This window comes from Vigna unguiculata, chromosome 8, assembly GCF_037176805.1.
Source record: "Vigna unguiculata cultivar grain cowpea cultivar isolate G323 ecotype 2 chromosome 8, ASM3717680v1, whole genome shotgun sequence".
Taxonomy (NCBI): domain Eukaryota; kingdom Viridiplantae; phylum Streptophyta; class Magnoliopsida; order Fabales; family Fabaceae; genus Vigna; species Vigna unguiculata.
The window spans coordinates 35237767-35289543 of NC_140799.1; the positions used below are offsets into that span (position 1 = coordinate 35237767).

Genomic DNA, 51777 nt, shown 5'->3' on the forward strand with positions numbered 1-51777 from the left:
ATTGCAAAGTTCCAATACGGTTTCACTGATTTTGGGTGACGTAGGTGGTTTTGAATGTGATCAAATTGTAACTTGAAGTTATTATATCTAACATGCTCTCAGTGGATCTTCACACCGGAATAGATTTTTTTGAAAGTACACCAAAACATTCACCATCGGTTCTCTCAATTGCAGATGAAATGTCAACTATCGAAGCAAGTTACTACGATGCTGTTGGATAATAAAGCTGATAAAAAAACCTCTCCACTAGACCAGTGCGAAAAAACATAAAATTCTATCTTCTGAGCACATATAAATCTGGAGCCTTTAGTTATTTCAAGTATTCGACTTAATGAAAATCTCGTATAAGTAACTTCTTTTCTGTCTTTTAGTGTGTGCTATTAGTGACCCTGATTCCATTACAATAATGAGCTTGTAGTGCATGAATCAGTAAATATAGCAAATGAGTTGTTCAATAAAAGAAGAAAGTTATCGAATTTTGAAACAATAATGATTATAAAGGGTGATTGATGAGAGAAGAAAAAAAAGAATGGAGTTTGTTGATGAATATGAGTTATTAAGAATGGTTTATGGTAATAGTATGATTGAAATAGAAATAAAGAGGGAGGGATGTAGCAGTTGGGGAAGAGTGTAATGATTTGGAAGTGAGGTAGAGATGTTTGTTCATTGGGATTAATGCAATGTATGGAGGTGTGAGATGTATATGGTCCTGGTTGGTGGATTTAAATTTAATGAAGATGAAGATAAGTTGTTGTTACTGTTACTGATAAACCAATCACGTGCATGCAGTGCAAAAACTTGCAGCATTATAGGGGTTTCTTCGTTCTGGCGTTTGTTCCTTTGTTGATGTTGATTGGACTTTCCTCTTTCGTTCATACCTATCTCTACTTTTTGCCATTTAATGGATAAACCAAAAACTTTGTTTTTTAGGTAACCATGTTCGAGGTTATTAATAACAATCACACTATGGATTGTTTGGTTTGCACCATAAAAGCAAAATTATTTTTTAACAACGTTTAGGTCATAAATTTTTCGTAGCGGTACGTCTATAGACAAAAGAAATGTGATTTGAAAAGAGAAAAGAAAAGTTTGATCCATATTAAAAAAGTAAATTTTGTTAAAATTAAGTTTGTAAAAATATCATAATACTTGAAATATACAAGAAAGAGAATGAAAAAAAAATGTATTATGACAGATAGTTTTATACAAAGAGGTATGTCTGATATATAGTTTGCTCGAAATAGTAAAAAGTGGTTCTTCATAAAGGAGGGACAAAAAATGTTGTAAAAAGCTAACGAAAATATCATTATTTTGTGTATTGTACAAGACTTCGCACTATAATAGGAATTTTTTTAGTATTTATGAGGAACTTAGAATTAGCACGAAAACTTCTAAAGAATAATAACAAGATTGGAAAGAGATTAGAGTGAGTGAAATTTCAACAATAAAAATAATATGGTTAAATATGTTTTTGGTTCCTCAAGTTTCAGTGAAATTTGGGTTTAGTCTCTCATCAAAATTTTTGACCAATTTAGTCTTTCATCTTTCAAAATGGGTGAATTTAATCCTTTTAATCAAATTTTGTTAAGTTTATCTGACGTTTCAAGCGTATTTTATGATAGTATTTAAATTATTTACACTATTTGACACATTTTTGCTTCAATATTAACTTAAATACTATCATGAAATTTGCTTGAAACGTTAGATAAACTTAACAAAATTTGGTTAAAAGGATTAAATTCACGCATTTTGAAAGATGAAGGACTAAATTGGTCAAAAGTTTTGATGAGGAACTAATTCCAAATTTCGCTGAAACTTGAGGGACCAAAAACATATTTAACCCAAAATAATAAGATGGCTAAAACCAAAAATAGTATAAAAAAAATGTAAGGGGCAGACGGTCTAACTCAATCCTAATACTATTGAATTGTCTTTAATAGATGATTTATTGGGTTCTTCCTCATATAATTATGATTTATAGTTAATATGATTCTATTTATTTTTTTAACAATATCATTTTGTTAAGGTGAATATATTCTTGTTTTAAAACATAATTCATGACAGCTATAATATCCATTATACATTTATATGTATTCAAACATATTAGAAAACTTATACATATGTACTTAACCATATAAAAAATGTACATATTTTCATTATTTCTTTAGCATCTGTAATATTCACTACAATATTCAAACATCATCCGATACAAATACAATATTATTTAATCATAAAGGAAAAATCAAAATAAATTGTACCATTTTATTCTATTTTATTTTTGAAAGCTATTGCTTGTTAAAACTAATTATATATCACAAATTCCATAAGTATCACTACTGTACTAAGGATTTTTTGCTCTGGTTATTTTTCTCATTTTGTCTCGGATCTGGAACCGAGTCATATTGGGATGAGGCCAAAAGGCATCCCTTTTGGCCTCGGTTGTTACCCGAAGCCATAAAATTTCTTTTATGCCTCGATTCTAAATGAACCGGAGCCATAGTGTTCCATTTCTGCCTCGGGTCAAAATAGAACCGAAGCAAACCATCCTCGCCGGCGAAATGCAGCAGCAACCACCATCTTCTTCCACGCATCTGCACCATGCTCGAGCAAGTACCATGAGCGAACCAGATCTGCATATGTTCGCTGTCAGCCACCGTGCCACCTGCAACGAACCATAACCACAACCAACCTCCATGAAAGCCACCGCGTCACGCTCAGCAGCACCACCTTGACCGTGAGTTCTGGCACCGCAACAGCAGCCTGCGTTCCGTAACAGCAGCAACACCGTCTGGACCTGCAACCACCAAGGCAGCACCTGCAACGTTCACCATCAACACAGATCCACAACCTGCATTTAATCTGTGCGAAACGCGAACGCACATCCAGCCTCACCTGCACCTGCGAACCACCATCATCACGCCACCGTGAACAACGCACCAGATGCAGAGAGTAGCGCCACCTGTTCGAGCCTCCTTCCATTGCAACGCACGACAACAACACCTCCATTGGCGAACGAAGGTAGCGAACCACCATTGCTGCAGAATCACCACCACTACAACAACGCAACGCCACCACCACCTTCGAACAGATCGGAGCAGCAGCGAATCCGCGCCACCAGAGCCACCATTGCTACATCTGGAACGTCGACGACATCACCACCGCGCCTGGAACAGCCATGCCGGAGGGAGAAGAGAAAGGGTATTGTTGCAGAGAGGGGCGCGGGGAAGAAGAAGAGAAAGGGGGCTCGCGAATTTTGTGTCCTAATTAAACCATATGGCCTCGATTATTAATTGAACCGAGGCATATAGCCCTATTTGGCACCGGTTCAGACCCACCTGAGGCCAAAGAGGTAATGGCTAGTGGGTTTTTGGCTTCAGGTCTGTGTAACTGAAGCATATGAGCCTCCTTTGGCATCAGTTTTTGGCGAACCGAAGCATATAGCTTTTTTTTGCTTCGGGTTAAGCTGAACCGAGGCATAAAAGTTGTCTGAAATTACAAAAATGTCATCGCGCCATTATATGCTTCGGTTCCTGGACAACTAAGACATATAAGGCAAGGTAAAAATCAATTTTTGCACTAGTGTATTTATTTTGAAATTTACATAAATAAATTACTAAGTTGAAAGAAAGAATAAAAAATAGTTTAGAAACATTATTTAACTAATATTGCAGGTCTACTATTTTAGCTTGTGTAATAAACAAAATAAATGTTTATCTTTGTATTAATAAATTTTATGTAAATAAATCATGTTAAATATATAAATGTATTATTGTTCTGGTCAAACCTCCACTCCTAAATGTGTTAAACTATCTTTTTATGAGTTGTATAAGAAAGTATTTTCATTTTCATAATATAATAATATAAGTTATATTTTTATGCTTCTCTTATCACTAATTAAGTGGTATTAAATATTTTAAAAAACACGTAACTATATTTCAAACATTCACTACAAAAAAAATATGGCAAATTCGTATAATCATACACAAACTTCTTCATATTTTTTGTCATGCAATTATAATGGCTAAATATAATGTAAATAGTTCTCTCAAAGTGATAGATCTTTGTTTATATTTATCTTAGTTACCAACATTTTAAAATTCTTTGATGAATAAAACTGTTAGTTAACAAATAATTATTTTAGTTATTACCGTTTTCTTAGGGTAGAAGGAATTGTGGGGTTTTCATCCTGCACCTCAATATTTTTTCTGTACCTCTAAATTTTTCTTAAAATCCAAAACTGTCCTTTGACTATTTTAAAATTTTAAATCAATCCCTTCTCTTTTTTTTATCTAATAAAAACTACTCCTCATCCTCGTTTAACCTAAACTTAGCCGCCTCCTCACTTCACCTCAGATTCTCATTTGTCTCACTCTTCTCACTCTCTAAAGTGCCCCTCAAGCCACACTCCTCTCCTTTTGCTCTGTTCTTCCTCTTCCTTTCGTCATTCCTCTAAATTAACAGGTAATCATATCCTTCTCTTTGTAGTTTTTAATTTTTTGTATTGTTGCTGCCATGTTTGCTACATCTATAGGTATAAACATTTTTTTTATTCGAGCATAGAGTTGTGAGTGAAAAACATAAACCACAAACCGAAAGTTGACTTTCGCAAGTGATTTAATTCCGGAAGTCAACTTTTGTAAGCCATGAAATGACAGAAGTGGACTTCCGTAGACAAAAACAAGTTTCGGAAGTGAACTTTCGTAGATCACCATGAATAACATTGAAAATGGCACTTATGGAAGTCGATTTCCGTAAGCCATCAATACCGGTAGTCGACTTCCGTAGTTGAAAATGACTTCCGTAAGCTAAAGTGACTTCCGTAAGAAGAGATAGTGATTTAGTGACTTCCATAAGAGACGTGACTTCCGTAGAAGGCGTGACTTCCATAGAAGGAGTGACTTCCGTTGGAGACGTGACTTCCATATGAGGCGTGACTTCCATGTCGTGCCCGAAAGTGGACTTTCGTAGGTGTGAGAAAATTATCATCGAAAGTCGACTTCCGTAAGCACGTGGCGATTTCTGTTTGTAACTTTTTTTGTACTTAATTTTAATTTTAATGTAAATAAAATTTGATATTAATTAATTATAATTTTAATTAATTATAATTTAGAATAATTAAAATTTTAATTATTTACGATTTTGAATAATTTTAATTTTAATTAAATTTTATTTCCGGATGTCGACTTCCGTAATTGCGAAAAATTCACTTTAAAGACCGGAAGTCCACTTCCGTAACACTAAAAAGAATTTCACTTCACTACCGAAAGTCCACTTCCGTTTTACACATACACTTCCGGAAGTCAACTTTCATTTAACACATACACTTCTGGAAGTCGACTTTCGTATATGGGAAAAAATAATTTGACTTCCGTAGAAGTTCACTTGTCTTCCGAAAGTCGACTTCTGTTTTACACATACACTTCCGGAAGTCGACTTCCGTATATGGAAAAAATAATTTGACTTCCAGAGAAGTTCACTTGTCTTCCAGAAGTCGACTTCCGTTTTACACATACACTTCCGGAAGTCGACTTCCGTATATAGAAAAAAATAACTTAACTTCTGCAGAAGTTCACTTGTCTTCGGAAGTCGACTTCCGCCAAATGAAAAATGACTTCCGTAACATGAAATATTAAAAACCAACTCAGTTTTTTTTTATTTTTTTCACCTATAACATTTACCTCAAACATAAACTTATCAAATATAAACTTATCTTTAATGCGTACATTTTTTTTGAAAAAAAATGAAGCAAATGGTGAAATACGACTGGATCCTAAACTGCAAAATTCACACCTCAACCGGCAACGAAAGTTCTTCTTTGGCACTTCAAGTGAAAGTGAAAAAAGAAGGGGTGGAGGGGTATATATAAAACACTACTTTCAATTAATTCATGCAGTCAATTACCTCTACCACTTCATAATTGTTTAATTATTACGTGTACCTAATTAAAGTTTATTTATTTATTTAATTTTTCAATGGCATAAATGAAAAAACATGAATCTTAGGAGGTGCAAAAGGAATATTGGGGGTTCAGGAAGAAACCCCCAGGAATTGTACATAAATAGTCTGTTGAGTAAAAATCCGAAGCCCATTGAAACGGATGATTGGGCTAAGCGTGATTGGGCCCACGATACCTCCAATTGGGCCATATAAAGGGTGACGTTGAAGCAATTGCCCATTTCTCATGTCCGACACAATTGCCCACAACGATCAAAACAAGACTTGATGCATGGTTATTAATTGCACCGGAAAACGTCTGAAATCAAAATTCTCGGTACATAAAAGAATAAAATGTAAAGGAGCTTTTGATATAAATATCAAATTCTTTCATGAAAAATATTAGAAAATAAGAAAATTATCATTCTATTTATCACTTTATTTACATTTATAATATTTTAATTTATGTAGTAATTTTTTTAAACCACATTTCATTATAAGAAAAATAAGGTTTTATTCTTAAATAAAATCGTCATTTTCTTTTTTAAATATCACTTCAACTCAAAATAAGAACAATTTATAATATATTAAATTTATAATATATTAAGTATTAAAAATATTTAATTTGTACTTTTTATTTACATAAATATTTCTATTTCTTTTCTCACTCATTAAGATAGCAGTAAGAGAAATAAAGTTGAATTGAAGGTTATTTCAAATCGTGTGTCGAAGCAAAATTTTATAAGTGTAAATTATATATCAATCTATTTACTAATATAATATTATAATTTATCTTACCAAAACTTATTTGACCTATTTTATGACTATTAAACTATTATTATGTAATCTTTCGAAATTATCTAATCTCATACATAATATCTTAAGATTGTGATTAATTTATAATATATATGTATCTTAAGATTGTGATTAATTTATAATATATAAATAGAGATAATCCTTACTTTATAAAACAATTTTATAATATAGGTAAGGTAAATCCTTAACGAAAATTACGAGAATAAATTAGGTTTAGATATAATTCTGAATAGATCCAATCGTGCATAAGATAATGACCAAAGAAATTAGAAAAGCAAAACTCTTCTTTAAAATAATTTTCCTTAGATGGCCATTCTTATCACAATGTCGATTCCACGAAGTCTCATGTTACTTATCCTCAAAGAAGAAAAAACTGAATAAAAACCTAAGCAAATGTTAACATCCTAGTATTGAATTGACCCAACCATATATATCGGTTTGGATGGTTCCAAAATGTGATTGTCACTAATTAATCAAAAGAAAAACAAAATGCTCATTTTCTTCATATATATTTTTCATGTTTTTCTTTTTTATTATTGTAAATTGTTTCACCCGAAGTGCCTCACATTCTATGATATTTCAATTAAATTGGTGATTTTTCTTTTTCCTCTTTGCTTAGACTCTTTCTGATTTGACATCTTTGCATAGTTATCTTGAATCTTATTATATACTAAATAATAAAAGTTGGCAACAAGAATGTTTATACTGTAATTATATAAGTTGGCACAGTAGGGTCAAAGGATATTATCGGTTTCATGCTAAATATGTAGCCAATAATACGCAATCACATGGGAAAGAAACCTATCCATTTAAGTCAACTAGTTGCATATTTTTATTACGAAAAGTATCTTCACACATACATATATTTGATGTATAATCATCCTAAGAAAACATATGTTTGCTTCTTTATTGTTGTTTAATGTACATAATGCATTTGTTAAGCTGGACTCAATTATGTATACTACCATAAAAAATAATAATTAATCATTATAGTAATTAATTTATAAACAAAAAATTATTAGTATTTAAAATAATCTCTATTATATATATATATATAAATAATATAATTAGGTTGTGAATTGATAGATAAAATTAGTTATCAAAAATTTCAGTGTATCAAAAAAGTTAGTGTCTAAATTAGTTATTATAGTGACTGATTATTTTTTGAAAAACAAATTTATGATAATTATTTTTGATAAATTTGACAAACTTTCTATAAATAAAATTCAAATAGATTAATTTTTTATTTTTTAATTAAAATGAAGTAATAAAGTAGTAATTTTCACTTAAATAATTAGTTTGTTAAAGTATATTTTCTTGGTTTTTGTCTCTAAATTTAGTTATTTAGACATTTTGTTGTACTGGTATTAAAATAATCTTTTAGACTAGTTAAAGTTCATTTTGTCTCAATTAATTTATCTAAATGGAGAGAGTCTTCTCTAGGTTATGACAACACATTACTTTCAGAAAAAAATAAATAAATAATGGTTGGCCTATTCATTGAACTACTATGTAAAATTACTATTCATGTTACTGAGATTTTGATAGTAGGCTCATTGCATGTACTTAGAAAAGGTAGTTGCTTTATTTTAGGTTCTTCTTTATTTTTTTTTTATATTTGATAGCATTGTTGCTTTTATGTATTTATTGATTATAAAAACTTGTTTGTGTTTTTTATTAGGTTAAATATATTTTTGGTTTCTCAAGTTTCAGTGAATTTTGGAATTAGTCCCTTTTTGAAACTCTATACCAATTTAGTCATTCATCTTTAGAAATGTGTGGATTTAGTCCTTCTTACCAAATTTTATTAAGTTTATTTGACATTTTAAACGTATTTTATGATAATATTTGAGTTAATATTAAAGCGAAAATGTGTCAAACAGTGTAAATAATTCAAATACTATCATAACATACGCTTAACGTCAGATAAACTTAACAAAATTTGGTTAAAAATGATTAAATTCACGCATTTTTAAAGATGAAAGACTAAATTGATCAAAAGTTTTAAAGAGGGACTAATTCCAAATTTCATTGAAACTTGAGGGACCAAAAACATATTTAACCCTTTTTTATTTTACCTAATTACTTACATTATTTTGACATATCCAACAAATTTACCAATAGATATTAAAGTAGAAACATGTCAAACTATGTAAAAAACTTAAATACTAATATGAAACATGTTTGCTACGTCAAGAAAAAAAAAATAACGTAATTGGATTAAAAGAACTGTATCTCTTGATTCTTAAAGTTTGAGAACCAAAATATTTAAAAAAATCAGACATGGACGAATTCTAATTTTGCATTAAAGTTAAAACACTTAACTCGTATATAAATGAGTTTAAGTTTCATTTTATTGAGTCAATTTTGTCATATTAAGTTATATTTAAATTTTATTACTTTAATATAGTATTAGAATAGTAAAATTAATTGATATTATTGAATCACTTATTATGGAGTATTTTTCTATTTTTCGCTCAATATCCTTAACATTAGATATTGGCGTTGAGATTTAAAAGTATATTGAAGATCCCACAACAATTAAATACAAGAGTAAATGATAATAGATATAGGTACAAACCCTGTATTAAATCCTAGAATTTAATTATGTTTTAATAGGACGAATTAAATATGTTTTAGTCCTTAAACTTTCACTTGAAATTGTAATTCTTTTATGTCCCAAATTTTGATATAGTTTGGTCTCTAAATTTTAAAAATGAATATAGTGTAACCTAACATCGCTACTTTTTGTTTTCAACGTGTCAAATGACGTTTTAGGTTAACATTTGAGTTGTTTACTCAATTTATAATTTTTTAACTTAACCCAATGATGTTAGTTTCTTTACTTGTTGAACGACATTCCAAACTAACGTTTGAGTAGACAGGTCCAATTTCACTCCCTAATTTAAGAAGTATAAATATATTTAACATTTTTTAAATAATAACCATAAATCTTAAAGAAATTATTTCTTATATGATCATTTCTCCCCGTGCATAATCTCTTTCTCTCTAAAAGTAGTTGAAAGAACCATTTCACTCTATTAGTAATCTTTTCCCCTGATTACAGAGAACTTTTGATGGCATAAAATGGAATGAAATAATTTCACCAATTCTATGAGATGAAAAAACCATTTAAAAGAAACACATTCGACAATTCGAAAAATAGAGCGACAATGATGCCTTAAGTGACACATCTCTTCCCATATGGCACATCTCTTTCAATCACCTAACTGCTCCCATACAAGAAAAACGGTATAACTTTTCTTTCATCTCGTTCTTTGTGTAATTTTTCAGGGTTATCTTGAAAATTAATATACACAGCTAAATATAAAAAATTATTTGTTCAAATACTTTTTAAAAAAGTTCTTTCTATTTTTATTTTTCTATCATACAATTTTATTATAACTTAACTTTTTAAGGAATTCATAAATTTTATTTTTGCTTTTAACGAATTTCTCTAAAACACAATTTAAAAATATAAATTAAAATTAGTTTATTCATAAACTAAAAACAAAAAATTAGAAAAATTATATAATTTAATTTTTTAAAATCAGTGCATGCATACATTAGTTTTAAAAAGTCTTTTGTCCGAAATTGTAATTTAATTCTTTAATATTCACGAGTTTTTTCATTTGATTTTCAAAGAAAGCCTAAATACTAAATACTTATAAGAAGTAGATCATTAATTCTAAAAAATAAAATAGTTAAATTAATTTTTTTAATTAATAATATTATAACAAATATAAAAAATTTATTTCAAAAATCTTGTAGAGCTAAATGTTTAACTAGTAATTAGACTTAATGACAATACACTAATTTAGGAAATAACTTTTTTTCCAATAGCAATGCTTAAACTTTTATTAACAAATACAACAAATGTTGTAACATAGAACACTTTATCATAGTATTTAAAATATATATCCAGTGTATAATATTAATACAATATTACAAAAGATAAGAATATAAAAATATAAAATTTATATACTCAAATTAAATCAACAAGCTCTATACAAAAACTAACCACTATTGAAGCTCCCTAAGGTCTTTCACTACTTTAACTTATAGCTTCTCATCCTCTAGAGGTGCCTATAAACTCACAACTTCATTTGTTCCCACCAAATATGTGATAATTGCAAAAGAAAAACATGAACAACACAAGAAACAGAAAACAAACAACAAGGTAAATTAGTGTACAAAATAAATATCCAAATAATTCAATCATGCCAAAAACCCATAAAACATGGTATAAGACACATTAGTGCCCTTAGCCACAAAAGAAGTTGACACCAAACTCAATTATCTGGAGACATGTCATTGATATAAAATTCATTGGAGGTGTACGTGTGATGGTTCCTAAACTTTGTAGAGTCTAGCCTCAAGAGGTTATCACTTAACCACATACAAGGTTAATCTCCTTCACGCCTAAGACCAAAGAACAAGTCCAAATACTAAGATCTCCTGCGACTCTCACCACATAAGTCATTATGTTTTATTTGAGTGTGAATGATTATTAGAGTTCAAGATATTCTAGACATCTCACATATTAAGGTATACACTAACAATATCAGCACTAAGAATTTTCCTTAAAACTCTATAAACATCATCATTCCGCATGCTCACAACATCATTCTCACAATCATTATTATTCATAAAACAGTAAACTAAACAACTTCATCAATAGAAAGCATCACCAAGGATAACATAACACAAAAACATAATCAATCAGAGAAGATTGGAGCTCAACGCCAAAGCAAGTGCCTAACCATACAACCTACCGCCTAATATTAGGAGCTACAAATGCTTCTAGACCTGTAGTGGACCTAACACTCAACGCCACCTGGATACTGCTCAGGTTCCATCAACTCGCAAAAGGTGGTGATCAGCGGTAAAATTCCACTGCTTAGCGCCCTAGACCAAGATTGCTCCTAGGACTATAGGGGACACTGGTGCTCAATGCCATTAGGATGACACTCAACGCTGCATCAATTGACAACAAATTCATTTTATAATTTTGAGTGATCTTAAACCTGATCAATTGCTTAAATTGATAATTCTTTCTTAATACTTTGGTTCAAAATTATTTTAGTACATAAAAGGTTACCAATTTGTTCATTTAATCAAATTCCAAATATCCTCGATCAACAAAAAATCAACCAGCTCATTCAAACATCATTTAAAATTGTCAAACTATTAATGTGTTTTTTTCTCTTTTAATTAGTGAATTATATCTAATATTTCTCTTTTAATTTATGAATACTTGTTAACTTTTATAATAATCATTTGAAAAATGTTTGTTGTGAAATATTTTATGTTAACCATGCCCAAGAAATAGATTCGTTATTTTATGAAGACTACGTGTCTTTTATTTGAAATAAGAAACAAAATAAATAAAAAGTTATAGTATTTAATTTTTAGAAAGATTAGAAGACATTTAAGTTTTATCTTTTTGTTTAACTCGCACAATTTTAAGTAGAAGGTCAATAATTAAGGATAAATTAATTTAAATTTTTACTTACTTTAAATTACGATTTTAAATTTAGAAAGATTGGAACAATTAAAATTATGGCTTGGGTTACTTTTTCTTTCGGTTATCTAATTTAGAATTAGTTTGATAGTTAAAAATGTTCTTTTAGGTTTCTCAGCATTGAATTTGTTAGTTAAACACTTAAAAGATATTCAAGTTAAGAGTGATATACATGTAATTAAATCGATGACATGTTGCCTTAATTTCAACTATTCATGTCTCAATATGATTTTTTTCAGCTATTAATTTATCCTTCAATAAATGATAATAATTGGAGGATTCATTCTTCTTTTGGTTTTTTTTTCTCTTTCCTCTAATTAATTATGCACCATTGAGTTAATGTAATTAACTAATTTTGAAGTTTATCCCCCAAGGAACATAAGATAAGACCAAATTTGTATAAATACCATATTTATAGCATAGAGTTTATCCTCAATTATCCTTCTCTTCAAAAAATCAATGCATAATGATGATGAGGATTTAAATAGAAAAGATTATCTTCCTACTAATAACTTTAAAATATCAAAGTACGTCTACATACTATACATGTATAAATTCAAATTGAATAAACTAAATACGAATACATTGCATATATATGGAAGAAATAACTTAAAATGTCTAATGGATAATCGCATTGACATGGCAAAGAAACTTATGCATTTAAATCATTTAGTTCCCCATTTGTTACGGAAACTAACCCTTGACCAAATTGTTTTTTATCTATTCCGAAAGTAATTTATATTACACGAAATTGTTACTAAAAAATAATTAACTTCTGTGTAAGTCAAAATTAATTTATACGTAAACAAAGATTAATTTTCATTTATAAAAAACTCACAATAATTAACTCATTTTATTATTTCTATTTATAAGACTCGATTGTCCTAAAACATGTACTTTATAAACTTCAATCAACCAGGGGTTGAGAATAGTAATTTCTTGCAAAATAAAACCTTATTTTAAATAAAAGAAAAAATTTCCAAATTCAAGTGATTCCTGCTCTTATTCACGTTCTCTATCATCGGGAATTGGGAAACATCCATTTAAAATTTTATAATATACAATGATAAGAGTTGAGGTATGGTACAATAGTGACGTGTTGTCATTCCAGTAGAAAAACTTACGTTCTTTATCGAAGATAAAGAGGGTAGGTTAACTTTTTATTTAGGTAAAATTAAGAGGACTAAGGTTAAAATTGTTTTTTTTCTTCTTTTTTAGGATTTACCTTTGCTTCCATGTTCTCACCCTCCTCTTAAATGTCAGGAGTTAACCCAAATCTTAAAAAGTTACCTCATAACATATTTTTAATGAAATTCATTATTTCATATCAAATTCTTACGGAATCAAAATCAAAGGAGCATGTTAAAGGCCGGTAATTCCTTAGACCGTAGAAATTTCAAAAGAAAAATATTTATATTTGAAGACAAGTAGAATGATGAGGTACAGTAAAAACAGGTTTGGGAAACCTTTAACATGGTATTGTGAATCCAAGCGTATCTTCCAGCATGAATAAACAAACAAATGGTGAACACTAAACACAGTGAAAAGGTGAGTAAGGAAAGGTGGATAATGACAATAGTTTTGGACGGAAGCTCTTGTAGTGTTCACATTCGACTTTGCGAGAAAGAACCCATCTCCTTCGCAATCTGTCTCAAGAGAAACTTCTGGATCTTCCCCGTCGATGTCTTCGGAAGTTCATCCTTGAAAACCACCGTCTTCGGAACCATATAACGCGGCATCTTCTCCCTGCAGTACTTTATTATCTCCTCTTCACTGGGTTTCTCTTTCAACCCCGCCTTCAAGCTCACGAACGCGCACGGCGTCTCTCCCCAATACTCATGCGGTCGCGCCACCACCGCCGCCTCCACCACAGCCGGATGCCCGTACAAAATCGACTCCACCTCCACGCTGCTCAGGTTCTCGCCGCCGCTGATGATCACATCCTTTGACCTGTCCTTAATTTCCAAGTACCCGTCCTCGTGCATCACCCCGACGTCCCCCGTGTAGAACCACCCATTTTTAAAACAACTCGCGCTTCCTTCGGGGTCTTTAAGGTATCCCAACATCACGCACCCTCCTCTCATCACAATCTCCCCCACGCTCACTCCGTCGCGCTTCACGCTCTCCCCAGTCGGACCCACCACGTCAACCTCCGCCATCCCCACCGTCCTCACCCCCTGCCGCGCCTTCAACCTCGCCCGCTCAGCCGCCGGCAGCCGGTTCCACTTCTCCTTCCACGCGCACGACACCACCAACCCCGCGGTTTCCGTCAATCCGTACCCGTGGCTCACAACAAACCCAAGTGCCTCCGTTCGGTGGAGCACCGCCGCTGGCGGCGGTGCTCCCGCGGTGAGTATATGAACCGGCCTCTCCAACGGTTTGTTGTCCGGGGAGTTTGTCAACATGCTGAGCACCACCGGCGCGCCGCACATGTGTGTGACGTGGTGGCGTTTTATGAGAGAGTATATAATCCCCGCGTCGAACTTGCGGACGCAGATGTTGGTGCCGCCCGAGGCTGCGATTCCCCACGGGAGGGTCCACCCGTTGGCGTGGAATATCGGGAGCGTCCAGAGATAAATCGGGCACTTTGGAACCGCCCAGTCGACGAGCGTGTCGACGGAGACTATGAATATTCCTCTGTGGGAGTGAACAACCCCTTTCGGAGACGACGTCGTTCCTGAGGTGTAGTTAAGTATCATCGGGTCCCACTCTGATTTGGGCCGTACCCATTCGAAGTTCGGATCGCCCTTACTCACCAGGCCCTCGTATGTGTCAACGAAATCAGCGGTGCGTGAGACGTCTGCGTTTTCGACACTGTCGTCGGCGATGAGAACCAGGAGTGGGCGTTGAGTGTGGTGTTTAGGGAAGAGGGACAAGGCTTCGAGGACGAGGTTGCGTGAGGCACAGTCGACGAAGACGAGCGCGGAGTTCGCATGGCGGAGGATGACGGAGATGGTGCGGGCGTCGAGGCGGATGTTGATGTTGTTGAGGACAGCGCCGGCGAAGGGGATGGAAAACTGGAGCTCGTACATGGCGGGGATGTTGGGAGCGACGACGGAGACGACGCTGCCGCGGCGGATTCCGAGGGAGGAGATGGCGGAGGCGAGCTGGAGGCATCGGCGGTGGGTTTGGGCCCAGGTGAAGGTTGTGTGGTTGTAGACAATGGAAGGGACGTCGCCGTAAACGGTGGCGGCTCTGTCCAAGAAACCCAGCGGTGTGAGAGGAGAAGAGTTAGCTGCGCTTGGCTTGAGTTGTTCCATTGGGTAGTCAACGATGAAGTCTGAATTCTGCGAAGGAGAACACACTCTTACCTTTAGGTGGGAGAAATATATATATATATATATATATATATATATATATATATATATATATATATATATATATATATAGTATATATATATATATATATATATATATATATATAGTATATAGTATAAACACTGATATATTAAATTAATGCATAGATTATGATTTCAGGGACCCGTATGATTTCATGTTTACAGCGTTTTCTTTCATGAATCAAAATCGTTGAAACAAGGATTCGATGCTTAGATCTTCAAATATATTTTAATTTTAGTATACTAAATTTTCATTATGTGACAGTCTAAGTTTATTATTTCACAAATAATTTGATGATAGATTATATGATCTGGGTTTGATGATATATCGCAGTACACTGTTGAGGGTTGGGTAATAAAGGAATAAGTTAAATAAGTGTGGATTGTATAAATAAAAAGAAAGAGAGCAATTAATGGACATGATGAAAAAATGAAATAGAAAGTGATGAAATAATGAGATATACTACTTAGTTTATCTTTTATATTTTAGTTGAGATCAATTTATATCTTCAAGTCCCACGTGTAAATCACGACAAATTATCGAGTTTTTTTTATTTTATTTTTAAATAAATTATATTTTTAGATTATATTTAATTTGTGTATACATGCAGAAACACAGTTTTTCAGTAAATAACACTAGAGGCATAATTTATTTTGAACAAATAATTTCAACAAAACCTGTTTAGGATTTTTCCAAAACATAATATATAAAATAGAGTTAAATATATTTTTATTTCTTTAAATACTGATACATCTTCGTTTCAATATTAGCTTAAATATTATCATTGATACATTTAAAATATTAAATAAATTTAATAAAAATAATTAAATATATATATATATTTAAAAATAAAATACTAAATTGATATAAATTTTAAAAAAAATTAATTATAAAATTCACCAAAATTTAAAAAAACAAGAATATATTTCATCCTATAAAATAACATACATATATAAAGGTTGATATATAAAATAATTTTCCAAAAACAGCTTGTTTTCCGATGTATGCAATGGCTCCACCTCACATGTGGTTTGGTCAAGAGGAAGTATCCAAAACTGCATTTGTTGGGAGTAATGTACGTCAAATCATACACTACAATATTGCATATAAAACAAATGTCATTAACATTTTCAATAGTTTAATATTTAAAGTAAATTAACCTAAAAATACTAAAATAAAATAAAAAATTACACCAACTGGGCTTGGTACTTGATATCATTTCACTGTTATTTGACAACCTTTACAAAAAGTAAAATAATTTTAATAAAAGTTAATTGTTACATTTAAAAAACAAATAAAAAAAATACTCGAGGATAATATAAAATGAATGTAAAAAATTCCGGCATCAGAACCCATTATTAAAGGTATTATAGTTATACATGTATCTGTCACTGAACATGGACCCATAGCGTCACACGTTCTTCCCTCACAGGTTCATGGTAATGAGCAAGACAAGCCAAAATGAGATTGGGAATGAGAGAATGGAATCCGTGAGAGACAAGACTCACAACCTACACACTAAATTAATCAATTTTTATAAAATTTATTATGGCTAAATTTATAAATATTAAATAAATCATTAATAATATAATAAATTTATCATAGTGTTATATGATTTCAAGCATTTAAGTCAAAAAAAATTTAAACATAGAAATTTATAAATATTAAATAAATCATTAATAATATAATAAATTTATCATAGTTTTATATGATTTCAAGCATTTAAGTCAAACAAATTTTAAACATAGAAACCTATTTTTATTTTCTTGATCATAGCTGTTTTCTTTTTTATGAGATTATTTTTAACTTTTGGTATTTTAAATAATTACATATTAATGTTAAGGTAGGATAAATTTGATTGTCTATGAAGTTGTATCTTAGGAAAGATAAGGTGTAGAATGATCGCATAAGTTTGTCTTATATAGCTTATCATCCTTGTAGGCTAATAACGGGATAGGAGAGACTCATAGTGTAATGCATAAAAGTATTTTTTATAATATTTTATCAGTAACTAAAACAAAAACTTTTCTATTTTTTATTTTTTTTTAATTTTTTTATTTCATGCTTGAATTCCTAAATAATTCTCTTGTTTGTCTTGAACATTGATTAATTGTTGTAGTTTTTTTATAACTTTGACAATAATTTACTTTTATATCTCTTTATTCATGAAATGTTTGAATTTGACAAATTTATTTCATGTGGATCTTAATCTTATATTTAGATAATTAATTTTAATTTTATTGTCAATGATAAACTCACTCAGAAAATACAACAAAGATATAAAATATTAAAATAAGGTTATACTTTCAAAAAATCAAAGTTGTTATGCAAGCTAATTCACGTGCACATGAGCAATCACTAGCTTGTAATTCAACCCACATTTTACAAACTAAATACAAAAGGACAAAAAATAGAACAGAACGACGCACATCGTCATCCATACATGATATAAAAAGTAAAGTATCAGAAGAAGGACAATTTGCTATTTTGGGAATTTTTTTTTTTTTAAATAATAATATTTTATATTATCTATGATATTGTATTCATTTATGAAAGTTTGCAATACTATTATATTTTTAATTTCAAACAATAAAAGGAGGAAAATAATAACTAGATTTTTGAAGTTAAAAGATATACGATTGAACATATCATTATAAACGGAATTGTAAGGTAGAGGACTAAACTTTTTTAAAGAAATGCTTTTTCCGTAAAATTGCTTTTGAAGACAAATAAATTAAATTAAATTAAAATAGTAAAAAAAATATTTCTTTTATGTAAAAAAGAAATATTTCAATTTTACTCTTCATAATATCACAATAATATTCGTTCATTGCATCACATATCCATATTTTTCAATTTGGGTTTGACAATAATTAGTGGTGGAGTAATTCATCGATATGATTAGTTCTAATCAAAATCAATTCCATGCTTTGATAAAAACAAATATCAAACTTCAGTTTATCTTAATAGGATTTTTTTGAACAAAAATAGAAGTTTGTATTAGTTTGGAAAATGAATTTGAAGGAGAATTGGTTCATAATTCAACAAATAAAAGTGGAGTTACAAAAGAAATTTGAAAAAAAATCTAAAGTGAAGAAGAAGTGTAATGGAATGTAACAAGTAAAGTTTAGGAATGTAAAACGAATAAAAGTGAATGATGTAAAGTAAGTGAAAGGATCCGAAAAGAATGCATACAGATAAAGCAGGGAATAGAATAGTTTCAAACACATCTTTCTTAATTTACATTAACAAAAGTTATTTTCAATTAATAATATCAGTATTTTTTTTTCAATCAATATTAGTTATACTTATTTTCGAAACAATTGTATTATTACACTACTTTAATTCAAATTTCTTTAGTTGACATTTGGAAACACTATTTTTTATTTATTTTTCTATTAATTTTACGTGTATGCTGTTTTCATTTATATTAGGATTACTTTATTGTTGTTTTAAATTATTAATATTTATCAATGTGAATGTTGAGATTGTTAAAACATTTATATTTTTAATCTTTTTCCTATTAACAACCGTGAAGAGTTATTATTATTTTTGAATGTCTACAATATTTTATTTCTATAACACCAATGATTATTAATATCAAATCTTTCCTATCTCTCAGCCAAATATACATATTAATAACTTTTAATATTCAATGTAGAAACAAGTTTTGCACACATTATGAAAATCAATAAAACAAAGTCTGTTTAGATTTCATTTAAAAAGTTTTAAGTTTGATTGACTGAAATCGAAACTTCATCAAACAGAAAAGTATTATTTTAAATACAATCACACTTTAGACATCTTTAATATTTAATGAAATATAGAAAACAAAAATGAAAAAATAGTCGGAGAACTAGGTGTGACTTTCAATACTCTTAGACTGACTTTTGAGTACTCAAACTTTAAAATAATACTTTTGTCTATTACTCATTTTTAAATTTCACATTTTTTTAAAACTTTTCTTGTATGACAAAATAAAAATAGTAAAATGAAGTGCGTTTTTCTCGTCTATGATAACTTTTTCTATAAAAGTAGGATAAGATGTAATAATTGACTGACGAGAAGTTTTGCTACAGTATCTTTAAGCAATCTCAAATGATACGTATGAGACCCCAAAGATCTGAAATAATTAATGTGACAAAAATAATTTAGAAATAACTTAATTTAATCATAATTCCGATAATTTTGATCATGTCAAATAATTGTCTAAATTTTAAACGTTTGTGATAGTCCACATGTTACAAAAGTTGTTTTAAAACTGGAAATGATATTTCAACAATTTTTTGATAAGATTTTGACAAATTTAACATGACACTAAACTTTTAAATTTTTTATTACACAATGGTTTAATAAGGTAAAGCATACATGTGCGGGGTTGGTTTTTTTTTTTTAAATTGAAAGGAAAAAGTTAATTAGAGAGAGAAAGAAAGAAAGGAAAAAGGGATAAGTGAAACAGAGAGAGAAAGCAAGTGTCTGTCGCCGTAGTAATCGGATTCAGAGACCCACGGACCTAAAGTTTTCGCCGGTAACCATTTCACCGCCCACACCGGAGGTCACTCACATTATTCTCATACACTATCATTCATCCAGACCGTTGCATTCAGAGTTGAGAGTGGGTTTGCAGAGACTGCGGCCACCTTCCGTCGTCGACGGAAAGGAGCAATATCCTTTATTGAAATTGTATGTAGGACAATATTTGTTATGATATTGTCTGTTGTGATATTTAAATTTTGTAACCAAGTGGAAGTGCAATTAGGAATTTGCATCACTGCTCCCCACGTATAAGTGGTTGACTCTCCAGTTTGTGGTTGTTCTAATTATTTTTCCAGTTGGCAATGAACAAAACAACCACTTAAGTCAATGCAGATTTGACGATGGAAAATAATTTCAAGTGAGTTATTAAAGTGAACCAAAATACGATTTCAAATTAACTATTAAAGAAATCTGAACCCTCGAAACATAATAACCAACATTAGTCCCCACATATTCATGCGTGACTCCCCACAAATGCATTTTTCACACTCCACTGAAGACAACCAGCAACTTTATTTGATCTGCAACCCATAATGACAAAGTTTGACGTTACTCCTCACATACGTATGACTTATTCCCCATTTTTGTTTTAGTTGCTTTTTTAGCCTATCGTGCAGTTAGACAAACCAACCACTTCAGTGCATGTAGTTTTAATGATGGAAAAGACTTTGTGAGTGAGTGAGTGAATGAATGATGAATGATCGAAATAGAAAATTTAAATAAAGTTTATCAAAATCTGCAACCAATAATCATAAAGTCCGACGTAAGTCCCCACATATGTATGAGTAACTCCCCATTTTTCATACAATTGTTTATTTTGGCTATTGTGAGGTTAGACTACCACCCAATTCATTGAATGAGGATTGCATGATGGAAAGAAATTTGTGTGAGTGAATGAATGATGAATGATCCAAACACGAAATTTAAATTAACTATATTGAAATCTGCAGCGTTTGAAAATAAAGTTTGACATAACTCCCTACATACATATGACTTACTTCCCACTTTTGTTTGAGTTGCGTTTTTAGCCTATTGTGCTACCGCTTCAGTGCATGCATTTTTAATGATGGAAAGGACTTTGTGAGTGAGTGAATGAATGATGAATGATCGAAATAGGAAATTTAAATAAAGTTTATCAAAATCTGCAACCAATAATCATAAAGTCTGACGTACTGCTCGTTTTTACTACGTATGTGTTGGACACGTCGTTAATTCGCGTCATTGAACAATAATTTTGCACTAGTGGAGAGTTCAAAAGAGTTATTATGACGTAATCTGTGGTATGAAAAAAATTGATTGGTAGTTCATAAAGATTTACCCTGTCATATAAGTGGAATGAAATCTTATTATGTTACTTTGTTGACGATGATATAGTGAAAATAGTATGACAAATATAACTCTAAGTCTAATTCAATGTATTTTTTGGAAGTAGAGTCATGTGATGTATTATGATGTTAGTAATTTATATGAAATGAAATGTAGCCTTTTAATAGATAAATGATTATTGTTAGATGTTTAATGAATGAATTGAGATTGTATCTATGAGAGTATATGGATGAGATATATGAATTTGTTCTCCCGACATATGTACACGATTTGATTTTGTTAAATGCAACTATATAAGCTTGTTTTAAAGCACTACCTTTACTTTACTTTGTGTGTTTGTATGTTGTTTATTAATTGTGATTATCATGTAATACAGAAAACATACGTTGTTGCAGGAGAACAATCTCAGAATAAATAGGTTAATGAGATAAAAAAGGATTACATTATTATATGTGGTAGTATGTATGTGAAATATGATTTGATATGGGGAGGAACGTTTATTTTTTTCTTAAATAATTACAAAAGGGTAATGTAAATATTATTTGAATGTTTATTTATTTAATTTTTATTAGTAGTAATGCAATTGTTTATAAGATTGGTGAGATGTTACACAATAAAACCAAAATTACCATAGATTGTGAATTTGGAACTGTCTACAAATTTGATCATGTTGAAAATTTCACATGCAGCAAATCATATTATAAATATCATCTTATAAATTAATTTTGTGAGATTTATAATTTACTCCTTCTACAAATATTTAAGTGCCTCTATACCTCAACTAGTTTAGGTTGATTCCTTTTGTCTTTGATGTATCTTACTTAAATTTATTTGAATGTTGGGAATAGTCAAAGTTCCACATTGGATAGAAAAGACAAAGTTAAACACTATATAAGAATAAAGACCCATAACAACATTGCCTTAAGGTTTTGGGGTTAAAGTGGTGTCTAAGGTCTTATATGTGTAAGACTAATGTCATATAATCATATAGAACCACAATCTCTCACTTACCATAACTATGTCATGACTAATCATAACCATATATGAAAAAACATATAACCATATGAAACATAACCCAACTCTGGTATCAGAGTCGATGGTTCGGAGTGATTGATCGCATAACCATAACCATAACAAAAAGGGGTCACATCTCGGGAATAGTCCAAGTGTGAGTCAAAGTTCCACATTGGATAGAAAAGACAAAGTTAAACACACTATATAAGAATAAAGACCCATAACAACATTGTCTTAAGGTTTTGGAGTTAAAGTGGTGTCTAAAATCTTATATGTGTAAGACTAATGTCATATAACCATATAGAACCACAATCTCTCAATTACCATAACTATGCATGACCATAACCTATATGAAATATATATAACCCAACAGAATAATGTTCCATTAGGCGACAAAATAATGTAGCAGAAGAAATGTTCGTACTTTGGTTAATTCCAACGAATGTTTACGTGAGTTCCAGCTAACTATGATACATGAGACTGTAAAGGGATTCTCAAATAGCTCACAAGAAAGAGGACGGTATTTAGATAAATTTCATTCAGTGTATTATTAGCATTAATATATAAGAGAATTCAATTTTACACTCATTTTATATCCTGCACTCTATTTTAAAATATAAAAATTAATTTTTATTAAGACCATTTTATCTTTACAGAAATTATCTGGTATCTTGGGTTTTCTGTGACATTCATTATAATAATCAATCAATTTTGGACAAGGAAAAGGACTTCTTTCGAGAAAAGTGAAAGGAGATTGCAACATTAACGTTTGACATTTGTATGTAAAAATGATTAATTGTTTATCTATCCAATTGGTGAAGCAACAGAAAAATACTTCGATACTTTAGGCCATTTCGGGTGGTTCAGTTTTTTGTTTTCAGTTATAATTTCGAAACTAAATATGTTTCACACACAGAAAAAAAATATCTGAAATGATTTTCTACTTAATTTCAAGCATTTTTAAATCAAGAAAAAAATTATAAATCTAATTTTTTAGTTTGAACTCTAATAATCTTTAATATTGATGTTTTCTACTTTTATATGACTGTCACCGGTATAACCACAAATGTCAATGATGTTATTGTAATCAAAATTATTATTATTATTATTATTATTATTACCATTATCATTTTAATTATCAACATTATTATCATACAAACATATATTTAAACACATTTTAAAATGATAGATTTTAATATATATATATATATATATATATATATATATATATATATATATATATATATATATATATATATTAATCTAACTCAATGGATCAAAAGGGAAAATGGCCTAATTTAACTGAACACGAATTTGTTATGGGCTACCATTTTATGCTCCAGTCTAATTTCAATTTTTGTAAATGTAACGTCCCAATTAATTAATGAGTGTAATTAAAGGAAACGTCACATAAATATAATATAACAGCGCAGTTCTGGAGTTTAAACGTAAGACCTTACAAAAATAAGGCACACCACGATGCCACAAGAGATAAAAAAGTATTACAAAAGTCTACTGGAACACTAGCATATAAAGATTGACGAGTACATAGGCCATAGCCCTCAAGATATCCCAAGAACATTAAGTTGTAGAGTCGCCTCCTCCCTGATGACCATGATGATCCCTCGCGTCTGCTCCCATCAATAGATTGATGATCATCGCAAAGATAGAAACACGACATACAAGGCAACCAACAAGAAAAGGGTAAGCTAGAGCCAATCAACATCTTTATCATACAATTAAACATACTTTCGCCATCCAATATAAATACCACATCCAATCATGTTAAGACTCTTCAATCAATACACTACGACTCGACTCGACTCATCCGGATACGTATAACTTAGTCGGATTCAGCGGATGCTTGCACTTGTGGTGGATATCCATGCTCGACCCTGAGCTGCTCATCTCTGAGCTATGTGTTACAAGTGTTACGATGAATCAAATCTCCCTCACCACAAGGTTAGCCCTTAATGAATTACAGGCCTCCTACTACTCTCCCCACAGGAGTCAGTCCGCTCTAAATGAGACTAACTGGCCCCTTAGAGTGTCAGGATGCAGTCCTTACCTTGAATCCTTACCTAGTTATACAGATGGGGCACCACCATGGACACCCACTAACAGGGGTCATGGAATTACGTCCCGACCACTGAAGCGCGACCCTGAAAGTCTCACCTAGAGACCCCAAGGAATTATGCACTGACGCATACAAAACAAAATCCCGCAGCCAAAATAATATACACCATGCACGTATACGTTACTTGTACCAATTTTTAAAGCCAACGCCTTTCATGTTCCAGGCCTAACTCATTTCATCTCATCATAAACTATCCATGTACTAAGGATTTCCAAATCATATCGTTATCATGCCTCTTTCATACCAACCATTTCATTACAATCTCATGCGAAACTCATGTCAACCCATTTTTCATAATTCATGACTTGTATCACTCAATCATACTCATTCATATCAAACCTTTATCACAATACTCAAAACCAAGCATGCATTATCTATACAAAGCCAAGAAAGCAATCCCTCATTGCACTGTCTCGCCCAGCACCTCGCTCAGGCTGGAGGGTCTCGCTCAGGCGAGACGTTCTCGCCCAGGCGAGCCCCCTTCGCCTAGGCGAGGGCTCGAAACATGGAGCAGAAGCACACGCGGGACCTCGCTTAGGCAAGACCCCTCTCGCCTAGACAAAATGCTCGCTCGCTCAAAAACACAGTAGGTCGCCTGGGCGACCCTTCGTGGCAAAAATACCTAGGCGAGCCCCTGTTAATCTCGCCTAGGCGAGACATGCCCGCTTAGGCGAGTTTAACAGTCCTCGCCACTGTTTACACCTGCACAACGCGTACACACATACCAAACAGATATTCCAGCTAGCACAGTCACTCATGGCAGCACGCAAACTCAATAATTCAACGAACGACAAGGACACAAGTCAAATCACACCATAAAAGAAGTTCTAGCTTCCCTTACCTGGAATAAGCTAGCAAACGACCCAACACTCCCTCGACACCGAACGCACGAGCACAACAGCTCAAGGAGCGAATGGAAGAACTGAAAGGATAGAGAAACAAGAGCACGATATGGGTTACTTGGAAGCCCTAACGGAAAGAAACGAAAAGGAGCAATGGAGACGAGAATGGCTAGCATAGTACTTACATGGAGTAGAGAATAGCTTCGAGCTAGCTTGAAGATGACAAAACCTAACCCTAGCAGAGCTTTTCGTGAGAGGGAGAAAGGGTTGACGGCTGATTTCTGAAAGAGTGAGTGTGAGATGGGATTAGGGCAACATAGCAAGGTTTATATACATTGGGCCAACCCTTAGGCCCACTTACAAGGGCAGCCCACCAACTCTAGGGCAGAAAAGAAATGGGGCCTTACAGTAAGTCCAACACCAATCCACTCTATCATAATGGGTTTTTTTTTTCTTTTTTCAACACTATTAATTTATTTTGATACTATAATATTAAAAAAAAAAACTAATTTTAAACTAAAAATTACTCTGAACTAAGAATATAAATTTGTCTTGAACCTTTCGCACATTTTTTCGCCATTAAATTGATAGATGAACGTAAAATGAGTCGCATCATATTTTTCTGTATATTTCCATCCATATACCACTTTAACAACCATGCATTGAAAACAAGAAACTCAGATCTGTGAAAGTCATAGTAGCTTTCAATATTTTATGTTGCTCGTCATCTAAGGTGCATGCACTCTTACAACCATGAAGGGGGAATCCAGTGTTTCATAATATATTAACAAGGTAGCGACAAAGTTTTTGCACCCAAATGACAGATTGGTTTACGAAGAACATGTCACAAATATAAACTGCAGAAATACAAACAACAGATGTTGGAGGGAATGGAATGTAACTTTACATGTCTACTACCAGTAACCATCAACAACATTAATCTTCCTTGGCCATCTGAGTTGTCCTCTCTGATATATCCAGGCCAGGTGTAGCTATAAGCCTTTCCACTGGAACTTTCAGCACATCACGCCGTACTCCAATATCAGACATCAACCTTCCAACACAGTACATGCCAAAACTAACCAATGCCAAACCACTGAAACTGGTGGTCAGAAAACGAAGCGGTGTGGAAACCACAGTACTAGCAGCAGATATGTAAGATGCCAATTGCCCACTGCGGCCAACACTGATGCTTGTGGACACAAGCAGACCTGTTTTGCAGTAAATTGCAAAGTCTTCACAGTTATTCTTGAAAATATTGTAGCCACCAAACCCATTTTCGAGAAGAAATGAAGACCGATGAAGGACCTCATCTGTTGGATCAGATTGTTTTAGAGTGCAGGTACCTCCTCGAGCTTTGGCTAGAAAAAATGCAGGTGATACCCCATACTCAAAGATGTATAGATTACCACCGGCAAGAAAACAATCCAAACAGGAAGAGAAGACACCATCGGTCCCAGTTTGGTCACCACATCTTGCGCATGGAGTGTCAGAAGAATGAGTGGGAGATGAACTTAAAAGGAAATTGTCCAACACAGTTCCTGTTCCAATTTCTTGACCTGCTCCTCTGGTAAAGTGGATCACCATTCCATCGCCAACATATATTCCTGGTATTTTGCATGAAAACCATCGGCAAAACCCAGATGAAAATTTCAATACAATACACAAACAAACAGAAATTTTGTTAGCTCAATTCAAGTTGAAGTATCCAAAATTCTAAAAACAGAAAAAAGGTTAAACCGAACAACAGGATCAATGGCATTGGCATCATTAATCTGACCTAAATGCTTATTAATCCTAGAACTCTTGTGAATGATATCTTTTCTATCTTGAAGTCCTCTTTTGTACACAGAGCCCAAGTATTTTTACTACCCCGCAAAAAAGAGTAGCACATTTACACATAAAAAGCAAGTGAGCACACACAACCTATAACTTCTCACCCCACCTATCATTCCTTTTACAAAATATTAAGCAGCCGAGAAAAGCATTCAAACTCTACATTATATTTTCTCATTGACATCTAATTTATCCCTTCTCAGTAGTTTCATAACTCATGCAGTTACCGAATTAATCAAACATCAGATTCAATGTTACCTTACATAAATTGCAAAAGAAAGTTCAATTTCTAACTTATTTCGTATGTCCAGTTGTAGAAGTTACATATTTCCATTGTATTTAGGGAACAACACAATAAAACTACAAAGATGGAAGATTCACCGACAATTGACCGCATAAATAAATTAGTCACACAGTTCACCAAAGTACATACAAAAATTGTACAATTGATCATAAAAAACTAATAGTTATAGCTTTCGGTTCTGAGTGCACAACGACAGTTAGAACATAGCCATGAAACATATCAGTGATTATTTAGCACAAATAACAATTGTAAGCCACATTAAAGTGGGAAAACTAAAACATTCAACAAATAATTTCATAAGAGACAACTTTTTAAAATCGTGAGACACAGCTAGTATTCCCAATCAGAACAGTGATAAGTGCCATCAGTGACGTGTAATTTCATAAGAACAAGTCTACAAAACATCCCCTAGCCATATCAACCCCATTCATGTGCTTCTGTAAACAAAATGGTCCAAAATTCGGATGTCAAAACTGAGGGTTAAAATCATAGATTCCCAAATCGAACACAAAAGATTGCCAGTAATTTGAGCAGTTGGCCTTCAATAAAGACCAAAACTACAAGAGTAACAGTACAACCCCCACTTCGTCACCAACAAATAGAAGGCAAGAACCAACTCTGTCCCACTAGAATTCAGGAAAATTCAAAGGTACAAGACACAATCTTCACTGCTATCCCTTTATCTCTCCTGGTTTAATCTACGGTCATTTTTTTTATGCAGGAACATCGTTTGTGAACAGTAAAGCAACTAAGCTTAAGCCAAAAATAAGTGCGGCGCCAACCCTTCAGTATACTGGATTCTATGTTCAGCAGAAAATTGCAGCTAGACTGTATCATAAATCGCCAATGCCAACCCAACACAAGACACTCTGTGAATCTACAATTCACATTGTAAACTAACCAAACCCCAACTCGTATCCATTAGATATTCTCAATGCAACACATAACAATCAAAACAAAAGGAACAGTTCTAACCAACCCTAAAAATCCAAAAAGAAAAGAAATATGAATTGGGGGTTGAAGTTGATGACACCAAGCGAACGAAAACAACACGAAGCAAACTTAATTGAGAAGGAAAAGCATGAAAAGTCTCAATCTATCTCAAGTACAAGCAAATACAGTGACACAGATTATGAATTTGGAAAAAGCAATGAAAAAAAAAAAAAGAAGGGATTACGAAGAGACCGTGGTGCGCATAGATGTAGGCTTGCCTCCAAGAGTAAATGTGATCACCGGGCTTCAGATTTTCACGGTCGATCATATTGGATAACACTCCCATTTTCTTCTCTCTCTCTGAGAGAGAATCAAAAGCAAAAGGAAATGGTAGGAAGAAAATCTCAGTTGAATGTGCCCAATTTGTAAGGTGATGGCACTCTCGTACCACTTACGTTTTTTCAATTGCTTTCAGTCCCTCTCTTTCTTCTTCTCTCCCAACATATATTAAATACATATAATCACACAGAGTAGTTTTGAAGAAAAAAACGAAACTGTGTAAACAAAAAAAAATCATATATTTGCATTAGGGTTTATAATTTATTTAATTTTTCTTTTTAGAATTATTTATATCAATTAATTTCTTTTATTGTTGGTAATATTATTTTTTTATTGTATTTTTATAGAGATAAATAATTATTACACTACTTTTTAATAATTTGGAGTTACCTTATCATAGAGTTCGAATTGAATGTATTACTATTATAAATATAAATTAAATAATTAATATTTGATTGTATAATATTATGTAAAATTTATAGACAATAAAAATCATAAAAGTAATTTAATGTAACAATACTTTATATTAAAAAATAAAAAAGTAAACTTCTGACAATAAATCAAATTTAATTTAATTGTTATTTATGAAATAAACTCATTTAAATCCTATTCAAATTAATATATATATATATATATATATATATATATATTAAGAATTAATTATATGAAAAAATTATAATTACATAATTATATTTTTTTTAAATATGAGTTACCTTTATATGATAAAACTTATGGGATTATATCATTTATATATAACAAGTACTTTATCATTTAATTTTACTCACCACATAACTTGTAAACTCATAACTTACAAGTTATGAATTTATTGTATTATACACAAACATATGTTTCTTAACTTATAACTTACCTACTACTTTAAACGTTATCTTTGCCAAAATATATCATAAATACAAAAGAAAATTTAATTTTTAAATTTTTTTTTTTTATATTTCAAGTTATGAAATATATAATAAGGACTCTAATATATTTTTAATTTTAAAAAAATAAGAATAATAATATAACATCTCATTTAATAATATAAAACTATTAACAACATTTTATAGGTGACGATCATAAAACATAGATACTAATATAATATATAATTATTATATTATAGTCATCCAAAAGATAAACTAAAATACAAGTTTATACATGACAATCTAATGAGTTGGAGTTTTGTAAAAAGACAAACAAAGGAGTCCTAACCACCATCTAGACAACTGCATCATCCTCCTTCCCTTGAACTTATCCAGCTACAACTTTCTCATCTCCAGTCACCAATCAGGTGATAATTACAAATAAGAGTAAAACATAAGACACAAAGGAAAGGATAAGCTAATGTATAAAAACTTGATCATATAAAAGAATAGAATAAATGAATCATACACAATCAATTATGAATCATTCTATCACCACATGCCTCATCCTTCTCTACTTGAGAATTTGATATGATCATTAGAGCGTGAAGATAACTTCCAACTTGATCCATATACCATGTATACACTATTATAAATCACTACTAATCCTCCTTGAATTAACATCAACAAATTTCAATTAAAACTCAAAACCAATCTTAAATCCATCTCATATACCAGTCATTTCCTAAGCAATAATTCATATCTTCCACAACACACCCAAATCATCCATTCGTCGGGCAAAAAATGCACTAATGCCTACTTGCCTAGCGACCAAATGGCTCGCTCAATGAATAGATCACTAGAAGTCATAAAGGTAAATTTGTCCAAAATTCGCTCAACGAGTGTAATCTTGCTCAACGACTACAAAGTCAGTAAGCTCCCTGACTTTGGATTTGCTCAGCAACTATAAAGTCGTTGACCTCTCCAAATTTGGATTCGCTCAATGAGCATATTCTCGCTAAGCGATTCTACTGGATTCGCTCAGCAAGCATATTCTCGCTTAATGAGTTTGCATAATTTTGCATAACTATGTCGTTCCAATCCAATTTAACCAGTCCAATAGTCATTATAATTGCTAAAAACATGTCAAACTCAAATTCAACCCAAACATTAGAACTAATTGATCTCAAACACAAGACCAAATAATTCAAACTAAGCATCATCAGACCTAGAACCAAAAATTCACACATCTTATATTATTCAACAGATCAAATGCTCAGGCAAATCACAATATAATCATACTATTTATTTATTCAACATTTCTATAACTTAAAAACAATGTACTTAACTACCCTTACATGTGAGAGCTCTCAAACAGCTAAAAGAGTATCCAACCTCCTTCAATTTAACAAGATGCCCTTGGAACAACACAAACATGATCAAGGTATATCGTTAGAACCACTAATCATAAAAGACTCACAAAGATGACTCTGACACTAATGCGACACCCACATGCAACATAAAGATCAATTAACCATGAGAAAAGAACAAATAACCAACTTACTCAATTGAAAAACTAATCGGTCAGAAGTGGAGCAATCTCCGATCTTCAAAGAGATGAAGAGAGAATAAGAAATTGTAGAGAGAGGTGGGAAGACTCTCCAAAAATATTTTTATAGAGATGATGTATTTATAAATAATAAAATTTACAAAATTTCTATTTATTTAACTTCTTAATATTCAATTAATCAAATATCATATTTTAAACGCTCTAAAGTACTTTTTGTTAGGTTCTTACAAATAAAATGCAACAATATAAATGATTTTTCTAATATAGGTTGAATTATTTGATAACGTCTATAAAAAAAAGTAGGTTGGAGTGGTATTTTTAATTTTAGTACAGAATTTAGTATGATTAACAAACACATTCTTGATAAGATCACATGTATGTATAAATTATTTTACCAATTATTACGTAATATTTCTAAAAAAAAAACTTATAGTATAGCCATTCCTATTTTTCGCACAGCTTGATATACACTTATTTCTTATAGTTATATGCTACACTATGTCATCTTATTTTTTTCTTATATGTGTAAACTATTTCCTGTTAATAAATATATTTATGTTTTATTCAAATTCAAATTTAAGTATGATACAACAATAAACATTCTTTTAAGTCTGTATTTTTATCTTTGAGAGCTTGACGTAGATTTAATTGGAATGCGGACTTATAAAATTTTAAGAATTATATTACAATATAAAATATTATAGGTCATATAATTATAGTATAAAATATTATGAGTGTTAACAATTTTTAAAAATGATAAACACATGAAAAATATAAGATATATGATAGATGTAAGAGATATTTACAAGAAGAACTTATTATTTTATTTTATTCATATATATATATATATATATATATATATATATATATATATATATATATGTATATATATATATATATATAACAAAATGTAATAGAATATAAAATCAAATAATTTTACTTGATTTTTTGAAAATAAAGTTACAAAATTAATGGTTTGAAATTTTTTTCTTTTCTACTGTAGATTTAAATAGAATACGAATTTAAACAACTCTTTATTTGTTCTAGTTACGATGATCTCTTAATTTAAACACCATTTCCAAGAATGAGGTGGTTATAATAATTATTACTCATTTTTCATAGGGCTTAAATACCTTTTTGGTCCTCATTTTCGTAGTGTTTGTTGCGGATAGTCATCATTTTGATAGAATGTTTAAAATGGTCCTCATTTTCACAATTTGTGTTTTATTTGGTCCTCATTTTTATCGAATGTTTAAAATGGTCCTCATTTTCACAATTTGTGTTTTATTTGGTCCTTTTCTGTAACGTCGTTTAAATCATTAACGAAGTAGTGTACATGTGGCACGGTTTGTATTAGGGTGTGTTACGTGTACTGTACAAGTGTGGTAATTAGATATTTGGGGATAAATAAGTGAGCTAGGGTTTTGATAAAGAATGTTTGGTCAGTTGGTGAGTTTTGGTAATCTTGTTCCTTCATTTCCAATTGGTGTTGCTGCAATCTTCTTCTTTCTGCAATCCCATTATATAGGTATGTTACGGTCCCAATCTTCTTCCTTTACCTCTGGTTGTAATCGTTAGAGGCAACTGTGTTGTATCACTTCGTGCACTATTGGTGGTTCAACGAGAAATGGATTAACCCCGATTTGTAGCTGCAGAGAGATGACAACTTTGAGGATGACAAGAACTCCAAAGAATATTGGTAGAAAATTTTGGGTACAATCTGGTTTTTTTTTGTGTTAATAATAAATTGGTTTTAATGTTTGGTTTATTAATTTATAGAGTGGTGGTTCCAATAATGTGGGCTGCAACTTTTTCAAATGGTGGTGTTGATGAAAAGGATGTCATCATGATGACACAAATGAGGCAGATTAATGATTTGGAGAAGTTATTGAAGGTTGCTGACTGCAATTAGTAATAAGATTCACTTGTGTTGTTATTGTATTATTCGTACTGTACTGTTATTGTGTGTAATCTTTTAAAGTCTAATCTATTTTGTACTATTATTAAATGAAGAAATGAATTAGTTTGATTATGTTGATATTAGTCCGAAAATGACATCTTAATATGAGCATTGAAGTAAAGGATATTGATCTAAGTTTGAGAAAAATTAAATTGATCTAAGTCTGGAAGAAGTTAAATTCATAACATTAATTCATCCTCATCAAAATGCACTACATCAATGTTTGGCAAAAGTGAAATTGAACGAAGTTTAAGGAAAGTCAAAATACAATACATCAATAATGAATTCTATATCAGAAATTCCAAAAAATAATTAAGACGTTTGTAGCTGCTATCATGGCCTCCTCCTAATCTGTAATTTCATCCTAAACTGCTGAGATGGTTCTTCTGGTGTTGGTAGTGATGTTGCTTGACTCTCCACTTCATTCCTTAGTGGTTGAGTTGTTTGAGTTTCAGCAGTTGTTGCATTCTCAGCAGTTTCAGCAGTTGATGCATTCTCAGCAGTTTGTGCATCTGGTGCAATCTCAGCAGGTGTTACAGTTTGCTCATCCACAGGTTTATCTCGACAATTGTTCCTGTTATGTCCAATCTGATGGCATATGCTACATTTTTTTTCTATGACCTCCTTTGCTGATTTGTGTGTTATCCTTTCTCAACTCACACTCTTCCAACCTTCTTTCTTCTTGGGTCTTCCTGGTAAGATCCTCTTATGTGGTGGATGGACGTCAGGATAGAGAGTTTTTTCCCATAAGACTTCACCATTGACTGGAAAGATGATGGATTGATATATTTCTTCGTAGATGGATCTCCTGAAGCAGATTGGTATGAAGTCCTCACCAATAAGCAATTCTAAGAACCATGTCTAAGTTTCTTTGTTTTCAACTTCCACAACAACATACGCTAAGGGCAGTAACTGATCATTAGAATCTCTACCCACAACACTCAACAACTCACCTTCGTATTTTCCTTTTAAAAAGCAACCATCCAAACCTATGATGGGTCTACAGAAGACAAAGAAATCTTTACATGCTTTTAAACAAGAGTAAAACCTCTGAAAAATTGCTTCATCATTATCATTTTCCACTTTGATTTTTATATTTGATTCAGGATTACATTTTAGTAATTCATGTGCATAGTCGTAGATTCTTTTATATTGCTCTTTAAAGTAACACAACGGGGGACCATTGCTACAATCAATTACAAATAAAATAATGGGGACCATTACACCAACACAACCATGCAGAAAATAGAATTACGAAAACCCTAACCCACGAGCAAACACAACCCAGAAAATCCTAAACCCACTTACCTCGTTGATAATGATTAACTGAAAAATTGAAATGAAGAGCGCAACTGCAATCCAATGAGAAAATGACAAGTATTAGCGGCTTCCTTTGCAAATCCGAGCTCAAGAAAGACAAAGATGAAGAAATTTCCCCTAAATTAAAAATTAACGACGTTAATTAGACATATGTACAGTACACGTAACACACCCTAATACAACGTGCCACCTGTACAATGCTTCGTTAATGATTTAAACAGCGTTACAGAAAAGGACCAAATAAAGCACGAATTGCGAAAATGAAGATCATTTTAAACATTCTGTCAAAATGATGACCATTTTAAACATTCTGTCAAAATAAGAACACATGCTATTTCTAGCTTCCAGAACACATGCTACAAATTTGCACAAAGTTTGTCGTTAGTTTGTCATGAGAGAGAGAGAGAGATACTTTGTCCTGAAAATCTCAACAGTACTCTAAGAAATAATAAGGATGTTTAAAGTGACAGACAATACAGTATATATTGATTCAGATATGCAAGGTCGGAAAGTAGTGTTCAACAGAAGTACTAAACATGTGTGATAAGTCTTCTTAACCGTGGGATCTGGGAGAGAATACATTTTAAAATTCTCAGTATTCAAGGGAGCCTATTGATGGAAGTCCAGAAACAATTTCATGGGAATCAGCACCAGTGCTATTCAGCCTCTGTCCTGAACTTGGACCAAGGGATTCCACGGCTTGTTCTCCCATTTTCTGGATATCTTCAGGTGAAAGTATTTTGATGTACCAAACATTATTCACAAATGATCTACAAAAGGGTATGCACCAAATCCACACACCAGAAGGATGAAAAACAAATGTCAGCAAAACATGAACAAGTGAAGTCAAAACAATCATAACATGTTTTGAGATAGAACATCAAAATTTAGATCACAAGTTGCAGTTGAACTTACTCCCACGGATCGTCTCCAAGGAGAAGAACATCGTTCTCCCTGTCGACGAATACAAGCTGCCAGCCTGATCTAAGAGGGTCTTCTAATTTCCCCTCAATACCAAACATCTGTGCCAACTCCTCCCTCAGCTCATGATAACTGCTGAACCGGGAGATGTCAAGAGACCGCCCTACCGACCCTGATTTGTAAACCTGTTGAAAAGACAACAAACAACAATGTTTAAGAAAAACAAGGGCTTTCATTTTGCAAAAAGATACATTTATCATTCCAACCTTGACAAATGTTCGTGTCTGGTTTTGAGGGTCAACTTGCCCTGCACTTCGCAACAACTCTGATGAATCTTGGACGCAAGGATATAGAGGAGCTTGGAATCCAGACTCCCCTAATGGTATTGCTGATGCATCGGTATCAGCTGATGCGGTGGTATAACGAGGGACAGTGGTAGGGAGCAGAAGGCCAGATGAATCGATGTTGACACCAAATAGAATAGGATTTTGGGTGTCAGAGTTACAGTGTGGTGACACCATTGTGGTATCTTTTCCAGAATATTGCACATGGGGCATTGAGTTGCCAAAAGTGTTGACCTGCAAAGGTGTAAACTTTGGGGCCCATGATTGTTGGGGTAACTGTTGTTCAGTCAGCATTGACTGACCACTTCTGGATAGATTCAAGAGACTGCCACTCCCTTCGGGACAAAGTGAACTCAGCATATTTTGTCCTGGTGAAACGGTAGCAGGGAACTTCATGCTTGAATCTAAGAAATCTGGTTTTGAATATGATGGTGAAGGTAAACCAGAGTGTTGCCTTTGATGAAGCTGATCACTTTGAAGTAAAACCGTATCTTGATAAGTGTGCTGCTGCTGCTGCTGTGTTTGATCTTCGCGATTGTGTGATTTTTGAAGGAGATGCTGAGACAGGTTCTCTGCCAATACTTGGGCTTGTGGCTGTAGGATATTATTGGAAGATACCGATTGCTGAATTGCTTGTGGTTGCTGAAGCTGCAAGGAAGGATTGGGGTTTCCTGATTGTTGAACATAGTTGAAAGGCTGTTGAAAATTCATCATTTGTTGTCTCATCAAATCTCCACTCCCTATGTTCTGCAAACCAGATGCAAACATGGCTTGGTACTGCTGATTATGATCACTTCCTAGCAAAGTTGGGTCCATTCTCTGCTGCATCCATGGCAACAAACCAGACCCTTGAAAACTCAGGGAATTGAGACCTTGGTCTCCAGGTCCACCCCTCAGCCACATTAGCCCATTCGTCGCTTCATCTCTGCCATCTGTAACAATACCCTTTGTGAATAAAGGAGACAAAAAAAGTGCCCTCAAAACCACCATGGCCACTTGTTATAATGATGGGGTAGGAGACACCACAGCAGGTAAAATGAAAATGAAAACAAGGCAAACTACATCCCTATTTTTTTGGACATGAAAAATGGATCACCAACGAACAATAAAACCTTGTGTAGTAAACTAGATTTACATTTATAATCAATTACTGGCAAACATAATTTGAGCTTAATATCCAAGTTTAATAATTTTATTAAAAATAAATGTCATGGCTAAGGATCCTGGTTAAAGAGCTTTAAATATACCTTACTAAATGCTTTCAATTACTTAAAAAAACATTACTGTGTTTTCAATAATAACAAATACATTCTTTTCCAATAAAACCTGTCTTGCTTTTGTTTCCTGAATCATTTCCCTTATGTTAGCATTATCCTACAATAAAAGTGATATTTAAAAAGTAGTGGGAAAGGGATATTTAAACATAGCATTAGTGTTATCATAAGGTTTATTCTATGATGTACTTCACATATAAAAGGAAAATTCAAAGTGAAAAATGGTATTGAGGCAGACATGTACCATGAAAAGAAGAGGTGCCAGGATGCCATGGACGTTTCAATCTAAGAGGAAACAGTGATGGATACATTGGAAATGTTGTTAAAGGCTCAATTTCCCACAATGATACTCGTGGCTGTCTCTCTCCTGCAGTTGATTCATCCCAGCCAACCTACTCATAAAAGATAAAACCATCGACCGGTTAAAACCTTGTCACAATCTTTCTGGACAGCAGTCACATAGGAACAAAGTTTATTGCAACTACAAAATAATCATGAAGCTAGGAATGACAAAAATAACTCTTATACTATCTTAAAAATTTGGGATTGAACCTATCTTATCTGCATAAAACTGACTTGTAAAATGAGAAATGACCAAGCATTATAAGCTCTATTTAAATCATATTTCCAGAATGTGGGACTAAAAACCATCACCATGAAAGTGCAATTAAGGCTACCCCAACGTTGACACACTATGAAAGTTTACCCTCTTAATGGTCCTGCATTTATAATAGCAAAGGGCCATTTTCATATAAACGTTATTCAATCATATGCATTACACTGAAGATTTTACCTTAACAGACCGCCAATGAGAATTCGGCCAACGAACAGGATCCAAGTCACTTATGCCAGTTATAGTACCCATGTACCTACAAAAAGATTGTGGCTTGTGCATAAGTAAAGGAAAAGCATGGGCAAAATGTACAATACCCTACCATAGAATAGCACTTAGCAGTTGGCTTCCACTCCATCAGATTGCAGCTGCTAACTCTTTTCTCTTAAACCCAAAATTTAAACGCATTTAAAAAACATGCAACTGGTAAATCTATTTTATAACCATAGATCCATTTAGCAATAAACTATCCACCTTATACATTACAGATGCAGATGCCACATCAACCTTGTCATAGCTATGCTATTTTAAAAGACAGCTTCTGCTACAGATGTTTATAACTATGATTACTCCTTCAAATACAATTATCTGATCTAAGAAACCGAATAAATATGTGAACAATTTATAGAGTAAAAAAAAAAATCAAAATATCATACCCTGAAGAAAAAAATCGATGGTTAAAATTACCTGCGTACACTTGATTCTTCAGTCTCGAAAAGCATCCTAAAACGCATACCAACAGACACTCGTGTGTGGTACACAGCTTTGATATATTTTGAAAGTGGTATGACAAACTCAGATGGACTAGCCCTGTTCATGGAAGTGTCAACACGCATTATATTTCTAATAAATATCAGATTCAAAGACAGATACATAGATAATAAATACAACCTTGGGTTATAGAACACTGTAAAGCAGCTATTAGTTGCTGCAGCATGAGCAGCAGCTGCAAGAAGCCCAATGTGCATACTATCACTGGATAGAACTGAGGATGGCATGACAGTTTGCGGTCGATTGGCTCTCCGTATTCCCAAAAGAAGCTGATTCTTTTCGTTCCTAACAAATTGTAAAAAATAAAAAAGCAGTTTGCAGAATCTAAGGGTGAGAAAAAGTAAAACAAGATAAAATGAAATAAATACCATATAAAAAGCACAGAATCCCCAGCCACTAGTCTTTTGGCACTAACAAATACACTCCAGCCAGTTGTAAGAAGGTGTCGTTTTGGCTGTCCTGAAATGATAAGCAAAAAACAAAATATCACATTGTGCAGAAAATACAACTACATTAACGATGTTTTGTCAAATGTAAGTGTTTGAATTTAGCTTATTTATGTATTCAAAGCAGCTTACACTCATGTCTGAAGAGAGATTTATGTAAAATAACGGTTTTTTTCCCAGAAATAATAAAAAGTGCAATAATAAGTATGGTTAACAATGATCCTAGCAAACAAGCTCTAACTTAATAAAAATTCACTATAGCGAATTTTTCTGGGTCCAAAGCTGGTGGTTTTTCCATTAAAACAGAAACATCAAACATTAAGGAGTCCGTAGTTATTCATCAAATAGGTTTGTCTATATTTTGGAAACAGAAAATCACAAGCTACAAAATATTGTAAAAGGACTGATAGAAATATGTTAGCCTAACAAAGTACAAAACAAGAGGTTTAGTGGAAGACTGAAGACCTCAATTTTGGAACTTCCTTTGAGTATAATGTAGCTGACTTTCCATGTCTGTAATACAGCTAGCTTTGCAAGCTAAATTAAATTTTATGCAATTAAACTAATTGTACAATACAGATTTCCTAGCATAAATGTGTTCGTCAAAGCAAATGTTTGCTAAGTTGTTCTTGTTAGAATTATTACCTATACCTATTGTATCATTAACCCTATGTGTAGGGTGTTGAGTGTGGGAAACTACCTACTGCCATATCTACTGTTGCATGTAATCATGCCTAGTATCTTAGAGTAGTCTTTTCATATCTTTTCATATGTACGTGCTTGCTTCACTATAAATAGAAGAGGAAGAGAGTGGTACTGTTGTCCACTACTCATATTTTAAAGTCTCAGTCTCAAGTTGGTATCAGAGCGGGTCGATCCCGCTCTGGTTTCTGTCTCAGCTGGTCCGTCACCGCTGTCCGCGGTTGATCGCCGTTAGTCACCGCCGCTGTCCGCGGCTGTCTAAGTTCGGTTAACCTCGTTTCTGAACTACCCAACACTGTCAAACAACTTCTCAACACTGTCCGCCACTGTCTGCGTCCTCCGCCGCTGTCCGCCACCGTCCGCCGCCGTCCGTCGCCGTCCGCCGCCGTCCACCGACGCAGTTCCGTCCGGAAACCACCGGATCTGAACCGCCTCTCCGCGCGACAGCCAACCCCGCCGGTGTCGCAGGTAGCGCCGTCGCCACGCGCCTCCACGCGCGTCTTCTCTGTTCGCTGCAGTCAGGCGCGTGCCGCTCACGCGCCGCCTTCCCGTCGCCAGTTCGTCGTCGCGCCACCTCCGTCGCCGTCGTCGGAGCCTCCTCTACCCGTTTTGACCATCAAATCTCTGTTCCGGTGAAGTTCAGTAGCACCTCTTGTGGAAATCGTCCCTTTCGAAGTCGAAAATCGTCACTGTTTCACTGTTTTCGTCACTGTTTTACTGTTTTCCGAGATCCTCTCTTTATCATGGCCACTGGAGGAACTGGGAGTGCTATTTCATTCTCTGGAAGCCCCTGCATTACGTCCGAGAAACTAAATGGCCAAAATTACTTATCTTGGTCCGCTGCCGTCGAGATGTGGTTTCTCGGTCAAGGACACCACGAACACCTTGAGAAAGATGGCAGCCACGTACCTTCTGAAAAAGCTGAACAGTGGAAACAAGCGGATTTCCAACTATGTGCTCTATTGTGGCAATCGGTGGAACCACGACTTTTGATGTCCCTACGGGCCTTCAAAACTTGCCACTCGTTTTGGAAGCGAACTCAGAATATCTATGCAAATGATATTCAACGCCTCTATGATTCGGCGAACAAGTTGGCATCTATGAAAATGACTAACCATGATATGATGTCATTCATGAATGACGCTCAAGCTGCTGTGGAAGAACTCCGAATGTTCTTGGAAGTCGACTCTCTAGATGAAATGAAGAAAAAGCTTGACAAGTACTATATGGTAATGATCCTCCGCGCTATACACCCAGACTTTAATCATATCCGAGATCAGCTTTTGACCTCTCATGAGGTTCCTTCCATGGAAACTTTGATCTCCCGCATGATACGTGTTCCAACTCTTCAAACTCCCGAAACTCTTGCTGTAGTGGAACCATCTGTCATGGTTGCCACCCGAGGAAGAGGAGGTCGTGGAACTAGAGGAGGTGGACGTGGAGGTCGTGGGCGTCCTCAGTGTACGTATTGTAAAAGGATGGGTCATACCCAAGAAAACTGCTACACTTTACATGGATTTCCTGCCAAAACAGCCAATGTCTCCCAGGCAGAGACTACTGACTCCAAGTTCACTGAGGACGAGTATCAAGAGTACCTACGCCTCAAATCCAACAGCTTGGCACAGTCATCCCAAGCTCCAAGTACATCAACTGTTTGCATCTCTCAATCCATGGAAGGTCACAATTCATGGGTAATTGACTCTGGTGCTTCTGATCACATTTCTGGTAATACCTCCTTGTTCTCAACCATCTCATTCCAAGAAAAATCTCATTTTATAACCCTCGCAAATGGTTCTAAAACATCCTCAAAGGGAGTCGGTCAAGCCATCTTATCTCCGTCCTTAAATCTAAAATCTGTCCTTTTTGTCCCTAATTGTCCTTTCAATTTAATTTCCTTAAGTCAGTTAACCAAAACATTGAATTGCTCTGTAACCTTCGATGACAAATCTTTTGTTATACAGGAGCGTGGCTCGGGGAGACGGATTGGAGAAGGATATGAAGCGGGCGGATTATACCATTTTGGATCTCGTCCACGTGTGTCATGTGTTGCAGCCCCCAATCCTAAAATGTTACATGATCGGCTTGGTCACCCTCACTTGTCCAAGTTAAAGAAAATGTTTCCTGAACTTAGTCGTCTCCAGACTTTAGAATGTGAGTCATGTCAACTAGGAAAACATGTTAGATCTACCTTTCCTAAAAGATCTCAATCAAAGTGTACTTCTAGTTTTTCTGTCATCCATTCCGATATCTGGGGACCTAGTCGTGTCTCATCTTTTGGCTTTAGGTATTTTGTTACTTTCATTGATGAATATTCGAGATGTACTTGGGTTTATCTTATGAAAGATCGTTCTGAATTATTATCCCTCTTCACATCCTTTTTGAATGAAATCAAGAATCAATTTGGTCAAGTAATTAAAATCTTAAGAAGTGACAATGCCAAAGAGTATTTTTCGTCTGCTCTTTCTAATGTTTTGAGTTCCCATGGTATCCTGCACCAGTCTACTTGTCCTCATACGCCACAACAAAATGGTATAGCAGAAAGGAAAAATCGACACTTAGTTGAAACTGCTCGTACCCTTTTGCTTAGTGCCAACGTTCCTGTCCATCACTGGGGAGATGCCATCTTAACTGCAGGTTTTCTTATTAATCGGATGCCATCTTCCTCTCTCAATCATAAGGTCCCTTTCTCCATTCTGTTTCCAGACAATCCTCTCTTTAACACTCCCCCTAGAGTTTTTGGTTGTGTATGTTTTGTTCATGACATGTCTCCCGGGTTAGACAAGCTTTCTGCTCGCTCTCTCAAATGTGTTTTCTTGGGCTATTCACGACTTCAAAAAGGGTATCGATGTTACTCTCCTGAAACCAAGAAATATTACATGTCTGCCAATGTTACATTTTTTGAACAGACCCCTTACTTCTCTCCATCTGTTCAAGATGTCCATGTCATCCAGCAGGTCCTTCCTATTCCCGTGGTTGAATACAATATTTCCAATGTCCCTGTCCCTCCAAGTCTCGACCAAAGTCCTCCTGAGCCATCATCTCCACCTATTGACTCTCTCCAACACAGGACGCCGACGAATAGTCCAGTTGTTCAAGAACATGGTGAATCCCCTACTTCAGATTCTTCTCCCTCGTCTCTTGATCCCATGACTCCTGATGAAGGTGATTCAGGTTGGCCCATTGCTCTCAGAAAAGGTACTCGTTCCTCTCGAAATCCACATCCCATTTATAATTTTCTTAGCTATCACCGATTATCGCCTTCCTATTGTTCACTTTTATCCTCAGTGTCTTCTGTTGTTATTCCCAAAAATGTGAATGAAGCACTTGATCATCCTGGATGGCGACAAGCCATGATTGCAGAGATGCAGGCTCTTGAAAGCAATCATACTTGGGAGCTCGTGCCCCTCCCTTTGGGTAAGAAGGCTGTTGGTTGTCGATGGGTGTATGCAATTAAAGTTGGCCCTGATGGTCAGGTTGATCGACTCAAAGCCCGATTGGTTGCAAAAGGGTACACTCAGGTTTATGGCCTTGACTATTGTGACACCTTCTCTCCCGTGGCCAAGATGACTACTATTCGCCTCTTCTTTGCAATGGCAGCAATTCGTCACTGGCCTCTTCATCAATTGGATATCAAAAATGCCTTCCTTCATGGTGATCTTGAGGAGGAAGTTTACATGGAGCAACCTCCTGGGTTTGTTGCTCAGGGGGAGTCTGGTATGGTATGCAAATTGCATCGATCTTTATATGGCCTCAAACAATCACCACGAGCTTGGTTTGGAAAATTCAGCTCCATTGTTCAGAAATTTGGGTTAAGGCGCAGTGAGGCAGATCACTCAGTCTTTTACAAACATACCTCTCCTGGGAAATGTGTCTACCTAATAGTATATGTTGATGATATTGTTATTACAGGAAATGATACTACTGGAATATCTCAACTGAAGGAGCACTTGTGTAAACATTTTCAAACCAAGGATCTCGGAAGCCTCAAATACTTCTTGGGCATTGAAGTAGCTCAGTCAAAAGATGGAGTTGTAATCTCTCAAAGGAAATATGCTCTTGATATATTACAAGAAACAGGTATGATTGACTGCAGACCAGTAGAGAGTCCTATGGACCCGAATCAGAAGTTAACAACAGTAGAAGGCGAATTATTCTCCGATCCAGAGAGATATAGGAGGCTCGTTGGAAAGTTAATTTATCTCACTATTACGAGGCCTGATCTATCTTTCGCAGTTGGAATTGTTAGCCAGTTTATGCAGACTCCATGTCTTGGACATTGGAATGCCATCATCCGTATTTTAAGGTACCTCAAGAAGGCTCCAGGGCAAGGTTTGCTATATGAAGATAAAGGAAATGTTCAAATCTCTGGGTACTGTGATGCTGATTGGGCAGGCTCTCCTATTGACAGACGCTCTACTACGGGATATTGTGTCCTCCTCGGAGGAAATGTTATCTCTTGGAAAAGTAAGAAGCAAAATGTAGTGGCTCGATCCACCGCTGAAGCTGAATATCGGGCAATGGCGTCTCTCACGTGTGAACTCATATGGGTAAAGCAATTTCTTCGAGAGCTTAACTTCTGTGAAATTCAGACCATGAAGATGTATTGTGACAACCAGGCTGCTCTCCACATTGCATCAAATCCAGTGTTTCATGAGAGAACTAAACACATAGAAATTGACTGCCACTTTGTTCGAGAAAAATTGATGACCAAGGAAATTTGTACTGAGTTCGTTGGGTCAAATGACCAACTTGCAGATGTGTTGACCAAGTCATTAAGGGGACCTCGGATTGAGTTCATTTGTTCCAAGCTTGGTTCATACGATTTGTATGCTCCAGCTTGAGGGGGAGTGTTAGAATTATTACCTATACCTATTGTATCATTAACCCTATGTGTAGGGTGTTGAGTGTGGGAAACTACCTACTGCCATATCTACTGTTGCATGTAATCATGCCTAGTATCTTAGAGTAGTCTTTTCATATCTTTTCATATGTACGTGCTTGCTTCACTATAAATAGAAGAGGAAGAGAGTGGTACTGTTGTCCACTACTCATATTTTAAAGTCTCAGTCTCAAGTGTTCTATTTGTGTAACCTAAAATCTTGCAGGACATTATGCAAAAGATAATACAGATTTCAACAAACATAATCAATTTTTTATCCTCGCAATCAAAATTCAAGGATTATTAGCCAATGCAATTACTTAAGATTAGCCAAGGGGTAAATCAAGAAACTTAAAATTGGTGTGTTTTATAATAATGGTAAAGCTTTTTACTCCATAAAGATTTGAATGAGTCCCATTATTTATTACTGAAAAATAGACTTTCCTAAAAGATCCAGTATATTTCCTATGGTATATAATTCAGATTCAACAACTCAGAAGTTGTTTACACTTTCTTAAGTTAAGTAGTGATACTGAACAGCCACAAGAGACTGCAATTTCTTATCCATGCTCAGATCACTTAATTTGGGGTATCTTTCATATTCCTCAAGGGAGTTACACGAGACCTCAGACTTTTGCACCACCTATTCGAGACAGTTCAACTGATATTTGATATCATTGACAATAACTATTATTGGCGATAGTCAGGATTTTACGATAACACTAATTATTTGCAAGTTGATATCTTGACACTAAATAATTTTGAAGCTAATGAATTTGCTATACATTACTAGAAACAAAAAAGAGTAGAAAAAATTGCTAACAAGTGGTAAGCTCTACATATATAATGCATGTAAGGAGATATCATAGATCTTCAAGTCAACTAAGATGAGAAAGACACTGGTAACCACTAAGGTACTTTAATTAGTTGACTCAAGATTCTGGCAAAGGTCTCACTCTAAATTCAAAATTATTTATCTGGAACGACAGAGATCAAGGCAGTAAAAAAAACCTACCTAGGGGATTGAGACAGGGAAGTTGTCAACTGACCACTTAACAAATCACATCACTATTGATTACATTTCCATTAAAATACATGCGTTGCAAGTCATAACTAAAGTAAGGTGACACCTCATAAGAAAAAATACTAAGTTTTTGCCAACATAACAGAGCCCATCCACTGAATCAACGCTCCCACATTAAAAAAGACATTGTACAACACTCAAATGACCGGCAGCAACCTGGCCAAAGACACAGCCACACACCCTCATGTTGTTCATCACCTGCTCCACTGCAAAGTTGACTGCTTTTCAATTAAGAAACTAAATACTGTCTCAGTCAAGTACTAGCATAGAAGCATCAACAAATTGACCATCAAGACACTCAACCAGAAGTGCCTCCAAACCAAATCAAATCTCAAAATCACGCATCTAAAGTCCACAATTGAATCTGAGTTTTAGGCAAAAGGTCTGGAATGATTTGGAGAAGCCATCCTTGGATTGGGTTCTTTATACTGTGAGAGGGTTTCATGTTTCAGAAATGAACCAATAACCCAGCATGATAACATTGTCAGATCCTACTGATTTCACAGTCCAGCACATCAATCTTGTGCAATCTCACAAAAATGAGCACGAGTGTGTTAAGCGTTGAAGTAGAGAGCAGAAATCATCACAATGGATGGATAATTTTAACTTCCTTGATTGATGTCAGAGATGGTCAGCGCAGTTTTTGTAAGCAGTGCACCAAAGATTTGATAATTAATACCAAGAAAGCACTTTTCCAATCGATATAATTGATGAATGGTATGTTTCTGTTGGAACAAAAGCTATTATAATATATAAAAGTTAAAGCTTGGACTATAGAACAGTGATGGTTATGAAGCTGCCACGTCAGCTTCTCTGTCTTACTTTTAAGCCACATCAGGAAAATTTAAGTATTCATATACTTAGCTTCTCTTTGCTATCTTTTTAACTCCTCTTACCATTGTTATCAGACAAAGTGAAATAATCTTTGGACAGAGTTAATTCTACCAATCCAACACTATTAATTTCATATCGCACTCTAACTTTATTCTTACAAATGTCTATTCCATAGTCCTTAGAAATTTAGAATCACACAACTCACACTGCAAATCCTACAATTCGATACCATTATCATATCACAAGATGAATCTAAAATTATTTTGCATTTAACAATGCATGAATGAATTTGTGCAATTTTGAACCATCAATATGAATCATAAGATTTAATGAGTCTTAAAAGTTAAAATTGCTAAATGAAAGGAATATATCACTTGTTAAATTAGCCATTCTATTGCTTCATTTCCATTCTCTTGAAATAAAGACTTCACAATATCAAATATAGCTAATAATTTCGCTTTACAATACTTAAGGTTAAGTTGTTTTATCCATTACTAATCTAAAATTATTACATTGAACACAATATTGTCTTTACATACAGTTATGGTTAAGATTCAAAGTCACTTGACATAAATATTTGTAGGCTTAAATATGCTTTCAACCCCTACACGATAAGTGAGTTTTTATTTTGGCCCCCTACAGAAGAGATTTATTTGGTTTTGGTCCCTCTAAAATTGAAAATTTGTCACTATTAATCCCTAGTATAATGACACTGATTAACAACTTATGTGTTGGACAAATAATTAAAAGGACATTTAAAGTGAAAATGATTAACATTTTAATATAATGTTAGCAGGTGTCACCTCAAAAAACTCTGAAGATTCATAAAACGAATATTATCTATCTAACTTAAAATGAATATTAGGGACTAAAAAGAGTGATTTGAAATTTTCTAGGTATGAAAATCAAAGAAAAATGTTTTAAAAGCTAAAATAAAAATCTCTACTCATTTGAAATGAGTAGAAAATTATTTGAAATTTTCTAGGGATGAAAATCAAAGAAAAATGTTTTAAAAGCTAAAATAAAAATCTCTACTCATTTCATAAGAAATGAGTAGAAAATTATTTGAAATTTTCTAGGGATGAAAATAAAGAAAAATGTTTTAAAAGCTAAAATAAAAATCTCCACTCATTTCATAAGAAATAAAAAGGGTGGGTGACTTCAAATATCAGAGAAATGAGAAATAGAAAAAATTATATAGGGATCAAAAAATAAAACACACCAACTTTTAAAGTGACTAAAAACATATTTAACCCATTTTTTTATTGTATATGAATCTTAAAACAAAATTATCTTAGTGAATCACGATTTGAATCTCTATGATTAGGTTACCTTGGTCCTCTCAACTACTTAATTGACCATCCTACATTTTTTTTTCCGATTACTCTTCTTACTGAGTGTCTACTAATACAAGATTTAAAAATATTTCAACTACTAATACAAGATTCAACTAATACAAACATTAAATTTATAGAAACCAAAAATCCATGATAAGTTGAAAAAAAAATACTAATACTCAATAATTTAACATTTAGCAACTGGAAAATCGTAGTAATGATAGAATTTTTATAACAATTTGATAAATATATACCTTTTTTTTTTATTTGCAATATGTTACTTGGTGTCTTCATTCCAAACCCAACACCTTTAACGCAAATATTATTTCTATGTTTATAATGTCATACATGTCATACTCAAGCATAATAATGTAGGAAAAAGCTCAAGAAGCTCTTGATCAGGTAAAATCATATTACTTTTTTCGTGCAAACATAATAATAATACATTTGCAGCATCAATTATGATTGTGTTTATACCAAATTTGCTAATTTGTTTTATACTTCACTTAAAAAAAGTTAGTGACTGACCTTTAACACATGTAATATGAACAATTTAAAGGGACCTGTTCATACTTCTAATTCACACCAATTCGTCAAATTTACAGTGAGATCTTCTCACGTGAGAGCATTCTCTGGCTAATTAATGAGTTGCTGCATCAGTTTTTCAGTTATCAGGGTTTCTTTTGAAGGGATCAAGGTAAAGTCCCAAAAACAAGAAAAAAGTTAATTTTCCACTCAACATGTCTAGTTGACTACAGTCCATCGCCAGGATCCCCAATTGTTTGGAAACATTATTATTAGATAGTCAGATATTTCTTGAACAATAAATTTTAGTTTCAAAGTTCCTATTGTGATGTATTATAAGCAGCTTATAAGTGAGTCAAAACATGACTAAAGCATCAGTCTTACTTAGGTTACTACAAGTATGAAAAAGGATTCTTCAAAAGCTTGAAAAATAATGAGAACATTTATCTACCAATTCTCATAGCATTTAAGGGGGAAAACTATTAAGAAGTTAGACTAGATTTTCCAGGGTTAGTAAACTACTAAATAGTTCATCCTTCGTCTTAAATGATCCCCTTTGAAAGCATCTCAATCATTAAAAAATATAAATATTAGTTTGGAACTGTATTTCCGTAGGGAAAAACGTTAGAATAATTAGATTCATTATGTGTTCAGGCGAGAGATTCAGTATGTAAGGACAGCAGAGAATAAAAGTTATTAATGCTTCCTTGATTTTCTACATTCACGAAGGTTTTAATACAGACGTCTAGAGTGACAGATAATAAGATAAAGAAGGGGCAATAACGAGGGAACATAAGGAGGCAGGGCAAATAACTATCACACAACAATATCTAGTTACACTAATGCAGTAATGCAATAAATACATTTCATTCTCATTAACTACTACTTTAGCATACAAAAAAGGTTTCAGTATTTGTACAGTGATGGTCTTTTTTGGTAATGCAAAGTGCTAAACCACGGTCCACATATGGTGAATGTATAAAATAGTGGATCATTAGGAAGGATAGAACAGACAATCTTATCATAATCATCTTCAACTTAGTAGAACTCGTCCTATAAAATGCAAAGATAATAAGAATTGAAACAACAAAGAAATAAACCCTTACCTCGAAAAATATGTCGGAACTTCCACTCAACATCATGGAGATCCCTAGCAATTAGTTCTTGAGCAGGTGGTTGCTGTGAGAAATCCTGTACAGCGGAGAAAGAAGAGAAATATATATATGTCTAACCAGAATTGAAACACAAAGGGAAAATATGAACACAACCAGTGGAGGGAAAACTTTCTCAGCTGCACGACGAGGAACAGAGAACCCTCCATGCGTGCTGGTGTCACTTGCCGTTAATGTCTTGCAAAAATAATTTGAAGGCTGCTTACTTGGAATGCCCAACTCCATGGGAAGAAACGTATCCTTCTGCTCTTGCTACACATACGATTGAAGACACATTTTTTCAATTCCATGTACAAGAAATATTTCTACCACCAATACACCAAAGCTTCAAAAGAGCAACAAAATACCGGAGTCAATGGCTGCAGCGTCATTTGAGCATACACTTCATCTGTTTCAACATCTGCCTGAAAATCAAGACACCCTCTAGTTGACTGAGTCTACTCTAGTGGGAGGTAGAAGTAACTCAACTATCATAGCAAGCAACACGGAAGGTATAATATTATACCCACATGCATTGTAACATTGTGAAGTTGGCAAATCAACTGGGGTGGCAAACTGGGATAATTGGGTATGTGACCATCCACTTCTCGGTTAGTTGTGGCAGCAACCTAAAACCATTGTTTAGAACATGCTCAGTCCAATCTCCATTCATCAAAATCCACTACAACTGGATTGAATTGCTTCCAATCTCAAAATTGGAAGAAAGCTGTGCAATCCTCATAGCCAGTAAAGTAGACAAAATTGAAACAACCAGGAGTAGAGTAGGGACTAGAGTAAAAAAGCACCTGCTCGCTATGACCTTGAGGGAAATAGACCACACGAGTTCCTGCAGTTGGTAGGGACACCAAGGGACCCGCGCATGCATGCCATAGCTCTGAATTCAAACACTTCTTTTCCCCTCCTTATCATCATACCACATCAAATTATCTCCAAAAATCATCGAAAATCAAAAGAAAAAAAAAAAGGAAAGAACACTCAGAACTCACAAGGCAACGTTGAAGCAAATACGAAAGGGTTTTTGAAAGGGACACCTATTAAGACTAACTCTAAATACCAATACTAATCATTTACATTTGAGGTTCACCCTAACCAAGAGCACAGAATAGGGAGCTAAATAATTTATTCTTCCCAAAAGAAAAGTGAAAAGAGAGAAAATTGAGTGAATGGATACCTTCATGTCCCTGCTGACCCAACCCTGATGTTGAAAGCTTCATATCAAGCTTTCCCTTTTTTCCTCCTTTTGAAGACACAGTATTCAGCAATCACAGAAACACATGGAACCCTAGCTCAGAGCCTCCCTCCTCAATTTCCCCAAACCCATTATTATTATAATTATCATTATTGCACTCCCCCATGTTCCCCTCCCACTTGCCAATGCACTCCATGTCCACAAAAAACCCAACTTCCCAAAAATCAAACACACCCCCCAACCCCTTCAAAGGGATCCATTAAGCTCCACATGCTCACAAACCCCAGCCAACCAAAGCAAAGAAGAAAAAAACCCAGAAAAGGAAAACATCAAGCAAACCCAGCAACCACGACCCAATTGGAACCGCACAACAACACCGAGCGTGGCATGTTCTCCGAGATCGCCATGAACGAAACTGAACAAGAAGAAAGCAAAAATGAACAAGAAATATCAAAAGATGAAGAAGGAAGGAGCCACAACACAAGTGAGTGTATGAGGAAGTAAAGGCCCTCTTTTGTGGCCTATCGCTTTCGGATTGAGACCCGAGTGAGGATTTTTGGGTTTGAAACGCACAGTGAGCAGAGAGAGAAGAGAGAGAGAGAAAGAGAGAGGGAGAGCGTAAAGGAAGGGTCTTTGCCATATATAAGGGGGTCCCGACCAAGCTGGACATGGGTGCAGAGGAGAGAGAAAGTGAGAGGAGAGAGAAGATGTTCGACAAAGAGAATCAGAACCGTTGGATGATCCGTACATTTGAATCGTGACCGTTGGTTGAGACCTGATGTGACTGCAGCATGTGCCACCATCCTTCAGTGGTCGTTGTCAGAGTACGGAGTTTTGAGAAGGAAAATATATTGCCATAAATAATAATAGTGATAATAAACTGTTTTTTAAACAATAGAAATAAAAATATCTATTAAATGAAAGTGAGGTTTGTGTGATCTGTGTGTGTGTGAGAGAGATACAGAGAGAGAAAGCGTGCTACCCAAATGGATGGGCAGAGAAGAAAGAAAAAAAATTTGTGTGTGTTTGTGTGTGAGAGAGAGAGAGAGAGGCGTAATAAGTAGCATGAAAAAAGTTAAAAGCAAAGAGATTGTCATTG

At 33.9% G+C, this 51777-nt stretch overlaps 3 protein-coding genes and 1 long non-coding RNA gene across 5 annotated transcripts; all 4 read right to left on the bottom strand.

Annotated features, from left to right (window-relative positions):
- Positions 1 to 13668: 13668 nt before the first annotated feature.
- On the bottom strand, positions 13669 to 15617 carry LOC114194411 (2-methylpropanoate--CoA ligase CCL4-like). The gene has a single exon (XM_028084602.2). It carries the CDS (start codon positions 15532 to 15534, stop codon positions 13879 to 13881), a length of 1656 nt encoding a protein of 551 aa, XP_027940403.2. The 5' UTR covers positions 15535 to 15617; the 3' UTR covers positions 13669 to 13878.
- An 8240-nt stretch (positions 15618 to 23857) lies between these two features.
- Positions 23858 to 25762, bottom strand: LOC146884440 (uncharacterized). The gene is made up of 3 exons (XR_014984008.1): positions 25654 to 25762; positions 25468 to 25548; positions 23858 to 24120 (listed from the first exon to the last, which is right to left on the bottom strand). It is a non-coding gene; the product is annotated as an uncharacterized LOC146884440 (long non-coding RNA).
- A 462-nt stretch (positions 25763 to 26224) lies between these two features.
- LOC114195248 (protein LEAD-SENSITIVE 1-like) lies at positions 26225 to 29078 on the bottom strand. The gene is made up of 2 exons (XM_028085650.2): positions 28794 to 29078; positions 26225 to 27075 (listed from the first exon to the last, which is right to left on the bottom strand). Exons 1-2 carry the CDS (start codon positions 28885 to 28887, stop codon positions 26405 to 26407), a joined length of 765 nt encoding a protein of 254 aa, XP_027941451.1. The 5' UTR covers positions 28888 to 29078; the 3' UTR covers positions 26225 to 26404.
- Positions 29079 to 34921: 5843 nt separating this feature from the next.
- On the bottom strand, positions 34922 to 51288 carry LOC114193813 (auxin response factor 8-like). Of its 2 annotated transcripts, XM_028083755.2 has the most exons (14): positions 50661 to 51287; positions 50275 to 50390; positions 49999 to 50097; positions 49837 to 49893; positions 49586 to 49741; positions 49424 to 49508; positions 38879 to 38969; positions 38631 to 38795; positions 38427 to 38549; positions 37920 to 37995; positions 37371 to 37518; positions 35775 to 36784; positions 35503 to 35693; positions 34922 to 35357 (listed from the first exon to the last, which is right to left on the bottom strand). In XM_028083755.2, the coding sequence occupies exons 1-14, from the start codon at positions 50701 to 50703 to the stop codon at positions 35180 to 35182; spliced, it is 2538 nt and encodes an 845-aa protein (XP_027939556.1). In that variant the 5' UTR covers positions 50704 to 51287; the 3' UTR covers positions 34922 to 35179. The 2 variants fall into 2 exon arrangements, with proteins under 2 accessions (XP_027939556.1, XP_085521702.1); XM_085665576.1 differs by having other exon boundaries at positions 38427 to 38795; positions 50661 to 51288.
- Between the last annotated feature and the right edge of the window lie 489 nt (positions 51289 to 51777).

Coding starts and splice junctions, on each gene's coding strand:
- LOC114194411 (XM_028084602.2), bottom strand. CDS start 15,534: ATGGAACAACTCAAGCCAAGCGCAGCTAACTCTTCTCCTCTCACACCG.
- LOC114195248 (XM_028085650.2), bottom strand. CDS start 28,887: ATGGGAGTGTTATCCAATATGATCGACCGTGAAAATCTGAAGCCCGGT. Junction 27,076..28,793: donor CTACATCTATGCGCACCACG/GTCTCTTCGTAA, acceptor GCAAAATACCAG/GAATATATGTTGGCGATGGA.
- LOC114193813 (XM_085665576.1), bottom strand. CDS start 50,703: ATGAAGCTTTCAACATCAGGGTTGGGTCAGCAGGGACATGAAG. Junction 50,391..50,660: donor GGGTCAGCAGGGACATGAAG/GTATCCATTCAC, acceptor TATGATGATAAG/GAGGGGAAAAGAAGTGTTTG. Junction 50,098..50,274: donor CTCAAGGTCATAGCGAGCAG/GTGCTTTTTTAC, acceptor CAATGGTTTTAG/GTTGCTGCCACAACTAACCG.